Below are 62,500 nucleotides of genomic sequence, written 5' to 3' on the forward strand. Positions count from 1 at the left end.
CGGAGTGGGAGAGCGATGGTGCCGGGGGTTGGGGTTGGGGGGGGAACGTGATATTCCACGCGGGCCACTTCACTGGACCGGTGGGACCAAAGACTTGTGAAGGAATCGTATCCCTCCCTTTGGTCCAGGAGGCCGGTCGTCTTGCAGCTCCGCACGCTACGTCCTCAACACCCTACACACATACATTCTCTCTCTCTCTCCTGCTGTACTCAGGCCTGTCACGTTCCTCTGCACTGCTGCGGTGTGTTACCCTAACCAGGCAGGGCCGGCCCTGGCTCCCGGCCGCCCCAGTCCCAGGTTGCCCTGTGGGGGCCGCTAGGTATTCTGCCCTGTAATCCAGCAGCGTTTCACTGACTCTCCTCTCAGATCCAGCTCTGAGCAGGGTTCTGGACCACGAATCCTTCCTCGTGGCTCAAAGACAATCTGTATGTGTATCTGGTCTTTGTGGAGAACCAAGGAGGCCTTGAGCCCAGTGGTATTATAGACGTATACTACTCATTTGATTCTGGTCACATTCTGAGTTTAGGATTTGACATTCAACAGGTCCGCAACCTCATAACAACTCATTATATGAAGAGAGTGGTTCCTATTGTGCTTTGTTGTATCTACACCTGATGGACTTACATGTATTAAAGAGTAGGCACACACAAAAAACGAATAATCTGAGTTTGGAGCCACCTCATTCTTTAGACACATCATACATTGCAGAATGTGTTGAATCCGTTGGCTGCTGCTGAGGCTGATGGCCTCATATATCAGGATACCGATGGGTGGTCAGCAGATGAGGTTCATGGTGGAGAGCTGCTTTTTGGTCTTGCGGTGACAAGTCAAGGTTGAATGGCAGTTCATGTTTTAAGCTAATGTTTAGTAGAATATCTGTGGGAGTGTGTTGATGATGGCTGAATTATGCAGCCTCACCTGGCACAGTCTGATTGGTCTCTGGGACTGGGTGAGATTACACACCTGTTGCACATTGAGTAATCAGTGTACACAGGTTAGACCAGCCATTTCCACACACACTCAGGTCACGTTTATACATAGCAGGGTATTTAGAGGAACGAATATTCCCCCCCCCCCCTCCGTTTTCAAAGATAACATTGTGCCCACAACATCATTTTCAAGAAAGTTGGCATTTACAACCCGCATAAATACGCTGTTGAGCGCCATTATAACTATGCCAAACCTATGGGCGGCAGTGTAGGGAGAAGGATAAAGCCATGCAAGCCAATCAGAATCCTCTGAATCAACAACAACGAATAACAGGAGCGACTTCCTGTTCCTTTCAAAACAACAGTTTAATTCATTTTTCACAATTTACCAGCTCTCGTTTTGAAGAATAATAACAGCGCCATTCGTTTCAATGGGAATCGCGACGGTCTATACTTTCAACATAAAGTGTACATATTTATCATTTGAAATTTGTCCTAGCCTTTATACCACAGATACTAACGGGTCTATAGCATATAACCACGTTTTCTGAATACAGTTTAATGTAACAGTAAGCTGACAACATCGCTAATTAACACCGCAACTGCAAATTAACCACACAGAGATAACCATCGCAACTGGTCAAACTAATTTTATTTTTGCGATTATTCTGCACGCGCATCCGCCGTGTTGATGAACAAATAATTCCCCTATATGGCGAGAGGTTCGTTTGTGTGGAAAGACAGCGGGTACATGACGATAAGCTTTTTCTGGCGCATAGTGTGACGCTTGAGATCCTAAAACCCAGTTTCTCCCAGTTGACAAGAAAACACGTTTTCAGAAATCAACACTTAGGCCAGAGGTTTTAGAAATAATCGTTTTCTGTGATCAAAACTGGGTTTTCGTGTAAATGAGAGGCCAAACTGCATGGAAATATCAGCTTTTTCCCTTCATGTAAACGGGGCCTCAGGGAGAGATCTCATGCATGGCAACATGGAGCACCAGGCCATGTATCATTATTATTATAAAAAACAACAAAAAAAACTGACTTTCAACATCCCCACCTTGCGTCCTTTGCCGGTAGGGGCCCAGTAAAAGCCAGCCAGGTGGCATGTAGGATGATCTTTGCTACACTATCATTCCAGCAAGAGACACATTGTTTTAATTTATTTCCTCCTGGGCTTAAATAATCTAGGCAGAAACAATGTTACGACAATGTAACACTTTTTTACTGTAACTGAAAAAAATGTGAACCAGTCACCCATAGGTAGAATGTTATCGAACGTGAGCCCTCGTCCTATTGGTCTGTCATCGTGACTGTTGGTCTCCCTCTCTGTTTGTCTCTCTGTCTGTCAGTCTCTCTGTCTGTCAGTCTCTCTGTTGGTCTGTTTGTCTCTCTGTTGATCTCTCTCTCTATGGATCTGTCTCTCTCTGTTGGTCTGTCTCTCTTTTGGTCTGTCTCTCTCTGTTGGTCTGCCTCTCTCTGTCTGTCGCTATATGTTGGTCTGTCTCTCTCTGTCTGTCTGTCGCTCTGTGTCTGTTTGTCTCTCTCTGTTGGTCTGTCTCTCTCTGTTGATCTCTCTCTCTGTTGGTCTGTCTCTCTCTGTCTGTCTGTCTGTCTGTGTCTGTTTGTCTCTCTCTGTTGGTCTCTCTCTCTCTGTTGGTCTGCCTCTCTTTGTTGGTCTCTCTGTCTGTCTGTCTGTCTGTCTGTCTGTCTGTCTGTCTGTCTGTCTCTCTCTGTTGGTCTCTCTGTCTGTTTGTCTCTCTCTGTTGGTCTCTCTGTCTGTCTGTTTGTTTCTCTCTGTTGGTCTCTCTCTCTGTTGGTCTGTCTCTCTTTGTTGGTCTCTCTCTCATTTGGTCTGTCTCTCTCTCTGTCTGTCTGTCTGTCTGTCTGTCTGTCTCTCTCTGTTACTGTCTCTCTCTGTCCGCCCCCCAGACCCTTTCTCCCACACAGACAGCACTCCCTCTTTTCCTCTGGTCGGAGTGTGGAAAACCATGTCTGCTCCAGTGCTCTGCATTCCTGCGGTCGACTGGCACTTCCTGCCGTGAACGAGAAGCACGGCTGCCGCGAATAACATTCTTCCGTCAAAATGTTGGACGATAACTTTTTTGCTTTATTTTCTCAATGTGTCTTTCTTGAATTTCTGTTAGCCTTAGCTTTATTTTGTCTGTTCCATAAAACTAAAGGTTATTGCATGGTATAGAGAGACGGCACATGCATCATTTTTCCACCATGTATAAGATCTGTGTTCCTAATTTTTACAGGTTCGGAGATGCAAGACACCAATCTAGTATCGTAACCATCTATTAATAGCTGTGTGTACATGTGTGTGGGGGGGGTTGAGAGAGAAAGAGCATGAGTGTGCATATGTGTGAGCGAGAGTGAATGTGTCTGTGTGTGTGTTTGCATGTGTCTGCGTGTGTGTTTGTGCATGAATGTACGTGTGTGAGAGAGATAGTGTGTGTGTAGCGTGAGTGTGTTTGCATATGTGTGTGTGTGTGTGTTTGCATGTATGTTTGTGTACCTATCTGCTGTGAATTGTCACTATATGTCTTTACAGGGCAGCACTTCATCCATGTATTTTACTTCAAAAGGGCCACAGCCGCTATCCATCCCCTTGTAAGGCCACCATTAAATCCTTTAACAGGGGCTACAATTAACTCAGAACAGAAAAGCAAACCAGCAGAAACAATGCATAGCCAACCGTACAAGCAGCTACTGTAACTTTAATATGGTTCTATATGCTTTGTAAGCTGGCCTCTCATTGGCTGTAACCAGTAGTGAAGGTGTCCCCCCGAAAGAGCAACAAACAAACAAGGGGGAGGACTTGTTGTTCCTGAGAGTTTAGAATGGATGCTCACAAACACAACGCAGTCCACCAGTGAGTAACACTGCAGTTCCCACTCACATAGATGTGCAAACGCACACACACACACACACACACACACACGCACACGCACACACACACACACACACACACACACACACACACACACACACACACACACACACACACACACACACACACACACACACAGCAAGTCTGTGCGCCAGAGCCGTTTAGTGGAATCTTGCATATTTGTTTAAGGAGCAACGGGAAAGGAAGGCCGTACAGGTGGGGCAGGGTTGCTTTACTGGAAACCAGCCCCCCCCCCCCACCGGTAAAACGGTGTGTCGCTGCCTCGGGACGGGGTCAGAGCACACACGCCACAGGGGTCAGGGAGGTGCAGCCGCATCGCCGCACATTAGTCATCATGCTCACGATGTGCAGGAAAACCTCTCGTTGACTCCTCTGTTCTGCTGGCTCAGAGGGCGTCTCACACGCACGCACGCATGCGTTTGAGTGTGTGTGTGCATGTGTGTGTATGCGTGTCTGTGTGTGTAGGAGTGCACGTCTGAGTGTGTGTTTACTTGCATGCATGAATCCTTATTTGCATCTGTGTTTGTGTGTTTGTGGGTGTGTGTGTGTGTGTGTGTGTGTGTGTGAGAGTCGTTGTGCTTATTTGTGTCTGTTTATGTGTGTGTTGCGAGGGAACTGAGTGAACGTGTATGGCTGTAATCATGAGACCAGAAGGGCTTGTATAATTACATCATCTAAAGGGCTGGTTTAATATGGGATGAGGTTGAAGGGCAGGCCACTCAGACTCCTGCTTTAGAGCGCTTCTTTGAGCAACCCTGGGTGTGTTAGCCATGCAGCAAATAAAAACAGGGTCGTTCAGTGGCAACTATCATAACAAACACACAAAACCGTAGGGGAAGCAATGCCAGCCTCTGCCATACGACTGTTTTTTTTTACTCCGGCCGCAGACTCAGGGCTAACCAAGCTACATCCATGACCAACTGTATGTGAGACTCATTCCTAGCACGTGACTAGCATGTAGTTCCTCAATCAAACTTTTGGTTTTTTTTTGACAGTATTTGATTTTGTCTGTATGTTGGGAATAAAAGATATATTAAAGAAAACACAAAAGTGGTCAGACAAGGAAGGATCAGTCACAGAGAGATCAGAAACATTGAGGCCCTTTGTGATAACCAGGTCTAGAGTGTGGCCCTTACAATGAGTAGGCTCTTTCACATGTTGGGACAGTTCAAATGTGTCCAAAATGGTAAAAAGTTTTTTTGCACACTTGTCATTCAAATCATCAGTATGAAAATGTAAGTCACCAGTTATAACTAGACAGTCAAAGTCTGTGGAGATGCTAGACAATAATTCTGTGAATTCATCGAAAAAATGTGGGATGTGGGTGGCCTGTAAATAATTAATAGGAGAACTCTGGGGGAGCATTTCAATACAGCACAAAGGTATTCGAATGATGGAAAATCACCAAATAACATCTGTTTCCCCTGAAAATCATTTTAAAATATAACAGCAACCCCTCCACCTCTTTTTCCAGATCTACATGCATCAAAAAAGTTATAGTTGGGAGGAGCTGTCTCTATCAGAACGGTTGCACTGTTATTTTGTTCCAGCCATGTTTCAGTTAAAAACATAAAATCCAGTTTAGAGGTGGTAATAAAATCATTAACTAAAAATGATTTGTTATTAAGAGACCTAACATTAAGTAGACCCATCCTGATGGTGTTGTTGATAGGCTTTAAGGTTGTTTTTGGTTTGGAGGAAATATGTATGAGATTTGTGAGGTTAGCAGTGTGTCTAAGTTTACCTTTGTTTACTCTCTTAGTGGTTACAGCAGGAATGCAAAAGTTGCCATGTTTTGACATAGGCAACCTTGGGTTCAGCAGATTATGCGAAACGTCCTTTATACTTTGTCTACGGCTGAACCCTTTTTTGTCTCAGTAATACTCAGGACTACTATCAGTACAGGGGGCGGGGGGCTGGGGCGCCCTCCGCTTTGGTGTTATCAGCCTGTGGGAATGACCTGGCGATGCTATCATTGACACAGATGCAAGTTTGATGCCTACATATTCCTGTTTCTTAAATTCAGCTGGAAAATCGCAAAGGGAGGAGACAGTGGAGCTGGAGTTGTTGTGGCTATGGGAGAGATGAGGAGGGGGGTGGCCGTTCCTGGCCAAGCCAGCATCGGCGATGGGGGAGGGCACGGTGTCCATGGTGTCGGGGAGGCTGTTGTCTCTCTTCAAGGTCTTTGGTCTTTAATGCAGAGGAGGGGGGTGGCCGTTCCTCGTCAAGCCAGCATCAGCGATTGGGGAAGGCACAGTGTTGATGGCGTCGGGCGGGCTGTTGTCTCTCTTCAAGGGTCTGTGGGCTGTCTGCTATCTGTGTGTCAGATAGTGGCAGAGTAGATGTGTGGGGGAGGCTGTAGTCTCGCTTCTTCTCAACCTGTGCTCTGATTGTGGCCTGTGCGTCAGACCATGGCAAGATTGTGGCCTGTGCGTAAAGCAAGAAGAGAAGATTGTCCCTCAACAGTTTTGAGCCTAACCTGTTTGGGTGTAGGCCATCTGCTCTGAAAAGATATTTGCGCCCCAAGAATAAGTTGAAATTGTCAATAAAGCCCCTTCCTCTTTCATTGCAGACTCTGGAAAGCCATGTATTCAGTGCAAGTAGACGACTGAATCTGTTTATTCCCCTGTCAACTGCTGGTATGGGTCCACTGATGAATGAGTTGATGTGTATTTTGTCCAGTGTATCCAATAGATCAGTGTAATCCCTCTTCAGAAGTTCTGACTGTTCTCTTTGAATATCATTAAATCCTGCATGCACAATAATCTGTGAGATTTTGGGGTTTTCCAATATGATTTTGGCTAGTTTATGGTTGATATCACTAACCATTCCATATGGGAAGTTGCATGTTTTGATCTTCTTACCGGTTATATCCTTGATGGTTGAGTCTCCTATAATCAGAGTGTCTGGTTCATCTGCTTCCTCTGAGATGGGCCCTTGTTGGACGGTGGCAGACACATGCGCAGCCCGCCTCCGTGGCGACTGGTTGTTCCATCTCTGTCCGTACCGTCTGTCCGGACACATTTCAGGGGTCAGGGGTGCACAGGTGGCCGAGGCATGCGCAGCTCGCCTCCATGGCGACTGGTTCATGTTCCGTCTCTGTCCGCACTGTCCGTCCGGACGCATCTCGGGGCTCAGGGGTGCATGGGGGGCAGGCTCGTTCGTGGACTCTTGAAGTGGCAGGAACCGGTTCTTCAGTGGCAGGGTTAATTTCAGTGACGGGCTAATCCGGCTGATAACTTTAGCTTTGGGTAGTTTAGCATTTGGCGTTGAGTGATCTTGTTGATTCACTTTGGTATGTTGTTTTGGCTTAGCGCCGACTCTGTGCCAGTGAAACACAGCTGGAACTGTCTCTCTCTTGTCCAGCTTCGGGAAGGATACAGTGTAGCTTTGATCATCTTGCTGTATCTGAGTGAGCTCAGCAAACTCACCCATCGGCACTGTATCCTGTAGGGGTCCTTTGCATTTTTCTAATGCTGCTAGTCTCGTTTCCATTAAAGCCACCGTCTGTCGCAGTTTGGTGCAGTCTGTGCATTTCCCAGTCTCCGTGCCTGAGATATCCGAGTACAGAGGCATGTTGGCGATAGGAAAGTCCAAGGCTTTTTCTGCGGTCTGATCCGGGAGTAAAAAGTGCCAAAATGTATTGTTGAATCGAGCGATGGAGGACGACGAAAACAAACTATATACTGTTAGGTATTATGATCATGAAATAAAATAAGATAAAGTAGATCTGAACGATGAATTAAGTAGTTTTTTCCAATGCCTAGCGGAGCTTCGGGAAACATGACCTCTCTCTGCTGCTGCTGCTCACCACCTTATAATACATTTGATTCATTAATAAATGAACCATATACAGAATGTTGCCTCCCGATGTTGAGAAGGAATAGTGCAAGTAATTATGGGTAATGTTAGATCATAGCACACTGGACCAGATGTTTAGAAGCCTGACAGGACCGTAAGTGACAAATTGCAAATCCCGGTGAAAAAAAATATTACACAAAAAACAACAACCTAGAATGAACAGTTAAGCATCTGCCATATGTTCCTGTTGGGTATTAATAGCCTAATACCTTTGTGTGTCTGCGTATGCAACATATGCCCTGCAGACCTGAGTCTGCCCCTATCCTTACACCTTCCTGTGAGGAGCAGATGGGACATGGGACGAAACAGTAAAGACTTTGTGTATGAGCTTAATTGAGGAAGCAGAACTTGCATACCTTTCTCTTAAGTATAATTGCAGACCACAGGCCCACTATTACAAATATTTGAACCCCTACTTAAAGAAGCACTGAAAAAGATTCTCACATTTTGCAAATGTAGATATTTCCAGGGGTAAATATCTCCCATAGGAGTGCAACAGGTGCCCTTCATAAAGCCTCCCAGCCTTTGGCAGTTCGCAACTGGCAAGCGCAATTCTAAAGGCTGCCAGTAAAGTCAATGTTTTTTGCGAATGGAACAAAACATCTGCGAAATTACCAACATACCATCTAAAGGATACAATGTGAGAATTTAAAATGTCCTTTTTTGGAGCGTCACTCACATCACCATTCAGTAACGTACGTGGAACAGAGTGTCCTTAAGTGTACAAGGAGCACGGAGGTGGGGGGAAAACAAGGCCGGGTGAGTCGGAGGATGTGGGTAAAGGTTGCCGGCTGGGTCACAGGCTGGCCAAGTGTGTGAGGAATGTACCAGACCAACAACCTGGGGGAATGGAGGAGCGCTGTGGGCTTCTGCCCAGAAAGCAGAAGAGCTATTTTTAGTCATGAGGCGTCCCGGCCCCACCTCACTTCATTAAGGAAGAGGTGCTTTTGTAATCCCACTGGGATCCTCTGGAGGCCTTTTGGGACAGAACAGTTATGTCTTTGGGGTATTAAAAGCCTGCAACTCATTAAAACAACTCACATCTATGTCTGCACCTCTGTTAAATTCTTGTTTTTGCCTGCATGACACACGTTGTGAAATGTAAAGTCTTTTTTTTTGTAAATTCTGCCGTTAGAAAAAATGCTTTTTTTCCATGAGGCTGGAATTTGTTGCGGTTGCTTTTTCTCTTTATTTGTCATGCAAGCTCCTGTGTCAAAATGAAAAAAAGACTGGCTGCAAGAACAAGTCGTCCTTGTCTGTCTGGTATGTTTAATTGAGAAAAAATGAGACTCAAATCAAAGTTGCCTATCTGTCTTTCATCAAAGCCAGCCTTCCCACGATACGGGACGGGCAAACGTTGAACCAGGGGACGGGGTTTTACTAACAGCCTTCCCCTGGGAACAGACTGTAAGATAATAAATATCAGGATAAATTACATGATTCAAGTGCTGAACTCAGGCTTAGGAGAGGATAGGTGGGCCAGCCTAGCATTTTTCAGAGACTGGTAATGATGTTGCTTCAGCACAGAACCCTCGGAATCACCCTCTACTCTATTCTCTGTGCTAACACACAAGGCTTCATACAGGTCAGAGTAGATTGGGACCTAGATGCACAGTTGCACCTTTCTATCATTATTGTCCCTATATTTCCTGATGTGTAATATGGTGGAACGTGTTTGTGTAGTCCGGTTCAAGCTTATGATTGAACCGTCCCTTAGAAAGAGTAGCGGTCTTGCAGAGCACACTGCATAACTTAACAGGCCTAAGAAAGAGGATACCTCTTGCACACAATAGATGCGCTGTGTCCTTTTTTAATTGCTGATGCCAGCTGTTTCTCACTTGTACTGACATTTTACATTTTAGTCTTATATTTTTCTTGAGGTATTTCACTGTAGCCCCCTTGAGACTAAAACTGGTAAAAGAGAGGTAAAGCTGCAGGGAATGTTGCCATACGTTGCTGTTTTTCTAACTTTCTGTGCGTATGAAGTCCACAACGCTCGCATTTAAATGAAACATTAATTACAGATGCATGTCATCCCCTGGCCGCCAGCAGTGAAGGAAAGCCCCCAAAGCAAAAGTCCCACCTTTGTTTCCTCCAACCTCAGCATTATTAGGTGCGTCTGGCCCCGTCCTACTGTGCTTTGACCCGGCTACTCCACCCTGCCTTGCTAGAAGGCTGCCGTAGCTCTAATAACAAGATTCAGCAGCACAAGACCTAGGAGGGCCTCTTTTACAACGTTTGGTGCTACCTGAGGTAGAAAGAGAACATCATTTAACTGTGGCCCTGTGTAGTACTGAATAACAATAATCATAACACTCAAATTGAATTATCTTTGAATTAGCTCTGGTATGAGATGGTGGCTATTATAATAGTACTAAACTGCAGTATCTCAAATCCTCATGTTAGACTGCTCTAGATGACTAGGTATGCGCTTTAATAAAAAACATTGCTATATTATTGATAAAATGGTAACATGGGGAAAATATAAACTGCTCACATTCATGTGTGTTTCACTGTCTGTGACAGTAAAACTAAAACGTCACACACATTGATTCGAGTGGTGAATGCCTTATTATATTCAGCAGTGACACTCTAGTTCTGACTGTCCTGTCCAGCGTCTATGTCCTGTTACCCCTCTCTGACGTGCATTGCAGGCAGGTGTTGATCTTGTAATAGCGCAGAATCCGGAGGTGCTTAGCTCTCGCCGCTGCATAAATGTCTGGGAATGGCGGCTTGGGTGAGTCATCCAAGAGACCCGGTAGAAGCCAATAACACCAAGCCAGCACTCATTCCAGTCAGACACAACTCATCCCCACTGTTTGGGCCGTAACACAGGAGGCAATTAACGGTGCATATCCAGCTGTGACTTAACAAGCTGTAAATCAGACTGCACATTTTTCCCTCCAGGAACACCAAATATGTCTGAGTTCAAGGAATCGTTTGGCACCAAAGCGAAAACACAGCACCGTCGTAACACCTGTTCTTTTTGATGGCAAATCCAGTTCATTAAGTTTTACACGAGGCACTTTCACAAGTCCACTGGTCAGTGTTGCTATCTCTGACACTACGCCCCATCAACCCACAGGAAAACTGAGATACACTATGAAAAAGAGTTAAAAAGAGAACCAACAGACAGAACGTCCTGCTCAGCACAGTGGCTATGGCTGTTTCCCAGAAGCAGCAGAGCCCTGGGTTAGTATCAAGTGTCACTTCCGGTCTGTGTAGAGTTTACACCTTTCTGCCATGTTTGGATGGGTTTTCGGCCAGATGATCTCATTTCCTCACATCGAGGTCAGGCTCACAGTGCCTGAGACGCTAAGTGAACTGTCTTAGTTAATAGAGTGTGCATGCCTGCTTGGGATGGCTTAGCATATCATACAAGTATCCCACTGTGTAACATCCTTAATGAGCTGGGATCAACTCCAGTTCCTGCATACCGGAATACCAAATCCCCATCAAAGTACAGCCGTTTTAAGCAGGTGAATGTCTTGCTGGTCCTAGTTTCAGCCCTTAGGTTATTCTGTTCCACAATGACCAAGCAAATGTTCCTCCAGCCGGGGCAGGGATATGGTAACGATGGTATGGTAAGGAGTTATAACCCATTCCCTGTTTAGTTGTTCTCCCCCAGCGTCATTTTAAGATTGGTGTTATATTTGATTTTAAGGGTTCATCTGGAAAATTACAAATTCAAGTGGATAGTGAGGATGTTTACGCACATGACAAAAAGTGTGACGCTGTGATGGAAATAACTACGAACATTGATCCATCCATACATTCCCTATTCTAAATTCGGTCACCTCCAAACATATAAACCTAGAAACCTCTAAGTTGTATGTTAGGTTAACCCACACCATCACCTGATATAAATACAAGCATAGAATTAAGCTGCTGCTTGGGGCCCACATTGGGCGATGGGCCCGGGAAACACAAGCCATGTCAGGCCATCCCCAAATTCAAGTTCAGGCTTTTGGAATGAATCTCAGTCTGGCCTTGGCTTGTCAGCAATTGATGTCCACATACGGGTGAAGCCTTACGTTGTTCAAAAACCTCGAGCAAATCTGATTAAATACCTAAGTAATGCTTTTGCTCTCTTGTTCATGCTGAAAAGGTTAGAAGTAAAGCCAAAACATATTGTCCTCTGAGAAAAGCTTTCCGTATCACTCATCTTTTAACATTGTTAATCCGACTATTTCCAGTCAAATGGATTTTGATTGCTACTTTCCTCGGGTGCCGCCATTTATTTTCAAAGTCTGCATTCTGCCCAATCCTTGTTCGGCATGAGGTGATGGCCCTCCCCCAATTGCGCTGATTTGACCTATCATTATTTTATGTTTGGGCTTTCCACAGACTCCAGGCCAGACTGAAGGGGGAAACAGAATGTGAGCTTGTGAGATTAGGCTGGCCTCACAAGGCTTCCATAACACATTGTGCTTTGTGCCATTGTGATGATTTTCTTTAAAGAACATCAGAATCACTCTGTAGTACTCAGGTTGCTCTTAATGGCAGCAATTGGTACACATTTAATCACCGAAGCCAATAGTCATCTGTTAAAAGAATTGTATCTCTCCCTAATTCCTGCTCTAAAGGAAATATTGAGTCATATGTCAATGGTTTGTCTTTGAGTGTGTTTTGTGCAAGGGTGTTATTTGTGTTGAAATGAGGTTGGGACATAAAGTCTTCAAAATATGCAATTTCAGGCAGCTAACTAGGGGTTGGAGTAGAAAATTCAAAGAAATAAAAGCATAATGCTGCATAAAAAGGGTGTAGCCTAGGCTGCTACAGCAATGACAACATGAAAATACTTATAATGTATAACCTACAAAGTAACTTCCACAGCTGCAACTCCATGTCAATCGAACAATATCCTATAGAAAGCCCCAGTGCATGTGAGTCAGCTCAGCTATACCACGTCCAATACAATTGGCCTAGAATATGACAAAATTAAAACACAGAGGGCATCAAGTTGATAACTAAACATCATCTAGTCATTGACGTTATTAACACAATATCGGCTATTTGAAAACGTGGAGGATGCCATGTTTCACTGTCCCCAGTTAACACCAAACATTAGTGCATAAGAGTCTGACTTTGTATGCAAATACAGCATATTGCATGAACACAATATTTTAATTGCATATCAAAAATATATTCTGTGTTGCTCCTTTTGTTTATGTTAAAATCATAAGATATTTTGTTGTACGTCAACAACAACAAAAGAAAACCCACCATAACATTGTTTTACAAGGCATACAAACCTCGAAGACCACTGACTGTTTGGGTACCCGATGTTCATATAGGCGTACCTCTGCAGAACTGTTCACCACCAAGACCATTGAGACCACGGTACAGATGGCCTAGTGTGAGTGCGCCCTTTAAGCAGTGGGAATGATTTCATCGAGCTGTATCCTAAACCTGTCCCAGTAGGAATGTGTGGGAAAAAACAAATGATTGTGGGTTATTACATCACTCATGGGTCTACGTTGTTATGCCATAAAGTTCCTTGCATTATGCAACAGCTTGTCTGTCCTTCACCCAAGGTGTTGTTGCCTGTGTTCACTCATTCCTGAGTTCATAAGGAGGCCTACTCGACCGCCCAGAGAACAATACACATTACATAGGCCTACGGTCTGAAACACATAAACAGGCATATGTTTCGGAAAACTGCTTTTCAACTATCATTGAACATAATCTTGTATATTCTGAACATCCGCCCAAATCTTCCCATTCATAATCAGATTCCGTGCCGTATTAAACTCCAGATCTCCGTGTGAATACCGCCTCTGACACCTGGGCGGACTTACCGCCATAATGGAGGAAAACAATGGTGCGATTGACGCGCTGCTTCTCAGCCCTGTGATCCTTCTCTTTTTTTATTGGAGGATTTGAGAAAGCCATTTGGAATTTGAATATTTCACCTCTCGGGGTCGCGTGGCACCGCTCCTGTTCCCGGGCTACACCCCGCTGCTCCCTGAGTATTTAAAGGAGAGCCTCTGGTCCATGCCTGGCACCGCTCTTATTCCCGGGCTACACCCCGCTGCTCACAGAGTATTTAAACGAGAGCCTCTGGTCCAGCCTCAGTTTAGAGCCAGGGTGAAGCACGCGGACCAGCAGACACAACCAGACGCAGTAGAACAACAAGCGCGTGAATCTCGCAGGCTGTAACTCACTGAAGATGGAAACGTACGTTACGTTCTGCTTGCTGCTCGCGCCCTTCCTCGCATCGGTGAGTTGTATTTGATTGATTGATTGATTGATTGATTGATTGATTGATTGATTGATTGATTTACAGTGTAAACGCAAAGATTGCTACAATGTTCTGAAATTAACATTTAATATACTGTATTGTGATAAAAAAAATAAAGTTAGGCAACCGACTGACTGGCCAGCAACTGCGACAAATAGTACTTGACATAGTTAACGTCACGTCGTCAACTATCATAGCGTGGCACTAATGACAGAAAGTTATTGATATTAAAATAAATATATGTAAACATGCCTACATGACTTCCCGTTCCATCCATATTTACTTATTTCTACTGCTCTGAGAAGTAGGGTCAACAGTTGCTTGATTGTAATCCAGTATAGTGTGTGTTAGCGGCGCCCTCTTGTGGTAGCGTACTAGCGTCTAGTGACCTCAGCTTCACTATGGGTTAAAAAGGCGCGAACCTGCTCCACCAAATACCGTTATGTGGGCTAACCGGTGCCCTTTCCTCCCTGTAGGTGACGGGCCAGGACTGCTCCCAGCCCTGCGCATGCCCCGCTGAGCCGGCCCCCTGTCCCTACGGCACCAGCCTGGTTCTGGATGAGTGCGGCTGCTGCAAGGTGTGCGCCCGGCAGCTAGGGGAGCCCTGCTCCCTGCGGGAACCCTGCGACCACCACAAGAGGCTCTACTGCGACTACTCCGTGCTGAGCGACACGGAGGCGGGCATCTGCATGGGTATGGAACTATATCTCCTCACATTCACCTGGCGCTGCTGTAGAGCTTCATATCGACGCATTATTAATGTAATTTCAAATTACAAAAATACATTTTCTAAATTAAAAATGATTAATTATTAATAATGAATAATTATTGGCATGCAATTTACACCATTACATGTCAAAGAAGTTTAACAATCAAACAAAGCATAATAACAATCGTAGCCTTCTTAATTAATGTTAATTGTAAATTATAAAGCCCTATAAAAATGTACCTAGAAGGAAAAATATAGGAGGAAATAGGGGATGATGTATATATATTTATAGTAACACATCCTCCCTCTCATATAACCCTCCCCAGCTCAAGAGGGGCAGACGTGTGACCTGGGGGGCGTGGTCTACCGCAGCGGGGAAGCCTTCCAGCCCAGCTGCCAGCACCAGTGCATGTGCATGGACGGGGAGATCGGCTGCGTGGCCACGTGCGCCAGCCACATGCCCCTGCCCTCGCTGGACTGCCCCTACCCGCGCCGCATCCAGATCCCGGGCAAGTGCTGCGAGGAGTGGCTGTGCGACCAGTCGCCCGTGGAGAATCCCTACCACTCAGTCATGGCCGGTGAGTGTCCTGTCGCCTCAGTCCACCTCCTCCTTTATGTCTGCCTGGAGAGGGGGAGGAGTGAGGTTCACTTCATAAGAAAAAGCAAAGCGAAAGCAGCCGCACATATATTTAAAGGTGCCATGCCGTATTACACCATTTCGGGCGGTTTTGAAAAAAGGCCTATTCTGACATCACAGGTGGGCGTTTCCACCTAGATCTATGACGGATCGATGAGCAACGTTTGCTACAGTTCACTGGGTAGGCTGGTAGACTGATCTATCCAGCATACATCTAGGCGGATGCGCCCACCTGTCAGAATAGGCAGAAATTTCCAAAACGGCTTGTAATGGCTAATCACACACTTGTATAATATGTCACCTGAATCCACACAACGTCAATCTACACAAAGTGTGTAGAGTGCTACTTGGAGTGAGTCACTAGCTGTGTTTCAGCAGGAGGGGGTGCTGTTGCTGCTGCTTGGTTTGATTGTTTTAAACATCTAGAAAATGAAATCCCGGTTGGATATTGCGGTTTGATCTTCGATGAGTGTGTCGTCTCCTATCGTGTTGTTTTTCCTATTCTGATGTTTTCTCTCCTCTCTTTTATATTCCTCCTCCTCCTCCTCTTCCTCTCCACTCCTCCTCCTCCTCCTCCTCCTCCTCCTCTCCACTCCTCCTCCTCCTCCTCCTCCTCCTCCTCCTCCTCCTCCTCCTCTTCCTCTCCACTCCTCCTCCTCATCCTCCTCCTCCTCCTCCTCTTCCTCTCCACTCCTCCTCCTCCTCCTCCTCCTCCTCTTCCTCTCCACTCCTCCTCCTCCTCCTCTTCCTCTCCACTCCTCCTCTTCCTCTTCCTTTCCACTCCTCCTCCTCCTCCTCCTCCTCCTCCTCCTCCTCTTCCTCTTCCTTTCTCCTCCTCCTCCTCCTCCTCCTCCTCCTCCTCCTCCTCCTCTTCCTCTCCACTCCTCTTCCTCTCCACTCCTCCTCCTCCTCCTCCTCCTCCTCCTCCTCCTCCTCCTCCTCCTCCTCCTCCTCCTCTTCCTCTCCACTCCTCCTCCTCTTCCTCTCCACTCCTCCTCCTCCTCCTCCTACTCCTCTTCCTCTCCACTCCTCCTCCTCCTCCTCTCTACAACAGGAGCTGCTGAGTTCCACCCGCTGAACCCCTCCACCTCCTCCTCCTCCGCCCCCCCGGCGGTGCGGCGGGGGTCCGCCCGCTGGCCAGAGAGCCCGCGGGACAACTGCGTGGTGCAGACCACCGCCTGGAGCGAGTGCTCGGCCACCTGCGGCATGGGGGTCTCGTCGCGCGTCACCAACGACAACGAGCGCTGCCAGCTGGAGAGGCAGTCCAGGGTGTGTGTGATCCGGCCCTGTGGGGCCGAGCAGGGGGGGGACATCAAGGTGAGGGGGGGGGGACCCACTCACACACCACCATGTCTACTGACACCACCACCACCACCATGTCTACTGACACCAACAACACCAACACCACCATGTCTACTGACACCACCACCACCACCACCATGTCTACTGACACCACCACCACCACCATGTCTACTGACACCACCACCACCACCATGTCTACTGACACCACCACCACCACCATGTCTACTGACACCACCACCACCACCACCATGTCTACTGACACCACCACCACCACCATGTCTACTGACACCACCACCACCACCATGTCTACTGACACCACCACCACCACCATGTCTACTGACACCAACAACACCAACACCACCATGTCTACTGACACCACCACCACCACCATGTCTACTGACACCACCACCACCACCACCATGTCTACTGACACCACCACCACCACCATGTCTACTGACACCACCACCACCACCATGTCTACTGACACCACCACCACCACCATGTCTACTGACACCACCACCACCACCATGTCTACTGACACCACCACCACCACCATGTCTACTGACACCACCATCTCCACTAACGCCACCAACACCATTTCAGCACTGACGTCTCAAATGAGGAACTTGACATGTTTAATAATCTGATTTATTCGACCTATATATCTATTATTCCTCTATGTCATAATCCTCTGTATTCACACATGTTCCTAATTTTTTCCCTGATTACTCAAACAAAAAGTTATGATTGAATGAAAGCATTCTTCCAGAATGACATTTTAAAGTCATCAGCGAGTAGCATCCCCATACTGGTGGCATTATGAAATCATCCTCATTGTGGCATGGATGAGAAAAGACGTTGAGTCCTCAATGATGAACCAACGATCCCTAGCCATGCTAACGCCGCTGTCTGCTCCACAGAAGGGGAAGAAGTGTGTGCGGACCCCCAAGGCCCAGACGGGGGTGCGCTTCGAGATGTCCGGCTGCCACAGCACGCGCCTGTACAAGCCCAAGTACTGCGGCGTGTGCACGGACGGCCGCTGCTGCACGCCGCTCGCCACCGTCACCAGCGAGGTGGAGTTCCGCTGCCCCGAGGGAGACGTGTTCCGCAAGGCCATGATGTTCATCAGGAGCTGCTCCTGCCACCACGACTGCCCCCGGGACAACGACATCTTCCTCGCCTCCAACACGCGGAGGATGACCGGGGATTATGACCGCGGCGTGTGATGATGTGTCACACACACACACACACACACACACACACACACACACACACACACACACACACACACACACACACACACACACACACACACCAAACACACACGAGAGGCGCTATGTGGCAGCCTTGATGCACTGAAATGTATGGTCCTTCCCATGCACTCACAAGGGAACCGGGTCGTGCTTTAAGCCCTGAACTCTCCGCCTGCCGACGGCCAATAATGCTCCACAGAGGGTAGCCTTTTAACTAGTATCTGCAAATAAAATCATAAAATAACTACTAGCCAATCCTATCACAGGACAACGTGCCAAAAAAGGCAACTAGCCAATCCTAGCGCAAGGTCACTAGTCCTAGTGAACAATGTCAGTATGGAGGTTGTACCCTAAAGTTATCGTGACGATAGAACATGTTATCCCTGCTTCTGTTCGAAAACGTAAAGAAGGGATTCCAGTAAGAACACAACGACAATGTGGTAATCTTTGCCGTGTTCATTTTGATATTGTATTCTAAAAGTGGCATATTTTGACATTTAATGTTTTTGTTAATAATTGAAATCCCAAATTGTTTAATGACCACTGATCTGTCTTGTTCAGTATTTTTTATCAGACATTTAAAGAAACATATTTTTCTTTAGTTCAATATAGCCCTTACAATGGTATAATTTATGCCCAGCAACGACTTTCAAAGACAAAGCATTGCTTACCCATAATGTGGCTCGCCTGAAGCATTTGCTGATAGTAATATTGTTTACTGTTTATTTAAGGATAAGAGGAGAAAACGTGTTTTATTGCACCATGTGTAAATACTGTAAGACTATGTACAGTTTTGTACTATAATTTATGTAACTATTGTCTATGTGCAATGTCGTAGCAAAATTACAGATTTTTTTATATAGATTATTTCTGTTTTGGGAATCTTAAAGTCATATTCATTTGTTTGTTGCACTATTGTCTACCGCCAATAAAAAATGTATATTTTTATAGATACCAAGGGCCACTTCCATTCATTATTTTTGCAAAAACTAGGAAACTGAGGGCTATGTGTATATCTATGAAATGCTGTGCCAGGCACACAGCCTAACTCTCTAATAGATCAAACAATCATGATAGAAAGACAAAAAGGATATGTACAAACACAAGAATATGAATAACATAATGCCTTTAGAAAGCGAACAAATCCTGGTCCTGACCAGGCTTTGCAATGCAAAAGAAAGCGAGTCCAGTTGTGTCCTCCATTTCTCCACGGCCGTAGAACTCCTGTCCTCACACAAAGGCGGCGGTCGATGTGCGGGGCTGGACGGGGCTGGGGATTATGTGCGTACAAGGGGAACCTTTGTGGGAGGATTCTGCAGAGTTTCCCGCATAGGGTGGCACATTAAAAATGGGTGTGTGCTCCAGCTGCACAGAGCACATGAAAGGGGGAAAGTGAGGAGCTGGCATGATCTGCTGCAGTTCCCCGGCTTATCAGTTACAGGGGCTGGCAGGCAGGCAGCCAGCTCTTCTGGGAGTCTGCAGAATGGGTGTATCTCTAACCACTGCAGCCTCTCCAGTCTACCCCAGGCAGCAGCAAATCACAAGCCACATAGGGTGTTTGTGTGTGTGTGTGTGTGTGTGTGTGTGTGTGTGTGTGTGTGTGTGTGTGTGTGTGTGTGTGTGTGTGTGTGTGTGTGTGTGTGTGTGTGTGTGTGTGTGTGTGTGTGTGTGCGTGAGTTTGTGTGTGTGTGTGTGTGTGTGTGTGTGTGTGTGTGTGTGTGTGTGTGTGTGTGAGTTTGTGTGTGTGTGTGTGTGTGTGTGTGTGTGTGTGTGTGTGTGTGTGTGTGTGTGTGTGTGTGTGTGTGTGTGTGTTTATGTGTGTTAGGGGGGGGGGGACATATTTGTTTTCAGTCGCAAAACATCATAATGGGAGAAGAATGCACTGCTGGATTTGATTGTGTGAACGTGTGTATGAGGAATGGGATTGTGTGAAGCACTCTTAAGTGCACTGCAGCATCTCAGACAAGGGCTGGGAAATGGAGCAGGTTTATTACTTTCTCACAAGATTGATTTGTAGTTTGTTAGAAAGGTATTGTTTTTGTTTTTGGGCCTATACCAGTTATAGGTGTACACACACACACAGACACACACAGACACACACACGCACGCACGCACGTACACACACAAACACACACACACACGCACACAAACACAACAACTTCATCACCTGGAGTCATATCATAAGTCATAATTTCTGTGCTGTATATATATATATATATATATATATATATATATATATATATATATATATATATATACTTCTTTAACACCATTATGATGTTTCAGTCATAATAACCTAAATAAAGTCCAGCTTTGCACGCTAAAAAAAAACACAAGATTGTGACTGAATATCATTGTGTACATTGGCTTCTCCATTAGCTGACTTTTCCCCATGCATTCGTTTTGGTTTTGCAGCCACACCTTTACGATGCCCGGGCTTTTTAACCTACCTGAGCTCCTCGACCCAATGTGCTCCAATACGGTTTCTCTGGAGGCGGGATGAAATGCTTCTAACGCGTCTCATCCAACTACACCACCTCTAAGCTGAGAGAGGATCATTCATTGTAGCGTTTTCCCGATCGACCGCAACGCACTTTACGGGTCTCTTATTTCAGATGCGCTATGTAGTCCTACGCCAGTTAACACTCCCCGGAGCGAGAAGAAAAGTGCAAACATGACAAAAAGACAACCATGGAAAGGAAATGCAAATGGAGTTTTTACGAGGAATGTAACAAAATAGTATCTGAAACATGTAACGGAAACGGATAACAAATATCTCTCTCTCTCTCTCTCTCTCTCTCTCTCTCTCTCTCTCTCTCTCTCTCTCTCTCTCTCTCTCTCTCTCTCTCTCTCTCTCTCTCTCTCTCTCTCTCTCTCTCTCTCTCTCTCTCTCTCTCTCTCTCTCTCTCTCTCTCTCTCTCTCTCTCTCTCCTCTCTCTCTCTCTCTCTCTCTCTCTCTCTCTCTCTCTCTCTCTCTCTCTCTCTCTCTCTCTCTCTCTCTCTCTCTCTCTCTCTCTCTCTCTCTCTCTCTCTCTCTCTCTCTCTCTCTCTCTCTCTCTCTCTCTCTCTCTCTCTCTCTCTCTCTCTCTCTCTCTCTCTCTCTCTCTCTCTCTCTCTCTCTCTCTCTCTCTCTCTCTCTCTCTCTCTCTCTCTCTCTCTCTCTCTCTCTCTCTCTCTCTCTCTCTCTCTCTCTCTCTCTCTCTCTCTCTCTCTCTCTCTCTCTCTCTCTCTCTCTCTCTCTCTCTCTCTCTCTCTCTCAGAGAGAGAGAGAGAGAGATGGAGAGAGAGAGAGAGAGAGAGAGAGAGAGATACGCTACTAAAACCATCTAACTGAAAGTCCCGCCTTCCACATCGTCGATAACGCTCTTTTGGAGCATCCCGGCTCAGGCGTGCCGTCGTGAGATGCTCGCCTGACAGCGAGGAAACACCAACTCTGGAGCAGATTCTGTAGGAGCCAGCGAGCTGCCGAGCTTCTCTTCAACTCCTCAACGGAGTCATGATGTTTTGATGAGGAGAAGCTGTTCGGGGAATAACCCAAGAATAGAACTAGGCCATCGAGCCACGGTGAACCGTTGAACCGCATTGAATAGGGGAAGAAGCCGAACAAGACAACATCCTGTCAGCCGCCCAGGTACACGTTCGTTGCGGTTCGGTTCGGATGGGTTCGACCATCATGCGTTCATCCCCATCAACGGCGATGTGATGTGAGCCTGCAGCGCATCCTGCTACTGATGTTATTAAGTTTCATAAGCCGATGGTCCTGGTTATAAAACGCATAGCCTATATTTGAGTTATGCATGGCAAAGTTTTATTTGTGCAAATCAGCAAATTTGTATAGATGCTTGAATATGATATTTGCCTTTAAACTCGCTCTATCTCTCTCTCTCTCTCTCTCTCTCTCTCTCTCTCTCTCTCTCTCTCTCTCTCTCTCTCTCTCTCTCTCTCTCTCTCTCTCTCTCTCTCCCTCTCTCTCCCTCTCTCTCTCTCTCTCTCTCTCTCTCTCTCTCTCTCTCTCTCTCTCTCTCTCTCTCTCTCTCTCTCTCTCTCTCTCTCTCTCTCTCTCTCTCTCTCTCTCTCTCTCTCTCTCTCTCTCTCTCTCTCTCTCTCTCTCTCTCTCTCTCTCTCTCTCATATACACAAATGGCCATGGTAGCTATAGCAAAGGCCATTTTGGAAAATGTTATAACCACAATACGAATAGTGAATCATACAATATTTATCAGTCCATCTATAATGTCTTCTGTGTAACTCCCTGTCTGGTGACTATGTTAAAAGGGGTTGTCCACACTGAGCCGGCCACTAGGACATTAATTGTCTTGTTGTTAATTGTGATTGTAGAGCTCAAATCCTAAATCCCCAGTGTGGGGACAATGTTCTAGACACACGCATGAATGTACAAACGCAGGCACACACATACACACACACACACACACACACACACACACACACACACACACACACACACACACACACACACACACACACACACACACACACACACACACACACACACACACACACACACACACACACACACACACACACACATTTTAGACTTCTTTCACTCACTGAGAACCAAAATTAGTTTGGAGCAGTTTTCCAAAATGAAATGCTGTTTTGGTCCAATATTCATCCATAGATGAAGGTGTTTGTGTGGGTTCTTCTCACATTCTCTCAATTCCTGTCTTCGAATGGGGGATGTGTCGTGTGTAAACAGAACAGGTTTTTGCTGCATAATCTAAGAAGCGGGAAAAGTGCTGAGATAGAAAACAGTGAGACAATTTACAGTCGACATTTTGAAAGATGAGCCATCTTTCATCTCTCATGAGCGTAATTCCTCTTTGGACAAGATTCCCTTCCTTGAGCTATTAAATATTGAACACCGTCTACGAAGGGTTAGCTAAGAGGCAAAGCACATTTTTGGCCAGGAAGTGAACAATGGCTTTCGTTCTACAGATATGATTAGCGGTAAATGTTGTTATAATTAATGTGGTCACTTCCATTACTTGAGGTTACAGTTGTCACCATCCCAGTCTTTGTCATCACCAGGTCAAAATATCCCCCCTGGGATCCATGTCAGGTACATCTCTGGGTAGGCCCCAGAGAGGAGGTGTTGAAAGTATGTTCTACACAGAGCACACTACAGTGGAGAGAAGATAGACACTCAGGGAGGGGTATATTGCCAAGAAATCTTCAGCTTGGATTTTAGTGTATTTATTTTGATTAAATAACTCTGTAACCGTTCACCGTTGTCTCAAGGTGAATTATAGGTTGATGAAGATGATGACATACAAGGCATTTCCTGTGGTATATGAGTGCAGAAATACAAGATGGAGAAATATGTATAGGATATACAATTAAAATAAACATACATATAATCAAATAAAAGCATATGCATAAAAAGATATATCACATCTAAACATAAAACGGAACTACAAAATGGGGTGGTAACAGCGTGGTCTAAGATTGATTCTTTTGGGAAATGTGTACAATTTGTGACTTAAACATATTTTCTCTCTCTCATTTTTCATACTTTCCCCCAACCTGTTTGGGAATTGCGGTACTACTATATTCTGATATGTGGTAAGTGAACACATTCTCTGTGGGTTTGTGTGTGCGTGCGTGAAAGTGTTTGCATTTGTGTGTGCCAGATCACCAAGGCCATGGTGAATTCATAACTTGTACCCTTATGCTCTGATTCTTAACTTCTGATCACATGATACATGCATTACTCCTTCTAATTTCCCATTTCCTCAGACTCAGTTAACGATTAATTCATGGAACAGTGCACAATGATTTTCTCTAGAGACACTTTTTCCTCCACATAATAGATTGATGGTTTCCTAGAATTATTACAATGACCTTTTATTAAAACTGCCTTCTTGCAAGCTGCTCACTGTGACTGTATCACGGGGGTGTACACAACACATTCAAAGATGCTCAATCGCTATTGTACGGTTCTGGAGTGTGTTCAAAATACACCTTGGATCTAGTTCAGAATGCACTCTAAAAGGAGCCGTGTGTTTATGAGTTGCTGTGTTCGCGTTTCTATACCTGGCCGGCGCCGGGCTGATGAGGGGCACAGGTGCAGACAGACAAGTTCACAGAGAGCGCAGAATAGATGTTGCTGACGGGTACAAAGCAGAGGAAAGCTGTTCTGCCAGGGCACCCGTTGTTATGGCTAGAGCTCCGAGGGAAGCTCATCTAGTGCACATCGTCTGGACATGAGATGTATTTCCTACATCGTGCAATGTGTCGATTGAGGATCCTAGACCCAAAAAACACAGTGATGTAGAAATTAGAATAGTGTTTTGCTTGAAGTCTCTCCATCATCAAAAAAGGGAGTCGACAGGAGGTTAACTTTGACCCATGACTTTAAATTGTGCTCTGTTTCTGTAGACTGCTGGTTTTCAGGTCCGGCCCTGGGCTTACAGCACCCAGACATAAATGAAGTCTGTGAATGATGCCAAATTTGATTTTTTAGATAGATACTCAGACATGTTTTGTTCGCACTCTGTCGTGTGAGAATAAATGTTGCTTGTCTTTCTATATAACCTAGACTTTCAGAGATTGCTTTGGAATAATAATGATGATTCTCAGACCAGCCGAACAGCTTTAAACACCGGGTGTGAGGTGTAGTTCTCCTTTCGGACACTGGGGCGCAGTAAAGAGCAGAATAGGAACCACGAACAGCTGGCGTCTTTAAAGCATTATCAAGATTAACTTTTCGTGACGACAAGACAGTGAGAGGGCTGAAAAAATCATATTCTGGCTGTAATTTTGTTAATTTGTGCAGTGAATCAAAATGATTTAATTTGTAGGCCATTTCAGGCTCATATCAATCTATCTAAAAGCATTGTTAGCTCTATGGTTGCTGTACCTTACATGCGTTATCTGAAGTCGAATAAGTGCAAAAATATAATAAGTAATAATAACAAATAATGATAAGGTCAAATATCTAATATAAATTGATAAAACATAAAAATATGCATTAAAGAAAAAATCAAGTATGTTTTGTGTGAAGTTTAGGCAGACATACATGCATAGTAACCAATCATTTATTAATTTATTATTTGGAAAGGTGGATTTATTAAAAGATATTACACTTCAAGTTGAGGATGTGTTTATGCATCACATTTACAATGGCTGACTCACAGGCATCCCCAGACCGGCCACTAAGACAGACAGTAAGACACAATAGATCTTCCCTTTTAAGCAGGGAAATGTCATTGCAAGCGGGTTCGGCGCAGACGCAAGCAGCTATCAGACGGCTGAGGCCAAGGCACTACTGGTGCAGTGAGCCCAGTATGACCGCCGGCATCGCTCGCTGACCAACAGCTATCTGATGGAGAGGAGGCTATGGAGGAAGCTAGGTTGTGGGTGACTTGATGACAATATGTTAGCATGCACACCTGGCAGGCCGACCACAGACTCAGATCAGAATCACCTGTTGATCTCTCTGAGGAGTTAAAAACTGTTTCGATGGTTGTAAATGGATAAAGCAATGCCTTCATGTAAAACGAGTGGCTCATATTGAGACATTACAAGGTCAGCTTGGTTGTTTGGCTGTTTTTGAGATCAGCTTCACATTCAGAGGCTGGGGACAACCGCAGGGCTTGTAGACGGTAGATGATAACCCAACCATTGGCAAGGCAGGGGTTATGTAGAAGTTCAGAGGAGGTGAAAAGGGCAACATCAACAAACAAAAAGAATGACCTAATTGTTTATAATATATGTGGTTGCTTTAGAGCCAATGTGTATATATCGCTCAAGCATCAATACTAGAATTACGACAAGCATCATGAATAAATCCCTCCATATATAAGAATATACACAGTACACTCTGGAAGACATGGAGGCTGGGTGTACGTGGTACTGTTGACACCCTGCTGTCCCTCTGTCTCCCTGGGGACCAGCGGGAGAGAACACCCCCCTCCTCAATGCAGGGCTGGGACTGGGGGAGGAGGCAGGGGGGGAGTCTTTGTATGGTTTGGGGGTGTCAAGCAGGAGATGACGTCACAGTATAATGTGGTGAGCAACCCAGACCTAAATGTCCAGATTGCTGAGCGCGGGGAAATGGGCTCCGCAGGCTATTGTGTTCCCAGCAGACGGTTCCCTAGACAACAGGCCTTAGACATGCCAATTATATAGCGCCAAGCTGGGGACGGTTGATGTAGCCCTAATCCGGACACTTTCTCATGCAATGCATGGAGTTTCAGTGCTTAGCATGTTCTCCAATGGTTTTCTATGTATTATTTGATAAAAGATAAATATTTTTCTATTTTGTTGTTGATTTAACGTTTTAAATTAATCAAATAATTAATTAATGTAAGTAGACTCCACTATCCTCTCTCTTTCATCGCTCTGTGTTGCGGTTTACTTTTAAATATTAGTATTCAATATAAAGACACTGGCTGAAATTAGCCGATATGACTGATGCATAAACATAGTCATAAAATAGGCTATTGTGTATGACAATTTTAGAACACATAAATTGTCCCTGAAATGTCCCGGTTTTAGAGCTATTACAGAGCGCAGCATCCTCTTGCATTCTCATAAACTATATTCTGAAACGGATCCTCTTATTTGTTGAAGGAAGATTCATCAAGAATAATTTCATAACTTCAGATCCAGGGATTTCCTCGTTTCACTCGGGGACCGTGCAGCCACCCTTTTATATAACGGATCGATCGCATTTATTTATTTATTTATTTCAGAAGCACACCTTTTCTGTATCCTAGGTTACAGCCATAGGGATGGCGTAGCCTTGGCTACCAGCCCAGCCTCGTGATTGGACCCGAGCGGTCCTCACAGGTCGCTCATTGGCCAGCCCACCCTGCTCATTGCATACAGAGCCCGTCCTCTTTTCACCGCCACCTAAACACGCTTCCTTTATTTATTAAATAAAGATTGCCGGATTACATACAATTGCCACTTTTTCATCTGATGCATGACACGGAGTGCGATAAACGTCTTGTTTTATGAGGACGGTTTCTTCTACCGGATGACATTGGGGGACTAAGGTGAGTACAGTGGTGGGATTGATTCGCGGTATGGATCATTCATTGTTGAGCGAGGCTTGCGACGAGCGGAGATGTGTTGACATTATTTTTTGCATTCGGCGCCATTTGCAGAACGGACCTTTAAACGACAGGTGCGCCTCGGCGCGCATTGTCCCAGTCTGCTCCACGGTTCATTATGGTTTATTATGGTTTATTATGGTTATCATGGTTTATAATGGTTATAATGTTTTATGGCTATTAAGCTTATTATAGTTTATCATGGTTATTATGGTTTATCATGGTTATTATGGTTTATCATGGTTATTATGGTTTATCATGGTTATTATGGTTTATTTTTTGCGTTCTTGAGTCTCTGAATTTACCTCATAACATAGGCCTACAACTGTACCCATCTGCCCAATCGCCGTATTTTACGCATTCCAATATTCTATCTAATCTTTCGTGTAACATCCTCCCATAACGTTAGGTGATGGGTATCAGCCTATAGAGGTTGGTGAAACATCCTATCTAACGTTGATGGGTATCAGCCTATGGAGAAGGATCACATTGAAGCCATGTAGGATATATGAATCCTGATTACCTCTCCAATCCATGAAGATCGAGTGTAATTGATAAAATGTATATTTAGATTAGGCTACCGTTGTTGGCATTGTTTAATAAATTAGGCATGTGTCTCATAATCAAGCCAAACTAACATGACGGCATGGAAATTTACTTTTTGTTCTGTCCTGTGTGTTTGATGAATATGTCATCTTATCATTAGCCCTGTTAGTATCGAGTATATTATATATATATTATAAGAAATAATATTATATTTTGTCCTGCGTTCAGACAAACGGCCTAGGCCTGTTCTAATGGACGTGACGTTTCTCAAATGTAATGTAGAGCTGGTTGCCATAACAACCCAGTTCTCCACATGACATGAGGTGCAGCGAGGGGTTGATGGAGCAGAAAAACAACAAGCAAAGAGCAGACCGCCTGCTCCTTATTCTCACACACCAGCTAAGGCGGAGCTGAACACGTTCACGTTGAACAGTGTATCACGTGGTTCACGGGACTGGTAAACAAAGGGGTGGGGATGCTGGCTCTGTCCAAAAGTAGATTGACTCATTAATCGTTTTATACACCTACATTTAAATGTACATTTTCGCTTGATTTACCCCCAATGTCATTCCAAAACAGCGGTTGTCTTCTCCCGTTTACCCTAAAATTTAAAATATACAAGTATATTCACATTACATATATATCATAATCCTACTTGATTGGCTAATGGCTACACTACTTCCATTAGATTGAAATTGGGGGAGGAGGAGACCTTCCCACTCAATCCCACACACGCCAGTCAGAGTACGGAGAGGTTGTCATGGCATGTCACCGAGAGAGGATGAGAGATGGAGAGAGAGGGGAAGGGGGCGTGTCCCAAGGATTGATGGTGGATAGCCCCCACCCCGCTGGTCTAACAGCTCTAATCCTACGCAGGGACGGATTAATTTTAAATCTGTTTTTAATCCTTAAACGCACTTTCAGCACTCGCTGAAACCCTGCCGAGCATGCATGTAGATCAGATCTCTTCCCAAGTCCATCCAGCAGCATCTCTAGAGTCCCTTCAGACCGTCACATGGGACAAGGAAGAGTGTCAACACATGCTAAACATTAGAAGTGTCTCTCAATACATCAACATTGTAACATCACAATTGAACGTTTTTAGGCAAGAAATCATAAAATAGTGACTTTAAGAATAATAACCATTAGAATTAGCTCTATTCGACTAATTGTTATGATATTATCTCTCATCCAGAATCTTCTCTAATTGAAAAGCCAAATTGATCGGCACGAACCACCATATTTGAAAGTTGATGTTAAGGGCTTACAGGCAGCGTGAGATGGATCGCTTCCCTGTGAAGTGATCTGATCCATCCCGTCAGTGACCCTACGTTGTCCTAAAGTAAACTTCAAAAGTTTGGGGTCACCCTGACAATTTCATGTTTTTCATGAAAACTCAATCTTTTATTCAAGAACTTTTTTCAGGGTTTTGTAATCATCAATTAGCCTTTTAACACGATCGGCTACTCAATGTACTATAGAACACAGGAGTGATGGTTGCTGGAAATTCCATAAAAAATCCAGCTAGAATAGTCATTTACCGAATTAACAATGTCTAGACTGTAATTCTGATTAATTTAATGTTATCTCCATTGAAAAAATATCTTGCTTTTCTTTAGAAAATAAGGTGACCCCAAACTTTTGAATGGTAGTGTAGCCCTCACGTTTTTGATATCCTTGCATTAATATTGCTCTGATTTGCTAAGTGGAAGAGTTTGTGTGTTTATGCTTTTAGCTTTTTCCTGCACCTGCTGGTGACTCTGTGTTGGGGCCCCCTTAATCATCACTTCCAAGCCGGTAGCGAGTCCTCACACCCCACACATCCACCTGGCATTGCGCTATGTGTTTGCCTCATCCCCCTTAGTCATCACTTCCCAGTCGGAAGCAGGTCCTCGCAACACACCTCCACCTGGCACGGGGCTCCCTCTCTCCCTCCCTCTCTCTCTCTCTCTCTCTCTCTCTCTCTCTCTCTCTCTCTCTCTCTCTCTCTCTCTCTCTCTCTCTCTCTTCCCTCCTCCCTTTGCTCTGTCAGCAGAAAGCGCTGCTCTGTGTGGACGGCCGCTGTCTCCTACCTCGTACACTCGGACCAATTCTTCCTCGTGCTATATTTTCATTGTTTAGTGAGTTGCTTTGAGGCATAAAAACTCACTATCACATATTCAGTCTGTTTATTAGTTCATGTTGCCCTTAAAACCACACTTCTTTTGATGTTGATGCTCACCCTTTATTTACCTAAATATCAGCACTGAAATAATGATATGCATAATTATAGCTAATGGTTGCACAATGGCAATATTGCTCTATTTACTTCAATCAAATGCTACACACACAGCTGTGCCACTTTGTCCTGCTACTTGAGATCCTGTGATTTGGGCTGGGTGTTTATCCCTGTTGTCTGAGGAAACTTGCTCTCTGCTGGTGTAACAGGGTGTGGATTGCAGGCTTTCTTTGTGCCCTCCAGTTCCTCTGAGGAGGGCTTCTAGACACACACCTCTCCCTCGGCGGTTCAGGAAAGGGGCACTAGTACTAGGGCACTACAGCAGAAGACCAAATGGTGACAACATGCTTTACTGGCTGTCCCTCGTGAAGACTACAAGCATATGATAAGGAAAGCAGATAGGCCTTTTTCAGTATTGTCTGCCAGTGGGGTATTATTTAAACAGAATTATTATTATATCAGCCTATTTTTTATCATTAATTATTATTAGAAGTTACGCCCTAAACGGATTTAATATGAAAATCTGACAGCGATTTAACAAACCTTAGTTTTATTCTTTAAATGAGGCCCAGGACTCCACTAGGCCTCATGATAAGCTGGTACTGCCATAGATACAGTGTGTGTCGAGAGCTCTATGTAGGTGGTAAGTCTTCCATATCGTGCGGCCCTGTGACATGATGTTGGCTGTGGCACTCTGTGCGTGGAGCTGGCATAGAGGTCATAGCGTATGTCACTTCCCTCCATGACCCGTCGATGGAAGGACCCCAGAGAGCTGTACCACATCTGTTTCCTGCACGCTACACGCTGCCGTGGGTAGTGGTACTGCGTATCAGACCAGTGGCTGATGCTGTTACCCAAAGGTAGACTAGCCTGGTTAGCTATGGTGTTCTTAAATGAGGACATGTCCTTTCCTCTGATGGGACATTCCACCCTTCATACAGAAAGGGGGGCTCTTTATGGAGTCAGAGATGGGGCTGCCAAGCCCCATCTCTGAGGTAGCAGGGTCCCACAGGAACACCTGCTACCTCCAGCCAATGGCCCGAAGATACGCCCTAAACTGTTGCTACTAGCAGAGATGAGACTAGCTACTAGCAGGTAAACACATGCACCCCAGTGCCAGTGCCCAGAGCTCCCAGCATGTCCTCTGCGTTGTCAGGCCCATGCAGCTCCAAGCGGATAGCCCCATATTCAGGGTCCCTGGCCAAACGCTGGGCTAGACGAACCCGAAATTGAGCTTGCGTTGTGTCATTGCTGTGTTGCAGCCTGAGCTGTCAGCTGTTTGTGTCTAGATTTGACTTGTCTTTGATATATGTCGATTTGTTATAGGCTCTGTTGGACTTTGGTGACACTATTGCTATTCTACATCTGCAGGTTATAGGCGTGCCTCTTGCATCTGCTCGTGCATTTGGAAGAGGTCATCTTTCTCTTTCTTTAATTATCTCATCTCTGCTAGTAGCAAATTATGCAAACAGTTCTTCACTGTTCTCTTTCAACAATGAAGTCCTGGATTATATAGCTTGTCCTTACCTATCAGGATGTGAGAGAACACAAGATATCTTGACTTAATTTTGCATGGGGCCCACTTCAGTGTAGCAAAGTTACAAATTGTGCGTTTTTGTTGAACTATTAATGGCATAGTTATTATAAAATAAGGTATTGAATCCCTTGGATAGAATAGCAATTGTATTACAGCATTTACAGCAATAGCTTCACCATCCTTATTCATTATCTTAGTATTACCATATTTCTATAGACTTTGTGCATGTGTGTGTGTTTGAGTGTGTGTGTGTGTGTGTGTGTGTGTGTGTGTGTGTGTGTGTGTGTGTGTGTGTGTGTGTGTGTGTGTGTGTGTGTGTGTGTGTGTGTCGGTGTCGGTGTGTGTGTGTGTGTGTGTGTGTGTGTGTGTGTGTGTCTGTGTGCGTGTGTGTGTGTGTCGTATGTGTGTGTGTGTGCGTGTGTTGATAGACAGTGTTATCAAGCAGTGCTGATGCAGGTTGGAGCATGAGGAGGAGGAGAGAGAGAGGAGGGGAGGGAGAGTGGGAGAGGAGGGGTAGGCTGATACACGCTGGATTAGCAGCAGCAGCAGCCAGCATGTGTGTGTGCGTGTGTCTGCGTGTGTGTGTATGTGATACAGAGAGGACTTAGTATCCCCCAGTGATACAGACAGTGCTGAATCAGTGCTGGCAGGAGACACTTTTCTCTGGGATGTTTTTGTATAAGGTGCATAATTGTTTGAGACAGTAAAAAATAACCATCGATGTTGAACATGGCTCGTCTTTCTATTTGGAGACACCGACATCCCTTTGAACCCGTATCCCATAGGGGTGCGGCCTGGAGCCCGTCCTGATCACGTGACCTGACGTTTTCGCTAAATGGATCGGTATGGACCTCCAGATAACGTATGTAACTCAAAGATGTCAGAAAAAAGGCTTTGGATGACGATGTTTCTGAATCGTTAACGTTTTGCCTGATGAGTATACTGCTTACTCTAGCACACGTTTGCACGCTGCCGCGAACCGACTGACTTTCACTCAGGGCAGCCCAGCTGTGGGAGGGATGAGAGGGGGAGGGGCGTGAGGGGGAGGGGTTATGGGAGTGGCAGCTGTCAGATGGGACACGCCCCCTGCAGGACGTTCTAGTAAACAATCAGAGAGGTAGGACTAGGAGTGGACAACAGAGCTTTGAAAAAACGTTCTGAATAGTTATCCGATTTATCTGCTTGTATTAATTAATATTGATTGAAAAGTAGCCATGCGCAGTAATATAGAACATTTATGCTGTGGTACATTGTTACATGGAGAATCGTCTGAATTGGATTCTTTGACAGGTGAATCATAATCTGATTTAGTTGTGAGGCCGGTGATAGATTCCAGTGTGAGTCGTATTCAGAGCTGGTCTGGGACGTCATAGAGGACAATCAAAGGTTCACAGTTATGGGTCGGCTCCTGTTATGTATCAGGATACTGGTAACAGTATCAGGGTAGCGGGGTATCATCCGTGCCCTTAAGGCATTCAAGGGAGCAGATCCATGATTAGTGTGATGAGCTACGCCTCGGTCCTATGATGTCTTGACAGCCTTGATAGTCGTATTAGAACTCAAAATGATAACTCATCTTGGTTCCAAAAGGAACCCGGCTGTCCGGAGAGTGTTCTTCCGTTTGGAGGATCGACCAAGTATTGATCGTTCTAGGGTCACTAGAAGGTAGCAGATAAGGATCAATAAATACATAATGTTTTTTGCGTTGCAGACATCTGATATGCCCAGTTTGTGTCCAAAATCCCACATCTAGTTGCTGTCAAATAATACACATTAGCAGTTGAGTTTGGTGTCCAAAAGCAAGACTTTGGTTGTCTGTTTACTTCTTATTTGTTTTATTTACCTCATTTTGGAATGATTTTCTGGTGATTTAATCATGATGAGGGGGCTGTTCTATCACGCGTGCATCACAATAAAGAAACAATGGTTTCTGGTTGATGCATTTTCTCTGCTTTTAGCAAACAGTTTGTAGGCGCCTTACTCCGTTCTCAAAATAGAATGACGTACGCATTGTTAAGCAGTAGACTATACTGTACAAGTATACAGTTATATACTGTACTATTCTTTAATGCACAGTAGTACCAGACTAGACGCTGTGTGTGTGTTTGTGTGTGTGCGTCAATGCATTCATGTGTGTCTGTATCCTTTATGTGTGTCTGTGTGTGAGCGAAAGACCATGCTATGTGGTTGTTTGTGTAAGCATATGTGTGTGTGTGTGTATATGACGGAGTCACCATTATCAGTGCTGTCCCATGCACGTCTTTTACCTTGACACTGTAGCAGAAGAAGTAGTACAATACGTCTGTAATGTGTGTGTCCAAAGTGAACCCTCCGGGATATTGTCTTTTATCCAGGGATCCAACCAACTTATGATTGCAGTCGCGGCATTGGTTTTGTGTGTGTGTTTGTGCATGTGTGTGCATGCGTGTCTGTGTCTTCATGTCTGTATGTGTGTATGTGCGTTTGTTTGTGCTTAGGTGCGTGCGTGTGTCTGTGTGTGTGCGTGTCTCTGTGTATGCGTGTGTCTGTGTGAGTGCGTGTGTCTCTGTGTGTGTGCGTGTGTGTGTGTGTGTGTGAGTGCGTGTGTGTGTTCGTGACCGCATAGGGATTCCCCCGTTCCCCTCCCCACCACCGCCCTCCCCTAACGTCGGCCTTCCCCCCCCTCTCCGTCACCCAGCGAACACCATGACGACAGACGAGGCAGCGGACAGCCAGCAGCAGAAGAAGAAGCGCGGCCAGCGGCCCGCCGAGGAGCCGGAGGAGGGCGGCCGGGACCACGGGCCCCCCGCCGAGCCCGGCCCCGCCCCCGCCGCGCCCGACCCCGAGGAGGAGGCGGAGCTCCGGCCCCGACCCCGCGGCCTCTCGCGCCTCTTCTCCTCCTTCCTGAAGCGCCGCTCGCAGCACGAGGAGGGGGGCCAGGCCGGGGGGCCGGGCGACAGCAGCGCCGGGGGCCAGGAGCCCAAGGCGCCCATCGCCGACCCCGAGCCCGAGCTGAAGGCGGAGGGGGAGGGGGAGGGGGAGGTGGCGGCCGACCAGCGCTCCGTCAGCAGCACCGAGGCCCAGGTGAGCGGGGGGGCGCCCCCTGGTGTCAGGGGGAGGTACGGCCTCCCTCCATGGCCCCTGTACGTTAGGGAGATATGAACTCAGATGCGTCTCTCCTCTGGGTGTGGAATCGCTGACTGGCTGCGTTCGATGGCACGTTCAAATCACAAGCGAACAAGATTGTGTTATTTGTCATAAGATAAGATAAGTAGTACTTTAACGGGACTTGTGGCTTTCAGGGCAGATGTACAGGACAGGAATAAGAATGAAGAGACGCAAACTGTCTAAAAATGGTTCTATAACGTTATAAACATTCTAATAATAAAACATGCAGGGTTATTTTTGGCATGCCCTGGAGACAGTGGCTGTCATAAAAAACACATTTCAGGTCCATTGTTTGGGTTCCGTACCGGTCCACACAGAAGCCTTTGATAGAAGAGAAGAGCAAGGCCTGACAGCCCCGTGTCTGAGAGACGTCTCAGTGAGAAGAACTGACCCTCAAGCGGTCTGAACTGGGCCGGGATGTTGTTATGTCAGGTCGTCAAAAAACAACCTGACAACACCTAGAATGTTCCCTGAAAAACACAAACTATCACTTCGCTCATTTTCAATCAATTGCATCTTATTCAAATATGTGACTGTATTTTTTATTGTAAGTATCTTAAGTGAGACAACCCTTTTGCAGCAAGACAAGAGCTGGATTAAAACGTTAAAAGCAGAATCCTTTTGTGCTCTACAAGAGTATTGTTGACTCCTGTCTTCCCTTTGGGTGTCTCCTCGTCTCTCCTCAGCCCGCCCAGGTGGAGCCCAACGAGGACGAGAGGTCAGACACTGAGGACGAAGGAGACAAGGAGCCGGAGAAAGGCCAGGAGGGGAGCTCTGAGAAGGGCCCTGAGCAGGAGGAGGAGCCTGTGGAGGGAGGAGGAGGAGGGGGAGGAGGGGGAGGGGGAGGGGAGAAAGAGGGCGAGGGCGGAGAGGGGGAGACGGAGGGGAAGAAGGACACCGCGTCGGAGGAGGGGGGAGAGGCCAAGGCGGTGAAGGCGGCGCGGCGACCCAGGATCATGCAGATCAGAGTCAGCCTGCTGGACCACACTCTGTTTGAGTGTGAGCTGGATGTAAGAACAACACAACACAACACAACACAACACAACACAACACAACACAACAAGACAGCACACAGATCAGAGTCAGCCTGCTGGACCACACTCTGTTGGAGTGTGAGCTGGATGTAAGAACAACACAACACAACACAACACTACACAACACAACACAACACAACACAACACAACACAACACAACAAGACAGCACACAGATCAGAGTCAGCCTGCTGGACCACACTCTGTTGGAGTGTGAGCTGGATGTAAGAACAACACAACACAACACAACACTACACAACACAACACAACACAACACAACACAACAAGACAGCACACAGATCAGAGTCAGCCTGCTGGACCACACTCTGTTGGAGTGTGAGCTGGATGTAAGAACAACACAACACAACACAACACAACACAACACAACAAGACAGCACACAGATCAGAGTCAGCCTGCTGGACCACACTCTGTTTGAGTGTGAGCTGGATGTAAGAACAACACAACACAACACAACACTACACAACACAACACAACACAACACAACACAACACAACAAGACAGCACACAGATCAGAGTCAGCCTGCTGGACCACACTCTGTTTGAGTGTGAGCTCGATGTAAGAACAACACAACACAACAAGACACAACACAATAAGACACAACACAACAAGACATGACACAACACAAAGCTCAAAAAACAAGACACAACACAAGACAAGACAAGACACAATACAACCCCCCCCCCCCCCCTGCTGTGAAACGCAGTATTCTTATTGGAAATGCTTTTGTTTTGGTTGGACAGCTGCACAACAGAATCCCCCTTGTGTGTGTGTGTGTGTGTGTGTGTGTGTGTGTGTGTGTGTGTGTGTGTGTGTGTGTGTGTGTGTGTGTGTGTGTGTGTGTGTGTGTGCCTGTGTGTGTGTGTGTTTGTGTCTCTGTGTGTGTGTGTGTGTGTGTGTGTGTGTGTGTGTGTGTGTGTGTGTGTGTGTGTGTGTGTGTGTGTGTGTGTGTGTGTGTGTGTGTGTGGGTGTGGAGGAGACAGGGCTGATGATAAGGCGGGGGAGGGAACATGTTCCTTTGTGGTCTCTTCTCTGTTTGCACCATCTGCTAATTCATTAAATTCCTGTGATGAGCCACAAGATCAATTTAATACAACAAATTATGTACAGTGTTAGCCAATATTTTATACAATGATGCCCAATGATCAGCTGATGTGTTATAATTAAAGACTTCTGCCTTCATGACTGTCTGTCTGTCTTGCCTGTCTTTCTTTCTGTCCACCTGTCCGTCTCCTTTTCACGGCTACTGCCTACCTGTCTTCCGGCCTGCCTGTCTGTTACCCTGTCTGTCTTCCTGCCCGTCTCCCTGTCTGTCTACCTGTCTGTCTGTCTGCCTGTCTGTCTGCCTGTGATGTAGAAACATGCCAAAGGCCAGGACCTGTTTGTGAGGGTGTGTGACCACCTCAACCTGCTGGAGAGAGACTACTACGGCCTGGCCATCTGGGAGACCCCCAGCATGAAGGTGGGTCTGGGACGGCCTGTCCTCTCCCTCACACCGGGCCTTATATTCTGCCCTCTCAATCTCTGGGAATTTTACAAGCACACCATGCCGACTCTTTTGATGTAAAGACGTTTGTGAGCAAGACACAAGTCACTAACAGTCTCAGATAAGAGAGGCACACGTACACAGCTTGAGATGCAGGAAAACAAACATTCAGAATTCCTCCCACGGGAAGTGGAAGAAATTTCTATCAAATATTGACGTAAGCCTATAACAGTTTGATGTACCTTGTTCTGTTGTCTAAATAAAGGATTTTTGTCTGGGATGGACGGATTAGCAAAAGGACAGAAGTCAGACTCTATAGCTCACCTTTTAGAGCTCTTATCTGGAATAGAGTAAACAGGCCCACTGTGCTACACCCTGCTCATCCAATATGACAGACTGACTCTTTAAGAGATCGTATCTGGAGTAAACAGGCCCACTAAACCCTGGTCATCCAATCGGACGGACAGTCTATTTGTACAGCTCTAATCTGTAGTAGAGTAAACAGGCCCACTACACCCTGGTCATCCAATGGGACAGACCGACTCTTCTTAGAGCTCATATCTGAGAAAGAGTAAACAGGCCCGCTGCAACCTGCTCATCCAACGTGTTTCCCTCCTAGGTCTGGATGGACTTCACCAAGGAGATCCGTCGGCAGGTGCAAGGTGAGATCCCGGTGTTATTCAGAGAGGAGGTGTCCAGTACACCATGATACACTGTGCTTCATCAGGGATTCCTTGTTTCTGCTCTTGTCTCAGGCACCGACTACAACTTCACCTTCAATGTGAAGTTCTACCCCCCCGACCCTGCCCAGCTGTCGGAGGACATCACAAGGTGCCAGGATGAGTGTTGTGGTAGTGCAGGAATGTTTCTAGATGATGATGTTGTTATGGATGTGCATTGTCTGACCTGTGGTTCCCTAAACAGATGCTTTGTGTTTTGTTTGGGGCGCGATTTAAAGGGATGAGCCGATCATATGCTAGTATCGACATTGATGCATCACATAGACAAGACCTTTATGGCATACAAACAAGTGTTGCACAGTAAGAAATGCTTATAGAAACACAAATAAATACAGAAACGCAAAGGTACAAGACCTATTATTTTGAATGTTTACGTGCTTTAATGCAAATAAACAAAGACTACATAACACGTTGGCAGTTCAAAAAAGTACAACCCCCAAAGAAACCATCTTCACCTGTAATGAATCGTGATCGTCTATGGCTCTTTATAGCGATGTGATTGGCCTTCCAGACAATGGTACAATAGGCCTTGACTGATATTAACCTATTGGCGTCCTGGTTGCCTCTTGGGTCCTGCCCTAGGTCCTACCTGTGTGATATTAACCTATAGGCGTCCTCGTTGTCTCTTGGGTATTAACCTATGGGCATCCTCGTTGCCTCTTGGGTATTGACCCATGGGCTTCCTCGTTGCCACTTGGATATTGACCAATCGGTGTCCCCGTTGCCTCTCTGATCCCGCCCTAGGTACTACCTTTGTGATATTAACCTATCGGTGTCCTCGTTACCTCTCTGGTCCCGCCCTAGGTACTACCTGTGTGATATTAACCTATCGGTGTCCCCGTTGCCTCTCTGGTCCCGCCCTAGGTACTACCTGTGTGATATTAACCTATCGGTGTCCCCGTTGCCTCTCTGGTCCCGCCCTAGGTACTACCTGTGTGATATTAACCTATCGGTGTCCCCGTTGCCTCTCTGGTCCCGCCCTAGGTACTACCTGTGTCTCCAGCTCCGTAAGGACATCCTGGCGGGCCGGCTGCCCTGCTCCTTCGTCACCCTGGCACTGCTGGGGTCCTACGCCCTGCAGTCGGAGCTGGGCGAGTACGACGCCGAGACGCACCCCCCCGACTACGCCAAGAGCATGAAGCTGGCTCAGGGCCAGACCACGGAGCTGGAGGAGAAGATGATGGAGCTGCATCGCACCTACAGGTCAGTGGGGGGCGCTCCGTCACGAAGGATGATTGATTTAATCAAACACAAAGAGAAAGCTCGAACTCGTCCTGCTTTCAGATAACTGCTTTTAAAAAGTGTTTCTTATACCTGAATTTATAGCTGAATGAATGCATGTGTGTGTGTGTGTGTGTGTGTGTGTGTGTGTGTGTGTGTGTGTGTGTGTGTGTGTGTGTGTATGTGTGTGTGTGTGTGTGTGTGTGTAAGCGCACGCATGTGTGTGCGTGCGCGCTCGCGTGTGTGTGTGTGTGTCAGAGTGTGTGTGTCTGTGTGTGTGTGTGTGTGTGTGTGTGTGTGTGTGTGTGTGTGTGTGTGTGTGTGTGTGTGTGTGTGTGTGTGTGTGTGTGTGTGAGAGTGTGAGTGAGAGTGTGTGGTGTTTCTGTGTACATTTGATCTGTGTTATCTATTCTCTCACATGGTCCCCAGGGCCTTAAGCTTAAACATTTCAGGGCTCAGTCTAATCCTGTGTTTCTTTATTTCTGAAAATGAACTTGAACTCTTGACCTGGAACTAGATCGATGAGCCCAGCGCAGGCGGACATGATGTTCCTGGAGAACGCCAAGAAGCTCTCCATGTACGGAGTGGACCTCCACCAGGCCAAGGTAAACCCCTGTGGCCCGGACCCCAGGCCGGTAGACCCCCACGGCCCGGACCCATAGCTATCAACCCCATCCCTGCTCATAGGACACCTGCAGCAGCAGGCCAGCCTGCTCTCCAGCCCCAGAATGACCCAAATCAACACTTTGGGACACTTGATACGTCTTGTGGTATCTGCGTTATAAAATATTGGAAAGGCACCAAAAGTCTGTAAAACACAAGGCTATCCTGGCTAGCAGAAACTAGGTCAAACTGTTTCCATCAAAACACAGATTTTAAGTATGGAGGCATTCAAGGAGTCTAGTACCCCCTTGTGTACAATAGGGAACATTGCGCTTAGCCTTTGCATGAGCTTTTCAAATCTTTAAACAAATAGATTAACCTTACTTTCTTTGTATCCATAATTTCTCTCTCTCTCTCTCTCTCTCTCTCTCTCTCTCTCTCTCTCTCTCTCTCTCTCTCTCTCTCTCTCTCTCTCTCTCTCTCTCTCTCTCTCTCTCTCTCTCTCTCTCTCTCTCTCTCTCATCTCCCTCTCTCTCTCTCTCCCCCCCACCACTCTCTCTCTCTCTCTCCCCCCTTATAGGACCTGGACGGGGTCGACATCACGCTGGGTGTGTGCTCCAGTGGGCTGATGGTGTACAAAGACAAGCTGCGGATCAACCGCTTCCCCTGGCCCAAGGTGCTGAAGGTGTCCTACAAGCGCAGCAGCTTCTTCATTAAGATCAGGCCCTCTGAGGTAAACACCACACACACACACACACACGCACACACACACACACACACACACACACACACACACACACACACACACACACACACACACACACACACACACACACACACACACACACACACACACACACACACACACACACACACTCACACACACAGGCTCTCAATCTGTCATCTCTAACTAGGGCACCTTTATCCACACACACACACAAACTCCTGTCGCAAGTAACTAGTGCAACTTTAAACACATCACACATACAAACACAAGCATGCACGCACACCCGCACAAATAATCACACTCATAAACGTTCCTGTCGCCAGTAACTAGTGCATCTACATGCTCACATATACACACATATACACACACACACACTCACACACGCTCCTGTCATCACATACTACTACAGCTTTAAACACCCTCAAACACACACACGCACACACACACACTCTAATGTGAAGCCTTGTGTGTCTTCAGCTGGAGCTATACGAAAGTGCCATCGGCTTCAAGCTACCGAACTACAAGGCGGCCAAGAAGCTCTGGAAGGTTTCTGTGGAGCATCATACATTCTTCAGGTATGATACATATATAATATAATATGATATAAATAAAAAATATAAATATATATATATATACTGTATGTATAATATTTGAATACTTTGGTGACTTTCTTATGTGAAACCCAGTCAATATGTTTCATTGGGTAAGAAACTGTTGCGCAAGGCGCCGTCTTGGTGCCAACGCTAGCAATCTATCTTGTTTTCTCAACACTAGCTGCCTATCTTGGTCCCAGAGCTAGCCACCTATCTTCTTCCTCTTCCACTGATGGTGCTTTAGGTAATGGGGTCTATTCTGTGTACCTTTGCAGGCTGACCTCCACGGAGGTGGCGACCACGCCCAGGAAGTTCCTGGCCCTGGGCTCCAAGTTCCGGTACAGCGGGCGGACGCAGGCCCAGACGCGCCAGGCCAGCTCGCTGATCGACCGGCCCGCCCCGCTCTTCCAGCGCTCGTCCAGCAAGAGGAACTCCCGGAGCCTGGACGGAGGTACACACACACACACCGCACCCTCAGTGTTGGTTACATCCAAGATAGGAAACAAGGTTTTAAGTGATTTTGCAATTTTCATCAAATTGCAAAAAACAAATAAATGCATTTTTATTGTTATACAATCACTGCATTGGTATTCTGACATTTCAGAGATGTCAGTCACAAATGAAGTGTGAGAGTTAGATTCAAAACATAACCAAGGAAAGTTTTCACCCAAAGTTCCCTCAAATGTGGGCCTTTGATACGTTAGGCCTAGGCAACAGAAAACCCCTTTAGAACAGCCCATTTAATATTAAAGGGCCATTGATTTGTTTTTGCTTTAAACTATGTAATGATTCGATTTTGTAACTGTTGCTGAAATAAGTAATTTAGAGAAAACAGGTGTAAATTCCTATGCTATCGCCAGTCTACCCAAAACGCTCTGTGAACATTCCACTCTGCTCCGAACGCAGGTGGCGTTCTTGTCATTAGGTGTCGTGCACAAAAGCAGCGCAGTTTGTGTGGACGTGTGGAGCTCTGTCTGGGCAGTGGTTGACTGCGGCGTCTGAGAGAAAGTTCAGCGAGGACACTTTTGTTTTGTGCGGATGTTAGAAGCTCATTCTGGGCAGCTGTATATTTTTGAGTTTGTCCGAGAAAAGTTTAGGCTTCCCAGGCACCTTTACTATTACGCTGCGTTGTGTGGTGCATTTCATATGCAACATCGCTCATTATAACATCAAACACAAGGACGGTACTTATATAGTATCACAAATTTGTCAAGGATCGTAACCATGGGGATAATACACCCCCTTCTTTCATGGAACACTCAGCCCAAAACAATATTTTTAAGATCTCATAGTGTTTATAGTCCAGCGGAAACAGATGGTTCATGAAGCTTTCTTTACGTCCATCATTGCTTTCTCTGTTTTGAATCTAACCGATTAAATCCTCCTCTGTCCAATTGCCCGCACTTCTTAGAGAGAGTGGGCGTGAATGAGGTGAAAATAGTGGAAGGCATTCCACATTGTGTGCATTTTATAACGGACCATGATTGACTCTTATGCTTCGAACACGCTCAGTACGGGTCTCCATTTGCTGTTGGACTTTGCAGTGACTTGACAGTCTGCCTTTTGGGCCAAAAACAAATCGATATGCCATCTGGTGGAGGCAATCAGAGGGTCCCTTGGCGCTCTGTGCCGGTACTTCTCCAATAAGCCCCGGTCTGTCTCCCAGTGCTGCGGTGGCCAGCAGCACTGTGTCCTCTAAAACAACACAAATAAGTTCACTTCCTCGTCCTGCCCCAGGGCTCAGCTGAATGTGCTGCATCGCCTTCTGTCACTGTCCCCTTCCCTCACCACTTAATGTGCTCCCTGTGAGCAGCACCAAACTTCCCTTTCTCATTGAAACCTATCATTGTACACCGAATGACGACACCATTTATGAGTAAAAAGTGGTGAGGTAGCGTTATTGCGTCCGCCAACAAATAATCAGGCTCTGCAATGTTTTACTACTAACTGCCTGGAGCACCTTCTGTTCAGCATGGTGAGATTCAAAGGGCATCTGAGCAGGAAGAGGAACGCCCATTTATGGAACAGTATGATCCGTGAAGCCTCAATGATTCTTTTAATTCCCGATCATCCCGGTAATAGTTCCATCGTCATCATGAGACGATCCTCATCACCCCGAGGTTAATCCGGGGTCCGCTCTTTCCACCCCAACGTCTCTCCGTAGCCATGGCGACCACCCCGGACAAGAACAGCCGTCCCGTCAGCGCGCCCATCATGTCCCCCGTGTCGCCGGACGCGGCCCCCTCGCCGCTGCCCTCCGGGGGCCCCCCCCTGAGGGGCCTGCAGCGCCACATCGCCGCCCCCAAAGAGCGCCAGTCGCGCTCCGCCGACAGGAGGGCCACCAACGTGAAGACGGAGAGGCCCCCCGAAACCACCAAGACCCAGAGCCCCCGACCCGAGTCCACGCCGGACATCAAGGTATGGAGGGGGGGACCGAGGCCTCAGGATCCATCCTCAGGGTCTGCCCTCCTGGGGAGGAGACACAGTGCATTGATGCTTCACAGATTTAACGTCCGTCTCCACGTTATTGCCACACACAACGATGAGCATGCCGCCGCCTAGCGGCCACTCACTGTAGTGCAGCCCTCTGCGGCTTGTGGGGGGCGCTGTTCTGAGCTCTGTCTGTGCCACCAGTCGGTGGCCAGGAGGGAGCGGAGGCCCTCCCCCGCCCTGAACGCCACCAACGGGGAGAGAGAGAAGAAGAGCCAGGTGTGTGTGTGTGTGTGTGTGTGTGTGTGTGTGTGTACTCACTAAGGCAATTTGCCTAAAAACCCTCCTACAGCTATTCTTAGTGAGTGATTTGCTCTGAGAGAATGTCTGTTCTGGTGGACTGCCTCAGTAGGAGATCCTTTACATTTATGACCACTTCCTGCTTGTTTCTGACCAATCAGGGCATCTCTTTTCGCTGATTGGTTGCAGGGGATCCATCCACCGAAGGAGCAGAGAGGGAGGGAAGGGTTTTGGGTGAAAGTTCTTGCACTCTTCTGCGGTTTTCTTTCCGTTATTTGCAACCCTCAGATCTTACTTACAGCAGCCGCAATCCAATAGTTTATTTCACTTGCACAACATATAGGTCAAAGAGCAGCTCAATGTGCTTGATGTGAATATCAAGGTGATGGTTCTGTGTATGATTCGCAGCCTCTATATGGATTCAAGACGGACTCTAACATGATTGTGATGTTTTTCCCTCATTGTTTTGGGGGGGGGGTTGCAGAAGCAGCATTCCCCCCGAGACAGAAACAAGGCAGAGATGGTGCGAGGGAGGAAGGTTAGAATGAGTTCTTCAGCCGACTGATCCCTCATTCATACGCTGCTCTCTGCATCTGCTCGCACATCTGCGCACTTAAGATGATGCTTCAGGCTTGTTGTGCTCTTCTTTCTTAAAGGGATGTTTAAAAAAGATGTGATGCAAACGTGAGCCACGGACTGCCCCTGACTGCCCCTGACTGCCCCTGACTGCCCCTGTGTTGTGTTGTTCATTCTGTGGATGTTTGTTCTCTGGTCTTGTCCCTGGTTCTGCAGACCCATGAATGTTTGACCATTCCCTGTATAAGAGCATGCTACGGAATACATTTTCTCCTCAAACATTTAACTACAGGGCCCTTGTTCTAGTATAAATCCACATTATTACACAAAATTAGGTATAATGTAATTATGCGCTCTCAATGCACTCTTGAACCAGATTAAGCCATTGTTAGTGAAACGATTCTCTTTTAGGCAATTGTCAAACTTTTAAGTACTGTATACACCGCAAAGTGGCAACACTTAAATGAACAGCAGAAGTATCTGACTAAGTTTGATTGGGACACAGAACAGTCAAGGCTCCTGATCCCTAAACAAGAGTATATCTAGCTACCTCTCAAGCTAGCCGGCGCAGACACGGCACTGGTGTTTCCACGGTAACATCGCAGGGTGATGGGACGCCGGCTCTCTTTCTGAATTGGGAACCCATCCATTTTGTGTGCAGCCGGAGACCTTTGAGGCTTCAGCACTAGTGCCACACTCCAGTTGGCCCACTCGTGCCCTTTATAGTGCACTATATGGGCTGTAATATTACAAAGGTACCAATCTGATTCTCTATAGGGCGCAGCACTGTGTAACCATGATGCGAATTAAAAGAGGCGCACAACCGATGTCGACGCTATATCCCCTGATGCCTGGTGGTGTCTTGGATTCATCCAGTAGAGAATAGTAGAACAGTCCAGAACAGACTCAATGCACACCAGATGCCACAGGGGGACCTCTAGCACGTGTTGAGAAGGACTCACGGCCAAATGGAATGCAGCCCAGTGGACACCGATGCATTGTGTCTCAGACACAAGCCGCGACGTCATATATATATGTTTAGATATATATATCAACATGTGTGTATCTATGTATGTGTGTGTGTGTGTGTGTGTGTCTGTGAGGGACATGGACGTGGATGTCATGTTCACACTGCATAGAAGCCCCGTCTGAGAGTGTCGCTCCCATCACTGCGTTGATGCCCACTGCAGTGTTCTCCTCCCCCCGCCCCCCCTGTGAGATGCGGGGGCTATGCAGGCAGCCGGTGCATGCTCCCGGTCCCCCGCTGTCACCCCCTGCCCGTGGCCCCCCCCACGTGCTTCTCAGGGGCGGGGGGGCCGACTGCTCCTCCTGCATGGGGCTGCTCTGTCTTCACAACCCCCCCCACCTTTAACCATAGCAGCTTCATTTGCTTTCCATTATTTGATATACTCAGTCACATCCTTTCTTTTTTGCTTGGGTTGCTGAAGCAGGATGAGTACATTTGCTAATGTCTTCACCCTCTCAAAGAGCCGCCCTCTTCCTTATGTCCCCACAGAAACGAGCTAAGAAACTAGAGGGAGAAACTATTTATATCAGGCATAGCAATTTAATGTTGGAGGTTTGTATTCAACTTCTAGAATGCCCACTTCCTCTTTTAATCTTTTGTCAACTGTTTCTCTGTTTCTCTGTTTGCATGGATGTTGTGTTTTGCATTTATGATTTGTTTTTGTTGTGATTTCTATTTATCTTTCTAGCTACCTAGTTTTCGACTAAACCCTAACGGCCTGGCATGCACTATTTTTCTTTCTAACGCTAATGCAAGTAGCTCCATCGTTTCTACTCCATGTTGTCTTGCTCGTGCGTTGGCATCATTTGACAAATACACCACTAGGAGGAATGCCGTCGTTTCAAGAAGATGCTTCGTATGGCACACATTGTCCAACTCTGTTGAGCACATGTATCTGTAAAGAACGTGTGCCAGTGAGAGCTGTTATGCTGCATCGACCTCAAAGATGTCCTTCTACGTTGCCTTGTCCTTAATTAGCCAAGGAATTCAACCACTGTTTTTTTTTTAAGACAAACTCTTAGAAACACTGAGTTGAAAACACTCTTAGTTGTGTATTTTTCAAAATGTTTGCCAGTTGTTTCATACTGTTTCATGCTGACATTCCTTCTCTCTGGCATTTCATTCACGCGGTTGTGTCCGCCACCTGGTGGCCACTCAGGGTGTTGATGTTGAACTTGACTCCTCACTTAAACGCAGTCCAACCCGTGTGTGGGCCTCCACGCGTGTGTTTGTGTGTGTGTGTTTGTGTGCGCGTGTATGTGTCGGAAAGGGGGGGATTTGTGTGTGTAAACTTTTTCCTTTTGAATTTAAGAAAAAGATCCAACGACATGTTCAACTGGTAATGATGGGTGAACATTTATGTAGTTCGAAGCGTTACTTAGCGTTTAATCTTTATGCAGCGATCTGTTCTGCGTGATGCTGTAACGCCAACCATGTTCCCGCCAGGGAAAGGGTTCTGGTTTCAGAATGTTCAGAAGACCTCTTCAGTAAGTGTCTTCTGCTTCCAGTAGATATTGATTTTAAATCTGCAGAATAGGCAGATTATTAGAACCAGGTTCTTCCCAGCTGGGTCTGCAGGCCTTCATTATAGCTGTTCTTCTCTGAACACTGAACACAGGCATGAATAAGCACAGTGAGTGCCTGTCTTCTCGTAACACACGGTGTGTATGAACCCTGCCATAGTATGTTACAACACCTTCACAGGCCCCAACACCCCCTGGATCACTGCCAGCCCACCCATTCATTCAGAGCATGCGTCGCGGCATGACCCAAACTCAATGCTTGGTTCTCCTGCACCCTCTCTCGTCCTCGCCTGGCTCTGCTGTGTTCCGTCGTCCGTTCCCCGCACTCCATGTCGTCCTCTCGTCGTCGTCCTCGTCAGTTCTCCCCATGACCCTCTCTGCGCCACCCCCCCCCCGGTCTAACCCCCCCCCCCCTCCCCCCCCTGTCGTGTGTGCCATCCAGGACGTGGACAAGACCCAGACGGAGATCATGCGGCACCACACCAGCGTGAGCGAGCTGAAGAGGAGCTTCATGGAGTCGGTGCCGGCGCCGCGGCAGAGCGAGTGGGACAAGCGCCTGTCCACCAACTCCCCGTTCCGCACGGCCAGCTTCAACGGCCAGATGCCGCCGGGGGTGAGTGTCCCGCCCCCCCCCTCCCCCGTACTGCTGGGGCTGATGGGGCCCTAATGGGGCCCTGATGGGGCCGATGGGGTCTGATGGGGCTAGCAGCACTCGTCCAGTTCATATCAGGAGAATAGGAAATGTGTGTTGGGGAGGGGGGGGGGGGGGAGACACAACTTCATGAATTACTTGAGAAAGCGAGCGATTGTTATTATGGGATGAGTTGGTGTATACTTGGTTCTGTTCAACTTGATGGCGCTGCTTTTATTTATTTTCCGTTGCTTTGATCCTCCAATCCAGTGTTATTCTCCTGGTATTTGTGTGTCTGGGGGATATTTATTAATTGTGTTTTCTTGGGAAAATTTGCCTCCACGAACAATAACAGATCATCTATCAGAACGTATGCATAGTGGTCTGCTAGAGAATCTCTTTGCATTCCTTTGTGTGTGTGTTGTGTGTGTGTGTGTGTGTGTGTGTGTGTGTGTGTGTGTGTGTGTGTGTGTTGTGTGTGTGTGTGTGTGTGTGTGTGTGTGTGTGTGTGTGTGTGTGTGCGCGCCTGTTTGCGTGTGTGTGCGTGTGCGTGTGTGTGTGCAGGTAATGATGTCCACTGTAGTACCTGCATACAGCGCCGTTGGTGGCATGTCTGAGGTAAAGGGGCTCGGTTTGTTGTCACTATCTGGTTATGGCTTGACTGCAGTTTGTTAAGACCACCGCCTGGCGTTAAGGACTCAAACCTCATACAGGAATGGACTTTTGTTTTGGAATGGCAGCTCACAGCGGATGAACCAATAGGCAGCAGCTTTTCATTCACTACCAGATTGCTGGCCTGGCCTGTGACCTTTCAGGTCTGCTCCTCCAAACCCCGCCCCTCACCCCACCCTCCTGGCACCTCAAGCTCCTCTCATTGGCTGCTGTTAAGGTTTTTGTAATTCCCTGCTTGCAGTCCAATCGCATGGCTGGGGTGATCGACACTGTACCTGCATGAGTCCTGCAATCACTGAATGAGTTGATCGGCGAGAGACTGACCACAAAAAATATCAAATATATACACATCGATAAATCAACTGAGAACAAAACAAAAAACAAACTGATCCTTCCTCCTCCTCCTCTTCCTCCTCCTCCTCCTCCTCTTCCTCCTCCTCCTCCTCTCCCTCACCAACCTCTGTGTACCTCTTCAATGGTCGTCTCATGTTTTGTGTGTCTGTCTCTCTTCCATCCCGTCATACCCCCCCCCCCCCCCCCCACCCCACCACACTCTAACCCCCCCTGAAGTCCTGCCCCGGGTCGCCCCTCGAGTCTCCGTCCACCGCGTCCTCCTCGCCGTCCCCCCCCCTCCTGCCCCGCTCCCTCCACCCGTCCGGCGGCGCAGGAGGCTCCTTCCTGCGGGGGTCCGCCCGTAGACCCTCCTCCTCACCCCCCCCTCCCCGGCCCGCGGTCCTCGTCCGCTCACAGCTTCAAGATGCAGTTCCTGTCCCAGACCTGACCTGGCAGGCTCCGCCCCCTCCCAGAGGTCACACCGCCCCCTCCTCCCAGAGGTCACCCCCCCCCCCCCCCCCCTCTCAGAGGTCACACGGCCCACACTTATGTCCTTGAATGGCACAAATTGTACACACACACAGAAACACAGAGAGCACATCTTGTTGCATAATGGATGTAAAACTGCTGGGGAAAAACGTGGTTCAAAAAAAAATTATAATCAAGACAAAAACGAACAAAACAACCTTGAACATACACCTTGTGTCCCTGCATGACCCCCACACGTTGGAGGCCCTCCTGGGTCCTGGCCTAGGCCCCGCCCCCTCCAGGCTCACAGCTATGTGATAGGCCGACGGTATCCACGTACAGATCAGTCCGGGAGAGTGCCACGTTGCGGTCCTGCCACCCAGTAACCAGAAGGCCAGCTCCCTTGAGGTTGGCCCTCTCCTCTCTACACATCTGTAAGACATTGCACTGCCACGACGGTTTGCACTAAGCTAACGTTTTAGCCGCCACAGAATGCCTTCTCCGAAACCGCTGCCGCGAGGGCACGGACCGTTGGCCTCTCGCTGTCCCCTCACTCTCTCTCTCTCTCTCTCTCTCTCTCTCTCTCTCTCTCTCTCTCTCTCTCCCTCTCCCTCTCCCTCTCCCTCTCCCTCTGTCTCCCTCTCTCTCTCTCTCCTGCCACCGCAACCGTAGTATGCTTCAGCCAATCCCGGACGTCCTCCCGCTGTCCTAGTGCTCTCTCTGTTGAACTGTGCCCAACCCCACAGGTTCACCTTTCTTTTGGAGCAAAAACAAAAGAAAGTAGGAGGACTCCTCTGTTTCTGTGTGGATACCTGCTCCATGCCCTCCATGGATAGGACTAGTACTGTGGTGGCCTTTGACCTGGCCAGACGTGTTTATTCACACAGGTGGAGGTCCCATGTATCTGGTCATACTCCAGACGGAGACAACATTGGAGAGGTGTTTTGAACGATATTCCCGCTGCAATTCCTTATCCATGCAAAGCATTCCTTGCTTATCCACACGCGGTCCCCTTTGCTAAGTGCTCCAATATAATATCAAATGTTGCTTTCTTTCATCATGGTTTGAATAGGTTTGTAAAGTCACTCCGCATAGAGTGTGATAAAGGCGCACTGTTAGCTAAGCTAAGCTTATGAAACGGTACGGATCCGCGCTGGGGCCCTCTCTCTCTGACATTTCAAGCCTATAACTCTCCCCTTCCTCTGAGACCACATGCACCCCTGCCCCACCTCCTCCCCTCCTCCTGTGTGCCCTGTCTGTCTGCCCCCCTCCCCCTGTGTGTCCCCTGTCTGTCTGTCTGTCTGTCTGCCACCCCCCCCCCCCCCCGTCTGTCTGTCTGTCTGTCTGTCTGTCTGTCTGTCTGTCTGTCTGTCTGCCAACCCCCCCCCCCCCCCCCCGTCTGTCTGTCTGTCTGTCTGTCTGTCTGTCTGTCTGTCTGTCTGTCTGTCTGTCTGTCTGCCACCCCCTCCCCCCCCCCTGTCTGTCTGTCTGTCTGCCATCCCCCCTCTTGCTCATCCATCCACTGTGTCTCTGTCTCTCTTGGTCTCCCTTCGGGCGACGCCCAGCGAGGCAGGAGTCGCCCTCTGGCCGCGGCCGTGCACAAGGTAAGAGTGGTGAGCGCGTGGGGGGCCCCGGTCCCCAGGGGCCCGCCCCTGCTCTGGAGCCACGCCGCCCACGCCCCGGCCCCGCCGGGAGAGAGCGAGGAGGCGGATAGTGAGGAGGAGGTAGTGGGAGCGAGGGCGCAGCGGGAGGAGGAGGAGGAGGAGCGAGCCCCAGCCCGGGGCCACGCCCTTAGGGTGCCCGTGGGGGAGGAGGAGCCTCTGGGGGCCTGGGGCGGGCCCCGCCCGGCCAGGCTGCCCCAGTCACGCCTCTCCTTCCTTCTGTCCTCCGGCCTCCTGGTGCTGGCGCTGACCATGCTGTGGATGATCTTCCTCTGAAAACACACTCACTGGCACACGCACGCACGCATACGCGCACGCACGCACACACACACACACACATCCTGTAAGGCTGAACCCGTGATGATGTTAGAAGATCAGTACAATGGTTCAGTCTGTGACCCGTATCCAATCACCGGCTCCGTATATATACCCTGCCCCCCCCCCCCCCCCCCCCCCCTCATACACACCTTCACCCACACTCACACAGCGCTGTGTCCGATCCACGTTAAACCCAGTGCGGCTAGGACAACCTGGACTTAAGAGACATTTCTGCGCTCTATAGCGACCTGAGACGGACAGTCGTGGTGCAGGAGGTTAAATAGCTATTTCCTGCTAGTTCTGCAACATACAATCCTAAAACGCTCAGCCATACTTAGCTAAATGTTGTCGTCATGCAAGATCGAACGTGACCTGTAATGTTTAGTGTCACTGGGTTACCCAAGTTCTGAAATGCTGAAAATGATTTTTGGACTTTTGTGCATAAGTTCTGGGTTTTGGACGTTGAACTTGTTTTTGTGATGTATCCACACGCTGGTCAGTGATACTTGTGGATCATGCAATGGCCTTAAAGCAACGCTCCTCACAAGACTTGACGGTGGTCTTTGTTTACCTGAACCCCCAGGGACCAAACAGATAGAAACATGGTACATATGTTGCTTGCAAATCGAATCTGTGTGGTTATAAAATCACTGCCCTGCCCCTTTCCAAAACTACTGGGATGATGTAGAAGTGTCTGAACAAAGAGCTTTCTCTGTTCTGCTCTTTGACACTCATGTTTTTAGTGGTAGATGAAATGCCAAAATGTTGTATTACAGCCTTGTGAACAATACAAGAAGATCTGTTCTTGACATCGATCTCAAATGATTTAATTTGGCTCCCAGTCCGTCTAGATCACTCCCAAAGAACTTGTTGATTTAGTTTTCATTTTGTGATTTTACTGAAAATGTTGACTCTCAAGATTGGGAGAATGTCCATTGGAGTGTTTTTTTCGAATTAGTATTTCTAGTTCAAGTGACAAGCTCTTTGATGATTATTCATATATTATTTGCATTGAACTAAAAACTAGGTTGGAAGCCATGCAAAAGACACACGCAGAGACTCTGACATGAAGACACAGAGCGCAGTTTCTTGGTGGAGGGACGTTAATAGAGATTTGATGGATTGAATGCATATAGGTGGACTCTGGGAACTAATTGAATTGATAGATGCTGCATAGTAATTGTGTTGTTTATCTTCTAAACCTGTGAAGGATGCATGCCCGTATTCCTACATGTTCTAAGTGTAGCGTAGAGTTCTTCAACTTTGTTCCCCTTTCAGGTGGGTCTAGAATTCTCAGAATTACAGTATGAATGGAAAAACAATAATCTTCATTTTGTTGAGGTTCTCGTCCTGACACTAAGAAATGCTGTTTTGTGAACAACAAACACTCAACATTTCTGATGACATCCCTGCTCAGATTCTTACCGGGAGCTAAGCAGCTCGAATTGAACATATTACACGTATAAAACAGAGCAGCCTCCTGCGTTTCCTTGTGAGTCCTACGGTCTCATCCCGGAGTGACCTTTGCTTTAGCATCTTACACCAGAGCCACGTCCCGCTGCTCTGTGAACACATCCCCAACGCTGACGGGCTCAGGCAGCGGCTCGCCCCAGGGCAGGCGGACAAAATGTCACTCCAAGGACGGGAACCACAGCACAGTGAGCAGCAGAACAAAAGAAAGTGTGTCCTATATTTTAGAGACTAAGACTTCTCTGTACTTTCACTGTGAAACATTTATAAAGAGACCACTATCAAGGTTTTCATTTTTTTATTTTTTTGTCTTATTTGGTCAGCAGTTTCCTTCTGCCCTTTTTATAGGCATAACTTTAGTTAAATAATGATTAGTAGTGGTCCACAAGTGAACTGGGAGAGGCGGTCTCTGATGAACAGGTTATTGTGAGTGAATGCTGACTACAATGGGAGCCAGGCCACTGTCCCCTGACACACAACACAGGAGCAATGGGGCTGACCCTGAAGTCTGCAGTGTGTTACGAAAGGCAATCCCTCATTATCCAACAATACAAAGAAGTGTATCAAATATGGAATGTGTAAATATATTGATTTATGTCATATCTGGTTAATGGTCAGTGTTGTACTAAAGATACCAAATTAACATCTGTTCATGTCTTTATTACATATTATGGGATAGGTATGAGCAGATTACCAACACGAGGCACCCTAAATAAGATAATGCACTCCATCTCTCCATCTCTCTCTCTCTCTCTCTCTCTCTCTCTCTCTCTCTCTCTCTCTCTCTCTCTCTCTCTCTCTCTCTCTCTCTCTCTCTCTCTCTCTCTCTCTCTCTCTCTCTCTCTCGCTCTGTCTCATCTATATATAATCTATATATGTATATATCATCTTTCTGTCTCTCCATCTAACCCCAACCCTTAAGATCACAGAGGGGATATTGTATATTGATTATCATATCATTAGAACGGCCATAAGAGAGATCATTAATTAACCTTCTCCTCCACATGCAGGTTTGAGATGAAAGATGAAAAGTTACATTCAGAAGAAGTCTTGTGAACTGGGGTTACTTTCAAGCTCCATCCTCGTCCCGTCGGGAGCTCTTATTTTGAAAGCTTTGCCCTAAAGCAAGCCGTCTTACTAAAATGAGTCACTGCTGCAGTAGACCTTATCTAGTCTCTTTCCAGCCAGGACTTCACAATATACTTGGCTTCTACTTATGATTTATCTATTTATCGATCAAGTTTTCACAGACTCTGTGTACACCTGTTGTCCTTTAAGTGGATATTATTATTATTATGATGAATTTTTATAGCTCAACCCCTTATTGCAAAAAAAAGACTTGTCAACGACATATTTATTCCCGATAAACAGGTTTCCAAAAGGTTTGACACCGATTGGCCCTTAGGGGGCGCTGTAACTCGGGGTCAAGGTGAAACGCTTGACCCCGAGTCACAGCGGGGCCCAAGGGCAGAGCAGGTCTGAAACGTGGTGAAGAGGCCTTATGCGTAAAGTTTCAGTTCAAAACATGCCAATATGAAGAAGACTAATATCGTTCTGGAATAAGTCATTGGTTGGTTTCGCGGAGCAAACTGAGACCCTGAGTCTAGCAGCGAGTTTGCCCTGGAACACTGTGTCTAAGTGTTAGTTTGGGGGGTGGATGTGATTCCACACAACGTCGTGACTGTGTGTCTCTCGTCCCCTCTGCCGCTAGTCTCCAGTGCAAAGGACTCAAACCATCACCATCTCCGACGTCACCAACTCTCTGCGCGGGACGCTGGCCAACCAGGACGTCCCCATCATGCACACCGAGACCAAGACCATCCTGTACGAGTCAGCGCAGGTGAGGAGTACTCTGGCTGTCAGGCCACCAGCCCTACTGGGCTACAATCCAGTCTCCCCCAGTCCCAGGGTGTGTTACAATCCAGTTTCCCCCAGTCCCACTGTGTTACAATCCAGTCTCCCCCAGTCCCAGGGTGTGAGGCATGTCTTTAACTGATGACGCACCCATCTAGAGTTGATGACACAAAACTCACACTTGCATTGCTTATCTATTTTTTATATTATAGCCTATTGAAATCGTATTAATTCATTTTTAGACAAATTTCATATATTCAGTTCTTTCAGACGGACGGCGACACACAATGATATCCGCGATGATGAATTCAGTCTGACGTTAAATTTTCCCCCTTTTTTGCTTCCTAATCTCAATAGCTCATTGATTTCATATTAGTCCTATTTGTAACACATTGGACAACGTTTCACAGATAAAGCCACACAATGTCCTTGATACTAGGAATAAATCATGTTGAAATCGATTACAGCGATCTAATAGTGTGAAATATTGTCTTTACACCAAGACTAATCTAAAAGAAATCAATTTGATCAAACAGCTTTATTCAACAAGCTACTTTGCATTGCAGGAGAATATAGTGAAAGAATTAGGACGGGCGCTTCACTACCAGCAACGAATAATAATGAATCAAGCCGTTCAGAGCTCTAGCCACACTCTTAATGCTTGGCGATGCCTCTCATACAAGAAGGCACAGTATATTACGATACAATTCGTAAAGGCCAAAGGGCAGGGGGAAAAACGCCCCTAGTGGTTCTGTATGAACCACTCTTAACCACGGATGGTCCAGCATTAGATTTAAGATGATGATGTACCTGACAGTCTCAAGGACCTAACTTTAAGGCATACAGGGGAGATCATAGCGGTAGTCTGTATCCCAGAGCGTCCCAGCATCATCAGAATGGACTGACTGTACTTCATTGTCGTAGCTGCACGATTCCAACTCAGCGTCGTCTAACATCGAAAAGGTGTCTCTCTCACAGTCGGCAGACACCATGGGGAACGAGAGGGACTCCACCCTGCTGCTGAACGCCCAGACCATCACCTCAGAGACCGTCAGCCGCACCACCACCACGCAGATCACCAAGGTAGCCCCACACTGCTCGCTGCACCGCCGTCTGGCCAATCACAATCAGGCAAACATTGGCGGGTCGGCTTAGCTCAGGAGGTAGAGCAGTTGTCTTGTAACCGAAAGGTTGTTCAATCCCCAGCTCCTCCTAGCTGAGTGTTGATGTGTCCTTGAGCAAGACAATGAACCCTAACTGCTCCTGACGAGCTGGCTGTCCCCTGCATGGTTGACTCTGCCGTTGGTGTGTCAATGTGTGTATTAACCGATGTAAGTCGCTTTGGATAAAAGCGTCTGCTAAATGCCCTGATTGTAATAGTAAACACACTTGTTAGTTCTGTGATTCTGTAAGCATGTGTCTGCTGCTTGGGTGCTTCCTGGATTGAGTATTTTCACCGAGCCATTGACTAGGTGACTCACTTACAATTTGTTGCAGTGCTTTGAGCTCTCAGGGTCTTTTCCCTAGAGCCCCATCATCACTGGCCCTCGGACTCTTCAAACATCCACCCCTCCTATTCTAAAACCTTTTTCACTAAAGTTTGAGGCACACAGAAAAGTTTGACTGAACTTGGATAAGGTTCTGTTCCAAAGATTAGGCCACTTCATCCACTTCAACTGTTTTGGGTACTGAAGCATAGCGCTGTAGTGCGTGACGGTTTGTCGCTAAGCTGTGCTCTCCTTGCAGACTGTGAAAGGAGGCGTCTCAGAGACCCGTATCGAGAAGAGGATCGTGATCACCGGGGACACAGAGATCGATCACGATAAGGTGAGGTGCCGCTGACATCTCTCCCTTATCTCTGGTGTCTCCCGGCCGTGCGCTAGTTTCCTCTCTGCTAGCTTTCTGTAGCAGGTTAGCACTGTTGCTAGGTGCTAGGTTAGCATTGTAAGAGGGCTGATCTATTCAATTCGATTTTATTTTATTTTGTGTAGCCATCACCATTACAGTCTCAAAGGGCTTCACAGCCAAAATATTTATGGCAGCTTTCATGCCAGGAACTCTCTATTCTGCTTATTAAATAGCGGATGAACGTTTTCATTGAATACGGTAAAACCCAGAAAGTACCCTGATGAATCCTTCCGCAGTGCAGTCTTATCTTCTGCTGCTTCACCGTATCTGTTGATCCTCAACTTGAGCGGACCACGTGTGCTTACGTTTTGAGGCTCTGCATTTACATTAAGGGCATTTTGCTGACGCTTTTATCCATAGCGACTTAGAACCACTCAGTCACACATTCACACACCGACGGTGGGGTCAACCACGCAGGGCGACAGCCAGCTCGTCAGGAGCAGTCAGGGTTATGTGCCTTGCTCAGGGAAACCTCTACACTCAGCTAGGAGGAGCCGGGAATCAAACTAGAAACCTTCCGGTTAGCAGTCAACCCGCTCCACCTCCTGAGCTACTGTGGCCCCTCCTGCCCCCTCTTATGGCTCTGTGTCCCCCCCCCCCCCCCCAGGCGCTGGCCCAGGCCATCAAGGAGGCCAAGGAGCAGCACCCGGACATGTCCGTCACAAGGTGGTGGTCCACCAGGAGACGGAGATCAGCCCGACTAGAGAGGCCCGAGCAGGCCGGGGCCCTGGGAGGTAAGGGGCCTGGGGGTCATGGGATAGCTCAGTGGAACATAGTCGTTAATATACAAATTAATTATTATAATAAATAAAATGTTGTTTGTTTCATATACTTTTTTTTCTTCTATTTTTCTTTGCTTAACATTGAGTAACATGAGAAGACAGCACGTTCTCCCTTCAGTTGATCTGCATGGCTGTCATGAGAAAAACGTCATTTGGGTACAATTCATCTATATAAATGTAGATGTTTTTTGTATTTCTGGAACCCCTACTTCTATTCGTGATAGCACCAAGACAGCAGGACACATTCTTTGGCTATTTAATCCTACCTGGCTCAATAGCTCTTTGTGACTGAGATTAGAGAGGCATCAGGAACGCCATCATATGGCTGACGACCGTACACGCATTTGAGCTTCTGAAGAGGGATTGCCCCTGATCATTTTAAACAGCGCCATTGACGGTCCCAATTATCGTGTAAACTGTGCGTTGGCAATTCTGCGTGAGTCAGACACCTTTAGCCTTAGCTCTACTATAGACGTGAGCAGGAGAGCCCAGAGCAATAACACCAAGCCCAGCTGCTGGTCCTCCTCTCCAGGCCTTTCCACAAGGCCATTAGGGGCTGGAGGCGCGGTGGAGCCATGCCCATGTGGCTTTCATTTGGGTTCTGTTAGTGCGGTATGAAAGTGTCCACGGCGGTCTGGCAATGTGAGTCCTCTGTTTACTGGCCGGCCCACTCTGGCCGGTAAACACTGCGCTGCTGGTGACCATCCCAGCTCTAATGTTTGTGTTCCCCGGGTGTTTACTAACCAGACTTCCTATTGTCTCTTTCTCTGGGTTCAGCGGAGTCACAACCATGTCCTGGAGCTCGGCTCTCCTGCCCCTAGCGTCTCCCTTCTCCCCTCCCCCCCCCCCCCCCCCCCCCCGGTTTGACCCACCGCCCAGGACGCCCCTCCAGCCAGACCGCAGGCAGGACCCCCGCCCTGGCCCTGGAGCCAAGCATTTGACCTGCCATTTGTTTTCTTTTCCTGGAGTTTCCATTGAAGATGGATGGTGTTCCACAACATGGCTGCCTAGTATTGCCCAGGATTTCCCACAATCCCTCTCTTCTCTTCTCACTGCCACTGAATTGATCAAAGTTCAGTATTTGGGGGTTTTCTAACGAGAAATGAAAGTACGACATTTGTGAATTATTTCCTCTCCTATTTGTCTGGAGATTTTAAGAAATTTTCAAAAGGGCATTTTGGTCTTTTAGTCTTATTTTTATACTGCTTTTCTTACCACCATAATTGCTAATCTGTAGCGCTGGGGTCAGTATTTTTATTACCTTCAATCGTGTGAGGTGGGAATGTGGGGAATTTCTCTTCAGATCTGTTGAACATGTCATCAAGAAGCAGTAGATTCCTAAAATCATCACACTCCAAAATAGTTTGGTGTCATGTTGTACAGTAAAAGTATATTTTATTGTCCCTCTTAATATTTTATTGTCCCTCTCAATGTGAAAAAATATTTTTCGATATAAATGTCACTGACTTTATCAGACCAAAATGGTGGGCCGTTAAACATGTATCCTACTTTAAAGTTACGTCGTGATAATCTGCTAAATTATCGTTATCATCTTTTACTTATTATTTTTCATATTTATTGAGTTAGGATCCTCTCTCTAGATTCAGACATTATCAAAAGAACAGGAGACGGCAGTGTTATTTATTTTCTCTATTTATTTTCCCTCTCTGACTTGTCTTTGTGTATGTGTTTAACATTTTAACGATAGTGTTCTTGTAGCAGCGGAATGTAGTTTCATAGTTTTGTATAAGGCTGAACACAACCCCAGCAGTATTCGTTCTCATTGGGCAGCGTTTTGTGCCGCAGTTATATTAGTTACATAGTTGCATTTCTACTTTTCTACCAAAGGGGGCAGTGTGTCCTCATCCACAGAGGTTCGAACAAATCAGAGGGATTGCTTTCACGCTTCAACGGGCTAGGGAGTTTATATAGGATGAATGAATTATGGCAGAGTTGATTCGCAATAAAACATTCATAAAGTTGGTGAAATGCCATAGAAAACAAAAGAAAAATATAACAATGTGGCAAATCACTAACACTTTGTCCACGTTTTCCTTTGAGAATCTCTATAGGCCAACAAAACATGTTCACAGTTACAATATGATGATTTTTGTATATGACAACAAAGTAAATCAATGCCTTTGAATGATTTTTTTAAAGTAAATATTGCTGAATCTCCTGTGAAAGACACACTGTCCTGTAAAACAGTCCATTACGGCCCACACATGCAATTTGTAATGTTTAGTCTACTCCTAAAACATGTATTTTTGTTGTAAATGTGTTCTTTGGTACAGAAACCTAATGTGTCATTGCTAACTTATTGTGCTGTTTGCCATAATTGCGGGATTTACCTTTCACTTTAATTTAAACTCACAGTAGTAAACTAGACAACTGAGGTTTATAAGAGTTTTTTGTTATTTCTTTCTAAATGAAAAACACTGTTAATGAAGCGTAATTAAAGAACGCCATGCACTGAATAAACACGTGTAGAAACCTCATCCCTTCTCACTGATCCATATTTACTTGGAGCTCTCTGAGGGTCTGCATACCTTGTTATTCTAGCCAACATAAGAGTTATGATGTTTCAATAATGTATTCAATTATTTATGTGGACCAAACACGATCCCCAAAATGACATGAGCAGTGAGCTGTGAAACAATGAGAGGGCAAAAGCAAACACAAATAATGTGTTTACAAAAATAATATGTTGATGGATTCAGCCTATTTCATTACGAGTAACAAGTGCATTCAAGCCAGTGCAGGCCTCTTAAACCAACATCATGTAGGACCTGTCTGCAAGACACACGGTGGATTATGAACTTCTGAGGTCACCTGACTGGCACTATAGGAATTCAATCATTCAAATCCTCAAAGAAAAATGATTTTTCAGTCGTAATCATTTTAAAGAAAGCCCATTTCCCCAGTGTCTCTTTCAGATCAATGATCAGAGGAGGGCCTGTGGGGCCGGACCCCGGGGCCCACGGGGGCCCACTGGGGCCCACGGGGGCCTTATACCACTCAGATGACCTCAGACTGGTTCTCTCTCAGAGGACGTTGAACTGAGAGTTTGTGGCCAGGCTAAATGCAGTGATGTGTCATTCTATTGACGTTTGTCAGTGGTGCGTTTATGATTGATGATGAACCATCCAATGACCTGATGTATTATGGGATGGCAAGACTCCATGTGTGAGTGTCACCTCTGGTGTTTTGTGAGGCCGCTCTCTGTGATAGAGGGCATACATAAGAGCCTTCACACACCTATGCAAATACATGCTCACTATTTATTCCAAGGGCTAATATATTTACATCACTTATAAAACATGAGTCACACACTGCATAAGTTCTGCATTACAGGCCTGAACGTCTAACGCCAGGCCCTTTAAAAAGAGGAACACTGCCTGTTTCATCAACAAAAATGGCTAAAACTAATACTTCTTTCATGCTGTTGAACAAAACTATTGAATTTGCATTCGTTTCGTTAAAATGTCAAATCTCTACTCAACCGTTAATGAAATAGACAGAATGGTATAAAGTGGATACGTTTATGGCTAGATGGAATTATTAAATAAGTAAGACTTTAGTGGAGGAGAAGCTATGGTGAAATAACATTGGTCCCCAATGATCTGTCTACTATTTGAGTGTAATATGTTACAAACGCCACAGCCATCTGTCTGATGTAAGTCAGGGAGATGCTCTGGGAGACTATGTGTCTTGGGTGAATCCAATGCTATTATTCAAAGACTGAAGTTATCTGATCTCCCTACAGTCTGCAAGGCAGATGGGATGAAATCGAATCACGTTACATTAGGTTACCTTGATGTTACCTACCCAATGCCCTCGCCACCCGACTCATCATGAAGAGGACGGGAGGAAGGAAGGTTTTATTATTCTGAGGGGAAAGCGGCGATGCACTTCATATTCACTTCCTGTTTCAAATTCATAAAGTGAAGAATTAGGTGAATTGCACGTTATGGCTGCAGAATTGTTAGTTGTCAAAAACAGACCCATAAAAGCGAACAAACATTGAACGTAATATCTTAAATTGTAGCAAGACAGAGCTTTGTGTCATCCCAAACTACTGGATTATTCTGAACACGTGCATCTAACTCCCAGCCACTATAAGATTCATCCCTTGGTTTTATTTGTATGGAGGAGGTTGGGAAGCAGGATTTCAAATGCTTCGCTGTGTGATCCATTTCACAGGCAATTGATTTGACAGGCAATATATTTGCCTATATTCCAGTGTGGAGAAGCAGGCACTTACTCATACATCAATCAATCTATTTCAGTACTCAAAACTGCTCTTGGCAGATCTGCCGTGACCTTAAATTCATATTAATACATGTTGAGGAGTGTGATAATTCTTTAAACATTAATTATTATTGCTATATATAAGAGCTGTTGGTTCAGATAATCTCGTCTTAAATGCTTGTGTAGGTAAAAAGTGAGTGACAAACCAAAGTTTCCTGTTCTTACCGGTATCGGTGCCAGCCAGTTCCAATACGGGTTATTGGCTTCTTATTGCAGGTGATGTCAGTTTGCACCGATTTCACAATAAATAAGAAACACCATTCTGCAGTGTTGTCGTTGTGAGTTGGTTCTACTCTACTCTTTGAAAACAGAGCATTAGAACACACCTCAGTGAAGCTAGGCCTGTATGCATCAGAGTTGAGCTCTTAATGTGAGAGGAAATTGCTTTTGCATGTTGGTGGCGCACTGTGTTTGCATAGGTTACACATTATGTTGTCAGCGGGAGATAAGTATAAGTATTGCTTTGGGGAAAGGTTGTCCCAAGCAGTGCTTCTCTCTTTGGCAATGAGTGTGTTCTGGGTTCAGGCCATGATGTACTCAACGCCTGACAAATAAACGCACACGAATGAGGACTGCTGCACGAATCCTGCGTTGGTTTGGTGTCCCCTTCAAGCACGTCCCCCTCGGCCTTGAGTCTACGGATGCGCAAGGTGCAGTACCAACGGAAACCTTGGGGCATTATACCGAAAACCGTGACAGGACACAGCGAAGAAGTAGTAGTGAACAATGGCGCTGTATGTGAAGAGCAACTATGTGAGCTGGTTCTAAATAACACCGTCTGTACGAAGACACGGGGACAGTGCACAGCCACACAGCCACTCAGCATACCACCGTCGGAACCGGTCCTAACCTGACTGAGGAAGAATATTAGTAAAAATGGAGGTCGAGCCGAGACTGAAGATAGAACGTAGCGGATTATGTGAACAATGCCGCATGCGTAGCGTTAGAGTATGTTCAAACGTACACAAACAAACTATAGTTCATCAAGACATTTGAAGAGGCAAATTCAAAGATCTCTGTTTCACTCTCTTTGAAGGCAACGTGGTGAAAACAAACATTACCCCGCTATACAAGGGAGTATGAGAGCAGTCTGTTGATAGCTCTACACACCCTCTCTTTAGGAAATGGTGAGTTGAGAGTCTGTTGGTAGCTCTACATATCCCTTCTTGAGGAGCAGGTGAGTTGAGAGTCTGTTGGTAGCTCTATACTCTCCCTGGAGGAACAAGTGAGTTGAGAGTCTGTTGGTAGCTCTATACCCTCTCTGGAGGAACAAATGAGCAGAGGGTCTGTTGGTAGCTCTATACCCTGTCTGGCACCGCTGCTGGGTTATGGAGAGGGCCTCACTAACTGTGCGCCGCCTGTGATTTGAGTGCACGGTGGGCAAGTGGTCAACGACACCCAGCTCGTAACATTCCTAATACTGTAAATGCGAG

The 62,500-nt window shown here is 46.6% G+C and overlaps 2 protein-coding genes across 6 annotated transcripts; both read left to right on the forward strand.

The window, feature by feature from the left end:
- The first annotated feature begins 13,549 nt into the window (after positions 1-13,549).
- ccn2b (cellular communication network factor 2b) lies at positions 13,550-18,808 on the forward strand. The gene is made up of 5 exons (XM_030348028.1): positions 13,550-13,932; positions 14,430-14,646; positions 14,989-15,240; positions 16,354-16,616; positions 17,522-18,808. The coding sequence occupies exons 1-5, from the start codon at positions 13,882-13,884 to the stop codon at positions 17,825-17,827; spliced, it is 1,089 nt and encodes a 362-aa protein (XP_030203888.1). The 5' UTR covers positions 13,550-13,881; the 3' UTR covers positions 17,828-18,808.
- Positions 18,809-26,709: 7,901 nt separating this feature from the next.
- epb41a (erythrocyte membrane protein band 4.1a) lies at positions 26,710-59,254 on the forward strand. 5 transcript variants are annotated; one of them, XM_030347831.1, is made up of 21 exons: positions 26,710-26,876; positions 33,912-34,297; positions 35,068-35,391; positions 36,791-36,895; positions 37,539-37,581; positions 37,675-37,750; positions 38,644-38,862; positions 39,398-39,485; positions 40,064-40,216; positions 40,688-40,785; positions 41,079-41,254; positions 42,968-43,221; positions 43,438-43,512; positions 44,018-44,071; positions 45,626-45,688; positions 47,102-47,272; positions 53,924-54,052; positions 55,030-55,149; positions 55,813-55,893; positions 56,582-56,708; positions 57,636-59,254. In XM_030347831.1, the coding sequence occupies exons 2-21, from the start codon at positions 33,920-33,922 to the stop codon at positions 57,695-57,697; spliced, it is 2,796 nt and encodes a 931-aa protein (XP_030203691.1). In that variant the 5' UTR covers positions 26,710-26,876; positions 33,912-33,919; the 3' UTR covers positions 57,698-59,254. The 5 variants fall into 5 exon arrangements, with proteins under 5 accessions (XP_030203691.1, XP_030203692.1, XP_030203693.1 ...); XM_030347832.1 differs by having other exon boundaries at positions 55,045-55,149; XM_030347833.1 differs by lacking the exon at positions 57,636-59,254 and adding an exon at positions 57,534-57,603.
- Positions 59,255-62,500: the final 3,246 nt, after the last annotated feature.

This window comes from Gadus morhua, chromosome 22 (assembly GCF_902167405.1).
Source record: "Gadus morhua chromosome 22, gadMor3.0, whole genome shotgun sequence".
Classification (NCBI taxonomy): domain Eukaryota; kingdom Metazoa; phylum Chordata; class Actinopteri; order Gadiformes; family Gadidae; genus Gadus; species Gadus morhua.

Coding starts and splice junctions, on each gene's coding strand:
- ccn2b (XM_030348028.1), top strand. CDS start 13,882: ATGGAAACGTACGTTACGTTCTGCTTGCTGCTCGCGCCCTTCCTCGCA. Junction 14,647..14,988: donor GGAGGCGGGCATCTGCATGG/GTATGGAACTAT, acceptor AACCCTCCCCAG/CTCAAGAGGGGCAGACGTGT. Junction 15,241..16,353: donor CTACCACTCAGTCATGGCCG/GTGAGTGTCCTG, acceptor TCTCTACAACAG/GAGCTGCTGAGTTCCACCCG.
- epb41a (XM_030347831.1), top strand. CDS start 33,920: ATGACGACAGACGAGGCAGCGGACAGCCAGCAGCAGAAGAAGAAGCGC. Junction 40,217..40,687: donor TTAAGATCAGGCCCTCTGAG/GTAAACACCACA, acceptor GTGTGTCTTCAG/CTGGAGCTATACGAAAGTGC. Junction 47,273..53,923: donor ACGGCCAGATGCCGCCGGGG/GTGAGTGTCCCG, acceptor CTCTGCCGCTAG/TCTCCAGTGCAAAGGACTCA.